The sequence below is a fragment of the Paramacrobiotus metropolitanus genome, unplaced genomic scaffold, assembly GCF_019649055.1.
Source record: "Paramacrobiotus metropolitanus isolate TYO unplaced genomic scaffold, Prichtersi_v1.0 Parri_scaffold0000129, whole genome shotgun sequence".
Taxonomy (NCBI): domain Eukaryota; kingdom Metazoa; phylum Tardigrada; class Eutardigrada; order Parachela; family Macrobiotidae; genus Paramacrobiotus; species Paramacrobiotus metropolitanus.
The window spans coordinates 276214-343477 of NW_026570349.1; the positions used below are offsets into that span (position 1 = coordinate 276214).

A 67264-nucleotide genomic window follows, 5' to 3' on the forward strand; every position below is an offset into this window, starting at 1 on the left:
AGACTCGAAGGATGGCTCCGGTCTCGTAAGCCAACCGACAGTATTCCTTGACTCTGTCGAGGTCGAGGTCGAACCAGCTTCCGTCTTTGTCGACGCGCCAGTGCTTCAGCAGCTGGTAAGCCAAGTCCGGGGTTGCGTATAGTGGGCCGGACCAGGACAGCGCCTTGAGTGCAGCATGTACATGCACCCAACCTTCATCGGTGTCGGCGATCCGGGGCCTAAACTTTGGTTTAGCCGCTCGCATCGTCGCCGGCATTTTCGGCCGCGGTGGAACCCGTATTATGGGCCTCGATGGGATCTCCCGCGGTAACACTTGCGCTGTGTCCTGGTGCCACACCATGAGCAGTTGATCCCTCGGTGGGCTAGGTGTCCGTTCCCATAGCCCTTGCTGGTGAGTTGGACCCGAGACTCGCTGGTGGGAAGGGGCATCCCGGCAGGGGTCTTCACCATCCATCGGGTCATCTTGGTTTTCCGCCGGAGGGTCCTCGGGTTGGTCCGGGTCCTCCTGGTTAGGGTCCTGGGGTGCCGCTGTTGGCGGCTTCCCCTGATCTTCGTCATTCTCGTCATCTTCGTCGTCTGTTTTGCCGGATTTGTCGGAGTCTTGTTCCGACTCGGCCTCATCATCCTCCGAGGAAGGGTCTTCTTCCTCTTCCAGAGAGTGCGCATTCCGGGATGTCCGACCCTTATCCTTAGACTTCTTAGGCGCAGACTGGCCCCTTCTTGAGGTTTCAGCCTGCGAGGTCGACAAGTCCATCGGGGAGGTGGGTTGCGGTGCCGGGGGAGCTGACTGTGTGTCCTTAATGAACTTGCCCCGTCCATCTCGTACCACATGCTTAGATGCTTTATTGGCTGATTCCCGGGCCGAGGGTTCCATCATTCCGTAAACCTTCGAGTCCCCGGGTGCTCTAGGTCGGTCATGGGGGAATCTGCTACCCGCCGAGGCCGCTGTTGATCTGGCAAGTTCAAGCCAGACGTTCGCCTGGGCCGGTCGCGATCCCGGTGCCTTGGGTTGAGGGTCGACTCCGGCCGCGTCCCTGTTCTTGTTGTGGACGTACGAGATCCGGAGCTTCAGTTCCTTTCGTTTCGATAAGGGGATGAAGTCGGGGACAGTGTACCGTAGGTTCTGTCCACGCTGCGCGTTGGTGGTCTGCAGCTCTCGGTCCCTGACCATTTGATGTAGGATCGGGGCGATCTCCGTCTGGATCGTTTCGATCTCGGCTTCACCTTTAGGCTTATCCCCGTAGGTGTACATCACGTTTAGGAACCGAGCGATCTGAAGTCGGGTCGAGCCTCGCGGATTACGGTAGTATCCGATGGCTCTGACGATTCTTTCGGGGATGGGTTCTTCCTGGCGGAGCTTGTTCGGTGGTTTAGGGAGGACCAGCTCTCCCATGGTGTCCCATGAGCGATGGAGTATAAGAACCAAGGCCTCGTCCTGTATCCAAGCGATGATCTTCGGCATGAACTGCTTGGTTAGGGAATGTCCCTTCTTCACGTGGTACGTCTCCGTCAGCTTGGCCACCAACTCCTGGTAGACGTCCCTTTTCTTCATGTCGGCGGTGGCGATCATGCGCCGAACATCCTCCTTAAAAGGGGCTTTGGGGAACGAAGGCTCGGGCTCCGAGGGTTGTCGGTCCGGCAGCCTCTCTCGGATATTGTCCGGGGCTGGTAAGTCAGACTGGTCGGTGTCCGCATCATAGTCCCAGAGTTCTTCATCGGAACCCTCGGCTAGATGTTCGGCGGACGCCGTATCCATCCGGTCAGACTCATCTAGAACCTTCGGTGGGATCTCCGGTGAAGGTGTTCTCATCTCCAACTCCCGAGGTTCCGATTCTTCCTTCGGTTCCACCTTTCTAGCTTCCTCTCTACGGTTGGAGTTGTCGATCATCCTTTGAAGCAGCGGGGTGCTTCGATCCAAGGGCTTGGGTGCCTCTATTGGAGGCTTCCCATCGGCCCATCGACGGATCTCGTCGACCCACGCGTCGACACTCTGACCAGGCTTCAGTTTCGGCTTAGGCCCCCGGTTCTTGTCGGGTTCCTGCCGGCCTGATTCGGCGTCTGACTCGCTGTCAGAGGATGACACCTGGGGTCTGACCCTTCTTCGAGTCCGGTCCCGGCGTCCCTCTGCGTCAGAAACGTCTGTGTCGTTTCCTCCGCGAGCCTTCTTGGGTAAACGGCTCGGTGACTCTTTCTTCGGGGCCGATTTCTTTGCTTCCCGCTTCTTCGGTACCGTAGCCGAGTTAGCCGAGTGGATGATTACTCCGCTAAGTCCCTGTGCCGGTTCATCACAGACCTGGACAGAGGGTTCTCGGGTCGGCTGGACCATCCTTTTCGATGATACCACGGACACCTTATGGGTTCTCGTGGGTTTGAGGGTTTCTTGTCCGGTGACCGGTGAAAGTGCGATAGGGTGAGGCGCCGGAATTTGTCCGGAGGCCCGCTTCTGCCGATAGTCAGCACCCATCTGCTGCACTATTTCCTTCATCCGTTCGGTCAGGTTATGGTATTCCCGAATAACTTCATTGGAGTCGTTATCGGGCAGGTTGCCTCGGCGATCCTTGAGAGCGTTGAAGTAATTTCGCTCGGCGCTGGCAGCTCGGTTGATACAATCATCCCGTTCGGTGATTGTGAGGTCCTTGATAGGGTCCATAGCCGGGTCGTTATGGTACTGTCGGTACCCTTCGTTACGAACCAGGGGCCCTAATTGGGGCTGCGCAACTGGTTGTACATGGCTTTCGACCGTTACTTCGGCGGCTATGTCCGGTACCGAGGCCATGCTGCCGGGCTCTTTTGCCGTAGGCTCGGGTTTTGGCGGGGACAAAGTGTCCATTCGTTCCCATGAAGGCTCCCGAGGGTTCCGTCTTGGGGAAAACCTCGGTGGCGGGGGTTGAATAGGGTTCATGCTCGGCATCCGGTTAGGCTGGGACAGGGCTCTAGTTGGAGACACCTGCTTAACCGGGGATCTGCTCCGTCTACCAGTCGGTGTTGCCGACATGGCTTCCGATGACAGCCGGGATGTCGTCCGAGCGTCCGCTAACAGGGCTAGCTGCCACTGTTTTTCCTCATCCATGTCGCTGTCCGGTTCGGTGTGGATATGCTCAGGGTCTTCATCGCCCGAGTGGTCAGACATGGTTTCCTTAATGAAGTCCGATTTCGGCTGACCGGGCTCCAAGGGTGGCTCGCGTATGTATACGGCCGGGTTAATCCTTGGATTCCGTAGCAGTTGTGCGTACTCCAGCACTACCCTCGGTAACTTCTGCTGGCGAAGTACCTGCATCCCGCTTCTAAGTGCCAGGAGCCTGCGTAGGAGGGTATCTCGATCGGCTGCCCGGTCGGCTATCCTTTGAGTGATCCGTATCTGGTCCCTCGAAGACATGGGCCCGTAAAGTTGTCCACCAGTGAGCTCGCCTTCCTGAAGGACACGGTAGAATTCAGCCTGCTTGATCTGCTCTACCAGTTGGTTATGGTAGGCTAAGGCTTCCCGTTCCGTGGGTTCCAACACTGGCTTAACCTTCCTGGGCTGATGAGCCGCCTTGTGGCCATCTCCCGGGGGTACTAGTGCTGGCATCTGCATCATGAACTCTCGAAGTTGCTCGAGGGTTCGGACAGGTGGAGGGGGTGTTCCGAAGAGGCGCCTTCTTGGGTCGTTCTGTTCTTCCCTATCCTTCGATCTTGGTTTCCGCGTAAACTTAGGTGAGTCAGGGCCTCCGGGTTGATGGATAGCCCTTCCTTCCGGGGTTCTCTCCGGGTCATCTGGCTGAGTTGATGGTCGCCGAATGACTAAGACCTGTTCCGGTCGTTTTGGCCGGGCCGAACCACCTATTGGGGGTATCGGCAATGTTGTGGGCCGGGGTGTTCTATCCGCATTCGGCTTCTCCGGGGTTAAGTCCCTTGTGCGTGCGTAAGCCTCGCGCTCGATGGTCGAAGGCTCGAGGTTCTCTTCTTCACCCTCCAGGGGTGGCACGTCCATGGGTTCATCGGGCGGAGTGACGGGTCCGGTAGGCTCCGACGGTTTAGCCGGGGCTGCGGACGTCCCAGCCTGTTGGGCGGTTCGTTCCGCAGCTCGACGCCTTTTATTCCGGTAATGTTCTTCCGTGACCCGTTTGATGTCCTGAAGAGCCCGTGTTAAGGCATCCTCGGTCTCTGGGGTTCTGATGGTGGTCGGACTGAAGAGCTTCGCGATGGTTCTCCGGGCCTCGTCCAAAGTGTTAACATCAACATCAAGTCTTGCGGCCCGAGGATCCCATGCATTTATAGAGTGCAAGAGTTCGTGCATCTCATGGCTGGCATCCTCGGCCCTTTGAAGTGCCCGTCGAATAGTGTCCTCCATTCCAGGTATCGTTAGCGGCCAGTCTGCCATGGTTGGCGAAGCTGTGGCCGGTGGCTTAAGGGTCGGAATCCGGGTTAACGGGGCAGATGTACCCTGCATTGGGGGTTCAATCTGCCGGATCCGTGACTGTTGCAACCGAGAAGTACGTTCTGCTTCTCGTTGCTCCTTCTGTTGCCGTTCTTCTTCGTAGTCCCGGATGAAGGTTGACAGCCAAAGCACGGACGATTGAAGTTGTGCCGTACTCAGCTGATCCTTCGGGGCATCTGGATGTAAAAATATCCGGACGGACCTGGTGCAGCTTTCCACCATGGTAATGTCTCCGTCCAGCCGGAAAAATTCTTTGCTGTGCCGGTCACAAAAGCCTCGGCGAGTCCGCATCTCGGTCAAGACGTTATTTGCCCGGGTCACTGCTTCAACGATGTAGGGTTGAGTGCCGGGTGGGAGGACTCCCAAGTCAGGTATGACTTCCATCCTTCGAACCCTCGACCGAGGTGATTCTCGTTCAGTCGGTGCAACCTGTTGGGTCGCTACTGGCTGTCCCAAGCTTGATAAAGGGGTCCTGAAGAGTTGGAGGTATCCTCTTCTGAGGTTCAGACTTCGGCGATGTCCCGGCTCAGTCAGTTAGCCACATGACCCTCCAAGTGGGAGCCTTCGTTCACGACTAATTCCTCCCGGAGAGCCTCGATTTCGTGTTCCGGCTGGGCTTCGAGATATTACCTGTTCTGGTCCCTGGTCTGTGGCTCCGAGCCTCGAAGTCAGACTATATCGTTGGTGATAACCTGTTCGTCTGGTTGGAGTGCGATCCGCCTCCGCCGTCTTTCGTCGGTTAAGCTCTTCCATGGTTATCGTGCCGAAGTCCATCGGTGGCGGGTCATCGAACATCTCGATGTTCGGCGATGAGGTTCTTCCATCGGTTCTCCCTGATTGCCGCCCATCTCCGGTACGGCCTTACTGTCGACTGTGGCTCCGACTCCGGGCGAAGATTCTGTGGGTCGGTGGCAGTCTATGTTATATCTTGCCGGCATTCCGGTTCTCTGATCCCTCTGGGAGGCGTCTTTACCGAGTTCCAGCTCAGGACCTTCGTTGGGGTCCTGTTGGCCTATGATCTGGATCTCCTGACCTCGATTAGGCCCACGATATCGGCTAACTCCCGGTTAAGTTGGACGATCTGGTCCGTGATGGGTAATGTGGCTTGATGGCCGCCGAGGTTGTGGGCTTGGTCTCGACGTTCGATAAGCATGTCTATAAGTCCTTCGCCCAGGGTTGTCGAGCGGCTGATCCGTTCCCACAACTTCACCCTATCCCGGGCTTGGTCGTATGCCAAACGGGTTACGGGGCCGGCTGCCCGTCCTGGGGGTCCGGTTTCTTGGGTCAGATTGTATGCGGCGACTTGTTGTTGGAGTTCTGCCGCTGCGCCTTCTAACTGCCATCGCTGCTGCAACCCTACCGGGATTCCTTCTCGGGTCAGGTTGCTGATCCGGCGGATGATCCCCTTGATATGTTCCATCAGGTCCCGAGGCTCGTCCGGCTCCCCTTCACCGTGATGTGGGCGAGAGTGGTATTCGTGTCGCAGCCTCGTATAGAGGTCCATCCCTCGGTCCCAAATCTGTCGGACTTCCGCCAGGAATTCCGGCTGTGTGTAATGCCCGCGGCGTGGGGATCCCGGTCGGGGAATCTCCGGCGACTGGGCTCTCGGGTGCTCGTCGATGAGCTTCCGGATGTTACGGAAGGCTGCCCGAAATTGCTGAAGTTGACCAGCAGTCGGGTTGTTGAAGTCATGTGACCTTCGTAGGATGTACAGGTCATGGACCAGGCTATTAATGGCCAATTGTTGGTCCAAGTACCGTGGTTCGTCTTGGCACGTTCCTCGTTGTTGTTGGCATAAGTATGCCGACAGCCGGTCCGCCTCCGCCAACGTGTTGTAAAGTTGGAGGTGGGACGGGTCATTTCTCCGGTCTTCCGCCGTGTCAGCCGGTGCCGAAGGTTCTGGCGGGTTTCGACTGCTACCTTGGCTACGTGTCCCGGACACCTCGCCCCCCCTTGGGTCATCAGCGGCCCTGTTGGGACCTGCTGGATGCCCGTCACCGTTATAGGGATGAAAGGTACCGGTTGCGGCATGACTGGTCCGGGGATGAATGGTCCCGGTAAAAGTGGCGGGCAGATCTGGCCTATTGGGCCGATCGGTACTGCCGGTACGTTGTGACCGGAGGCCCCGCTCACATTGACCAAAAGTCCGGTGTTATCGAGCATGGTGCCCGGTGGCAAGGCTTGGAGAGGGATCGTCCGGGGCTGAGTTACCGTCCGTGACCCGACCGTTAAACCTGCCAAAGAATCTGCCGCTATGTTCGCATGCGGATTTATTACCTGTGGGGTTGAGGTCTGGGTTGCCGAGCGCGTTTCGGCACGGGAGCTCGACCGGTCAAGCGGGTATGGCTGTGACCGTCGGTTGTCGCGTCTGCTGCTCCCGCTTCCGCTCGATGGAGGGTCTCGTCGTCGGTCAGACATCGTTATGGGAGGCTATTGAGATAAGGAAATACGGCTCGTTAACATTCTGATTAAGCCGGGCAATTCAACTGAAGGTTCCATGCACAACTGAAGAGGTTCCATTCCGACACCAAAGGTCCATTCTTAACTTAACTATGTCCTAGCTAAGCCCTAACTAATTCTAAGTTCCCTATGGGCCCTATTTTGATTGTTGTGGTGTGGTGGTTTTTGCTGTTTTGGCCTTCTTCGTTGATTTCGGCTTCGGCTCAGCCCGTCCTTCGGTGATTCTCCCGAGGATATCCTTGTGGGCTTCATCCTCGGCTACTTGAGCCTCTTCAAGTACCTCCTGAGCCGTGAGCTTAGGCTTAGGCTTCTTCGCCGTCCCGTACTTCCGCTTCGGAGCCGGGGGCTCAGCAGCTGGGTTGCTGGTTGATGTGGCTGAAGGTTCAGCCGGGACTTCAGTTGATGCAGCCGGGACCGGTGTGTCGGGTTGCTTCTTCTCCCGCTTCTTAACCGGTTTCTTCTCCTTGGCCGGCTTTTCCTTCGGTTCCTTAGGCTCCTTCGACTTCCTCGAGGTAGCCTTAGGCTTTTTGGTGGGTTCCTCCGGTTTATCCGGGGTAGCCTCGGCTAATTCGGCTAAGTCCACCGGTTGCTCCGGTGTAGCCGCGGCTTCATCTTCTATGATGGCCTGCTTCTGCAGTTCCTGCAGAGCTGGTGTTTCGAAGTCCGACGGGGGCTTCTTCCTCGGTCGGCCTCGCTTGGCCTTCGGTTTGTCCGATTCAGGCTCGGTGGCCGGGTTCGGTTTGCCGGGCCGACCCTTATTGGGGTCCTGCACCGACATTAAGTCCGGTTGCCGAGGGTCTTCTACCCTTTCCTCAGGCTTTTCTCCGGCTAGATCAGCCTTCCGGGCCCGGGTACTGCGAGCGGGCCGGCCCTCATGGGGGCCTGGCACCGTTGCAGTATTGTTACCCGGGGCTTCCTTAGTTCTTTGACCGTATGACCGGGTTATCCGGCGGCGTTTGTTGCTGGGGTGGTGCTTACAGCGATCCACCGCGACGACGTCTTCCTTTCCAGTTTCGACGTTCCGGAGCCAAAGGTTGTTGGGTCCGCGATGGTTGAGTACCGTCCATACTCCATCGTAGCGCTCCTTCCTGGTGGGATCCTTATTGGGATACTCCACCAGGACCAAGTCTCGCTTCTTGAAGTCCGGTACCGACTTCTTTTTGTTATAGACTTCGGCGCTCTTTTCGAAGGCTTCGTCGATGTTCGTTTTCGCGATGTCGTGTGCCCTCTGGAGTCGTTCCTTCATCCTTCGGATGTACTGCTCCTTATCGGTGTACTGCTCCGGTGCGTTGGTGCCGGTGATGACGTCCTGAGGTATGGTCATCTCACGTCCATACAGCATGTAGTAGGGTGAGAACTGGGTGGTCGCGTGTTTCGCACGGTTGATGCCGCATACCACGTACTGTAGGGCTCGGTGCCACCGGTGACCATCCTTGGCGTCGCAGTACTTCCTGATTCCGTCCCATATAGTTTGCATGGAACGTTCAACCTGTCCTTGCCCTTCTGGGTGGTAGGCTGTTCCAAAGGTATGCTGAATTCCAAAGATCTTAGCCACTTTGGCAAAGGTCTTAGCCGTAAAGTGGGATCCCTGGTCCGTATGGAGGTGGGTCGGCATGCCGTACTTCAAAACGACATCTTCCACGAAGAACTTCTCAAAGTCTTTTGCAGAGTTTGTCTTGGTTGCTCGGGCGACGGTGAACTTGGTGAACTGGTCGGTAATGACGGCGATGTACTGGTATCCCTTGGACTCTGTCCGGGGCAAGGGTCCCTTGAAGTCCGCGTATATGCGGTACCAAGGCTCGCCGACTTCCATCTTCTGAAGTTTACCGGGTGGTTTGGTCCGGGGCTTGTTCACCAGGGTGCACCGGGGGCAGTTGTCCACATAGTCGTGGACATCAACTAGCATCCGATCCCAGTAGTACCGAAGCTTCGCTGCCTCCAGAGTCTTCACGCGGCCGAAGTGGTTGCCGGTTTTTCCATCGTGAAGAGCCCGAATGATGCCTTTTCGCATAAAGAGCGGGACCACGAACCGTCGTTCCAGCTTGGTGTTATGGGTGGTCAGTCGGTAGAGTACACCTCCGCTCATCTGGTAGTGTTCCAGTAGCCGGGACTTATGGTCCAGCTGATCCTGATTCTCCATTTCATCGATCAGTTTCCGGAGGTGAGGGTCCCGGAGTTGCAGTCTGTGTAACTCCTTATTGGACTCCAACGGTTTCTCTTCTTCTTCCTCGGGTTCGCCTTGTAAACCCGAAGCCTCCGGTCCGGCCATTCCGGTTACTCGTACCCTTGCGGTTCCGACCCTCGACTCGCCTTGTGAGCCTGGGTCGTCCGGTACGGTGACGTTGATTATGCTTACGTCTGCCGTTGCAAGCTCATTCCAGTCGGAGATGACTTTGCATCCGGGGAGCGGGGTGTTCTTCGGAACTGGGCGACACATCCTAGTGGTCTGCTTCCATCCGACCGCTCGGAGAGACCTAACTCGGGCCTCATCCGTCAAGCCTCCGGGTTCCAGGGTCTGGTCCGGGTTTCTTCGGCTCCGTTCCTTCTGAACCTTCCGTTGTACCCTTAGAGACCTTATTTGGATCTCATCTTTGAAGCCTTCAAAGTTGGGTACTTGGTCGAGTTCTTCGTGAGGGTCATTATCGTCGGGTCGTTCCAACGGCCATCGAGACAGAGCATCCGCGTTGTCGCAGAAGACTCCGGGTTTATACTCGATGGTGATGTCCTTGCCTTGCAGAGCCAATGCCCACCGGGTTAGCCGGGGGTTGATGCCGGGTCTATTGGACTCACAGCGCATCAAGTTCTGTAGGGCTCGGTGGTCCGTTCGGACGGTGAAGGGTCCATGGTCGATGAAGTGTTTAAACTTCTGCACGGCCCAAACTACGGCTAGGCATTCCCATTCGGTGACTCCGTAGTTCTTTTCAGCTCCGTGGAGTACTCGGCTGGCAAAAGCTACAGGGTGGTCTTCTTGTGACAACACCGCGCCAAGTCCGGCTCCACTGGCATCGCACTCGATTACCGTCTTCTTGGACGGGTCGAACTTTGCGAGTACCGGGGCTGTAGTTAAGGCTATCTTAATGCCGTTGAACTCCGCTGTATGCTCGTCCGTCCAATCTGTCCGGATGGAGTGGGCTTTCCGGAGGAGTTCATACATCTTTGAAGTCCTCTGAGCATAGTTGCGGATGAATTTCCGATAGTAGTTAGCCAACCCGAGGAACGACCGCAATTGGCGTTCTGTTCTCGGGGGTTGGTGTTGAAGCGGTACATGCCCTCCGGGGTTACGAAGGTTGTCATGTCCTTAGAGGCTTCGTCCATTGGGATTTGCCAAAAGCCGGACTGGCAGTCTACCTTGCCGTAGAATTCCATCCCGGCGCACTGATCTAGTAGCTCGTCCGGGTTGGGAAGGGGGTAGTTGTTCTTCCTGGTTACTGCGTTCAACTTAATATAGTTGATGCAGAACCTGGTTCCGACGGAGCCGTCCGGGTTTTTCTTGGCTGCCAAGACCACGGGGAAGCTCCATGCTGCGTCGGAGGGTTCAATTACTCCTTGGTCCAGCATCTCTTGGACGTGTTTGGAGATGAACTCGCGACCCTTCCAACTCGTTCTGGTCGGATTCATCTTAATGGGCCTCGCGCCTTGGACGTCGATGACGTGGGTGACTCCCTTGACGTCACCGTAGGGTCGCTTCGAGGTCAGGAAGACCAAACGATACTCCCATGCGATGTCCCGTAAGACTTGTCGCTGCTCGTCGGTGAGGTTCTCTCCGAGCTTCATGGAGTTGATGGCCTTCTTCTGTTCTTCTAGGGTTTCCGGGTCTTCCTCACCTAATTGGGCAAGTCTGACCCGGGCCCTCCGGTCGTCCGTCATGTGTTCGTACGGCTCGATCCGGCCCATAGGGGTTCCTTTCCGGATGATGACCTCCTTATTGTTATGGTTGGCCACCAGGATGGTGAACTTCTTCCCGTCGTGTGGGGTTGGACCATCCTTCATCTCAATGCCCTCCGCTAAGGCTTCTTCCGAGCCGAGGTACATGAGGTACTTGTGCTTGGTGGTGTCCACCTCCAGGTCGATGGTTACCGTGACTTCCACGACTGCCCGGGGTGGTAGCTCAACCTTCTGTTGGGTCCGAACCGTAGTGGCGTCATATTGTGTCGCCTTCGAAAGGTTGTATGGTCGGTCTCCATGCTTCTCGACCCGGGCAACTCCCATGGGAATCTCCCATTCGATGCCTTCATTGTCGAATTCGTACTCGTAGGTATCCGAGTAGTGCATGTAACCGATCTTAGCGCCCCTGCGAAGTGTCTGGCTGTACTCGGTCGCGTTCTGGACCTTGATCCAAGCCGTGTCGCAGGTTGGTCGAATCTCGATGTCATCTTCTATCGGACGAATTCCGGAGTGCTTTCGCCGGAATGATTCGTACCGGATACTCCGTTTAGGATCCATACTTTTAAGGGTTCGTACCAGTATGGCACAGGTTGAGTACGGAGGTAGTGTGGACTTATTTTCGACGAATACCGGTTGCCGGTCGTCGTCCTTATCCTCCGTATGCACGTGAAGACGTTTGACCGTTGGGTTAGATTCGCTCGCCGTCGCTATTGGCTTCGGCTTCTTAACCCGTTTCCATGGATTGTATACGGTCTTTTTGGACTTAGCCGATTTCACCGAGGCTTGAGCCTCGGGTGCCAAGGTTTGGCCGGATACGACGGGCTTACCTCCGACGAATGTCGCCTGTTGGGCAATATGTTCGTCGTCGGTTAAAGGTACCCGTCGTTCCGTGTCGGATCCTTCGTCCGTCGAGCCTCCCTCCGATGTTTCGTCTTCGGAGGGGTCGATGTCCGGGTCTAAGCCGGTATCACTTGACGTAGCCGAGGTTGACTGGCTGTTAGCCGGGCGAGAAACCGTAATTGCGGTTAACTCGGCCCGTTGATGGCCTGAACCTTCATTCCGAGGCTCGTTGGCTTCTTTTGAGGGTTTATGGCCGGGCGGTCCACCTTCTGGGGGTCCGTCCGAGGGTGTGTCAATCCCTACCCATCGGACCGACGGGTCGAAGCCGATGTCGTTATCGTCTTCGTCGTCATCCTCATCGTCTTCGTCGGACGATTCTTCATCCGAGGGGTCCGAGGGTTCATTGTCGGAGTCGGTGTCCGGTGAGTCACTTGTACTCTGGACGTCCGAAACATCCGAGTCCGGGGTTTCGAAGTCGATTTCGGCTTCTCCTTCGGCTAAGTCCCCGTGAGGTCCTAGTAGGCCGTCAGTAACCCTATTTGGGGTCTCCTGGACCGGTCCTACCCACCTTTCTGGTTCGGGAGGTGCGGGTGAAGGTGGTCTTCCATGCTCCCAGACCTGTTCGTTCCGGGTTCTGAGGGCTTGGACGATCAGTCCGTTGTTCTGACGGCAGATCGGGCATTCTAAGGCCATGTACTCCTGGTCCGGGAGATAGGCCCGCGTGTTAGCTAGACGACCCCCTTCTTGTGGGTGTACGTCCCCGCAAAGCCTCACTTTCTTGGCCTGGTGCCAATTACAAGGTTCAATTGGAGGTTCTGGGTCCGGTACGACTCGGGTTATCCGGGTATTTTCACCGAACTTGCTCCAAAATGAAGGAGTGTCCAGTGTACCAAGGTGATATGGGTCTCTGAAGTGCCAGAAGAGTCGCCGGCCCAGTTCGTGGGCTTGGATCTCAAGTATCGGCGGGATAGGGAGCTGATGTTCCGCAAATTGTGCGTGGAGTACAATTCGATCCTCTTCCCATTCAATGATCTCCTCTTCTAAGGCTTCGGTGAGGTTGATCACCGTCTGACATTCCTCCCTGGCTTGGCGGATCTGGTCGTCGGTTCTCGCGCCGACCCGTCCCAGCTCATTCACGATGTCGACCGTTCTGGTCTCTAGGAAGTGTCGAATGCCGATGAACCATGTCCGGTACCTTTGTATGAGTATACCAGAGGCTGATGCCTCTGGTATCGGGATAGACTTTAATATCCCTTTAATTGGTTCCAGTCGGGTTGTCCGTACTTTGGCCATGTGCTGTTCGATGGCGTTGTGGACTTGCAGCTCCGTTATGAGGCTTCGTTCGGTGGCCGAGCATTCTGGGCAGATCAAGGGTACGGGGCTCGTCGGGTGATCAATCCGATTTATCCGAGCCTGATTCGTTGCCGTGCCCGATGCCTCTGGTATCGGGATAGGCTGCACTACACCCGAAGATGGGTTCCGCTGACCCTCATTGGGGGTCGGCGCCCGGGTGAGAACGAACTTGGAGTGCAGGTAGTCGCATCCAAGTAGGACTGGAACATCCGAGTTGTTCGGTTGAACATGGAAGGTATGGGGGCTAGTGTACCCTTGCAGCGTTACCGGTACGGTGCAGCAATGGGTCACTATGAAGGCTAGTTGTCCGCCAACACCGAGGATTTTGGTGTAGCACCCCATGGATTCGAGTTTGAGGTTGTTGGCCCGGCAGAAACGCTCCTCTATTAGGGTTGTTTCGGCTCCGGTGTCCAACATTGCCATAGTTGTGGTCGGTCCAATCTGGACTTCATGGGTCCATGCCCGGACTACCTTCGGTCGGCCGGTGGACGAATGCGGTTGGAAGGTCACTTCCCGTATGGTGACTTCCACCGGAATTAGGGTTGATTCGCCGGGTACACTATCGGTGTCTACACGCGGCGGTTGCAAGGGTTGCTGGGCAGGTCTGACTGAGTCTACTCCGTCTTGTGGGTAGACGACCAGTGTTCCAGCCATATCCGAGGCTCGGTTGCGTCGGATAAGTCCTTCAGCCGGGGTTGGTCGGCCCGGTGAAACCTCGTTGACCGAGTGTTGCACCTCTGGTCGGTTAGCTACTCCGTCCATTAGTGCTTCGGCGGTTTCTACCGGGGCTATTCGGCTGTTGATCAGTTCTTCCATGGTTGGTTCTCCTTCCCGCAGCGTCGGTAGGTTATACTGCATGTTGAAGAACGTGCGCGATCCAGTTACAGTTCTCGCTGGCTGGCGTTGGAAGAGGTCCGCTTCCTCCGGCCGAGAGTAGACGGGTACCTGTACTTCCAGTGGGACTGATTCCCATCCCTCCGGAGTCTTTGCTCGTACGGTGGGATCTTCCGTTCTTTCGACGGGCCGTCCTCCCGGTTGGCCTACCGGTGACGGTTCGGATGTCATTCTGGCATCCTGCGAGGTTGCGGGCCGGCGTCCCGGTTGTCCGCTGAGCCCGGGGTTCGTAGTACCTAATTGGGTACTGAACCCTCCAGGCGGCTCGGTGACGTTTCTCGTCCCGGCCGGTCGGTTCCGAGTTCCTCGGCCGACCCCTCCGGCACCTCTTCTGGGGCCGGGTGGAGCATTTCTTGCTCCTGCCGATCGGGCCAAAGTTCCTTGGCCGATCCCCCCGGGTACCTCTTCTGGTCCGGGAGCCGCATTATCGGTACTGCGAGGTTCGGGTCGGTTCTCCGAGTTTCCGAACCGGGGAAGTCCGGTGCCTAGTTGGGCTACCGTCCCCGCCGCCAAGGTTGTGGAAGCTTCGCTGACCGTTGCGGAGGCTAAATCCAAGCTGTCATTCCGAGTTGTGTCCAAAGGGTTAATCCGGTTAGTAGGGTTATCCTTATCCGGTGGTTCCGTTGGATGACGGAGGTCGAATGAGTCACCGGAGCTCATCGACCTTAGCCGTTTCCCTGGGACGTTCCCGGGGCCGGCCCGCCAGCTACCGGTGAAAACCTACCCTGGCTCCTATTTGGAGCCGGGGAAGGCGGCAACTGCGGCCGCTGGCCTGGTGGCGGACTCGCCAACGGGGCCCGACCGCCGCTTTGACGGTTTGCCCCGCCCCCTTGGGCAGGCTGCTGATTTCCTCCGCCGGCATTCTGCTGACGGGGTCGCGGTGGTGGCACTATGCTGGCGTAGTTCGGATTCGCCGAACCCAGTGGCCATCCGTTGTCATAACGGTACCGCCAGTCGTTGTACCATCTCCGGTTGAGGTTGTCCTGTTCCCGGAGTCCGGCATCCCCACAACTCGCTTGGTTGTGGTTGCCCCACATGCAGTGGGAACACGAGATCGTTCCGTCCTGTGTCCACTGGAAGAACTTTGCTTCCATCCGATCGACGTAGGTCGCTAGTTGGCGAGCCTCCTGCTGTGGTGTGCGGGGTTGCCGTTGGGCATTCTGCGCCGGGCCACCTCCGCCTCCGCGGTTGCCGAAGTTTCCGCGACCGCGATTCCCGCCGCCACGTCTTCTGCCGAAGCCTCCATATTGTGGGGCTCCACCGCCTCCACATCCGCCTCCAGAGCCATACCCCTGGTTCTGAGGTTGACCGTAACCGGAGTTCTGGCCGTAACCCTGTTGGGGTTGGCCGAAGCCTTGTTGAGGCTGACTGAAGCCGGGACTCCGGGGCTGGCTGTAGCCCTGTTGGGGCTGGCCATAGCCGGAGTAACCCTGGCTCTGAGGTTGGCCGTAGCCGGGGCTCCGAGGTTGACTCGGTTGGCCACTATTTCCGTAAGCGGGCGGCGGAACCGCGGTCCCTATTGGGGACCCGTTAAGGTTCATCGCCGCCATCGCTGCCCAAGTTTGATCGAGTTGGGCTCGGGCTTGAGGAGGGGGTGTCGCCGGAGGGCTTGATCGGTGAAGCCCTGGTTGCACGTTCTGGTAACCTGGCGAACTGGGTTGGATGTAGCCGGGGGCCTGTTGAGTTGCTGAGATGGGCGTCGCCGTTCTGACGGTGATGTAATTGGTGGTATGCCACCCTTCTGAACCTCATACATCGGCCTTCCCCGGGTGAAATCCCGAAGGTAGTCGCGGAACTCCTGCGTGGTTTTAGGCATTCGGATGTCCAAGGCCGCCCGTAGGTTCGGCTCCAAGACGTTTGCCCGCAGGTAGTGGACGGCCAGCTGATCGCTGAGGTTGCCTCGCTGTTGGAGGTTAATGATAGCATCATAGCACTGCTCCGGGGTCTCTTGCCCGAACTTGTACTTTCGGTTGGTGATGTCCGCTATCGCCGTCACCTGCTTATCTGTCTCCGCGAAGCGGGCTGCGAACTGCTGGAGCCAGTATTCTACCGGCCAGCCGTTCTCCTCAGGTTCCAGGGCCGACTGGTTCTGGAACCAGTCCAAGGCTTGCCCGGTGAGGACGCTCTCCACTTCGTTCATGAAGGCGGTGTTGGATATCCCCATGTCATCCGCCTCCTGGCGATAGATTCGCCGGATTTTAGTGATCCACCCCTCCACTTTGGATCGATCGCCGTCGAATTTCGGCAGGTCGCCCCGGAGCTTCTTGGCTGCGATCCGAGCCATTCGCTCTTCGTACCGGTTTCGGCCTTCTTGGTAGCCCTCTTGTCGGGCTTGCTCAATCTCCTGTTCGAGTACCGCGGGCTGATAGGCCTGTATCGCCGGTTGTGCCTGTTGGGCTACCGGAGGATACAAGGCCGGCACGTATGGTACATGCTGCAGTTGCGCGGCCGGGGCTGGTTGAGGTGGGTTCGGTTGAGGGTGAGGGTTCGGGTTTCCCGGGGGCGCCGGCTGTTGTGGCTGTCCTGGCCCGGGCGGAGGGTTCTGTGCTCCATACCCTTGGTTCGGCGGAGGATTCTGCGCTCCATAGCCGGGGATCATCTGGAGGACTCCGTTCTGGTCGAGCCACATCCCTGGTGGCACTACCAGATACCGGTCAACCTGCGGCGCTGGACCTATTGGGCCCTGCCGAAGCTGATGAGGCTGGTTAGCCGGGTAGCCGGGGTTCTCCGGGTCGGACCAGTCTCTTTGTCCTCCTTGAGCTGGTTGTGGTGGGGCTAGGGATGGGTACGCGTTCTGCGAGTTAGCCCTTCCTCGGTCGTCGCCGGAAATTGCCGAGTCAGGCTGTAGACCTCCTATTGGGAAGTTCAGCGGTGGCCTGGATCCGGTTCCATTGCCGAAGTTATCCGACCCGGCAGCCGGGGCTCGAGGGTTTGAGCCTCGGGTTGACCCTGTTGTCGGGTGTCCGGGTTCGGTCTGGGTGCTGTTGATGCCGCGGGCCTGGTGCCGGTTGAGAACATCACACTTGCGGACGTTCCCCCGAAGGCCATGGTTGTTGTTGCCGTGGATTGGGTCGGTACGTTGGACGTGGCCGTCGAAGTGTTCCGTTCTGGCTCCGGGGCCGAAGGGATTGGTGGCCTTCGCGGTATGTTCCCGGTGGACAGCGGCTCGCCCTGGATGACTCCGACCATATAGGTTTGGTCAGTGGACATCCCCGGTTGGCCTATTGGGCCAAGCAGGGGGTTGTCCCGGAGCAGGTAGTCATCAATCTGATGACACTTATCCTGCACCTGAGTGGTCTGATATGACGGGGGTTGCTCGTTGAGCGACTCCTCGAGGTAGGACTTCTCTGCGTTGAGGCAGGCCACCTCGATGTCCCGTTCTTCCTTTTCTTGGAGGTATCCGCGGATGATCTTTGCCGCTTCGCAGTTGTACTCGAACATTTCGTTCAAATACTCGATAAACTCCTTCTCTTTGGCCTCCAGTTGGGTAATTCGGGCTCGTTGAGCCTCGATGACCTTGAGGTTCTCTCTTCGGTCATTCTCAAACCGAGCGGTTTCGCTCCGAAGATGGTCGTTGAGGCCGTAGATTTGGTCGGTGAGTTGGGCTTGGCATAGCCGAAGGTCCACGGCTATACCCTCCGGGTCGTTCTGATTCAGTCGGAGGTTCTCATAGGCCTGCCGGAGGACTTCGAGCTCTGATTGGAGCTCGTCAATTTCTCCCTCCAGGCCGATAATGCCCTGCTTTAACCGGTTGTTCTCCTCCCGGTATTTATCTACCCGACCCAGCATGTCCAGCAGGTAGGCCGAGGTAGCCTCCGAGTCGCTAAGGGTCAGTAACCGCTCCTCCAAGTCATAGCGAAGGGTGGCCACTTCAGCGCGAGACTGCTCCAGCATGTCCTGGAGTCGAGCGATTTCGTTCTCGTCATATCGGCAGGGCGCTTCAGTTGCTTGTAACTGGGCCTCTAACCGTTGGATCTGTTGGGTAAGGTCGCCGATAGCGATGTTCGCGCTATCTAGGTCAGCCGTAAGCTTCTTGCGCTCACGCTGATGGCTGTTCACCGTTTGAGATAAGACGTTTTCCGTCGACTCCACGATGTTATTGGCGGCTACGAGTTGATTCTGCAGTTCGTAGATCCGTTGACGGAGGACCTCCGGATCATGGATCTTCTCCGGTGGAGTCTTCGTTAGGTATCGGTGAGGGGTGTAGTCCGAGACTCCAATGTGGGAACCAGGGTACTGCTTCGGTAGGGAGTTCGGAAGAACCCTTGCGAGCTGTCCGGACGTCCGGTCGTCTGATTGGGCAACACGGTATCGTCGAAGACGTCATCAGTCGGTGACGGTGTCTTACTACTCTTTCCACTCTTTCTCGTCATCCACTCTTTCTCGTCATCCACTCTTTCTTACAACACGAATATTTTTGAATATTTTATAAAATGGGTGATTCTTCGTATTCTTTCGACTTTTCGGGATCCCAGATGAATTGGAAAACTTTTCTACCAGATTTTGAAAAGTTTGTCAACTCTGTGGAAAGTATGAAATCGGAGATTGACACCCTGAGAGCCCAGAATGTGTACTTAACGGGCCTGTTGAAAAAGCATAGGTCGTCACCGAGCGTTGATTTGTCTGTTGCTTCTCCTCAAAACTGTGAGATAACTACGCAGAATTTGAATGTCAACAAGTTCAATGATGCCCTTGATGATTTGTCGCAGCGTGTGTATTTACTGGAATGCAAAAAAGAAGAAGAACTTGGGTTTGGTGTGGACCACGATATTGCAACCAACGGTAGCGTTAAGGCTGGAATGTACGATCCCCACGTTGTGCAGACTATAAAGGAAAATTTCGGATATCAGGACCCCAGAATTCGTGATCGAGCTCGGGCGCTGGTAGCTGAAAGAAAAGCTATGGCAAAGGAAGGAAAACTGTGGAAGCCACGTAAGATCAATATCCCTAAACTCATGGTTGGGCCGGGGTCATCCCCACCCCGGCTGCTGGGATACATTCAAGATATTGATGGCGAGCCCGCTGAATCCACCACCAAGCAAGCTGCTACTGGGCCGATTGCCTCTGTGAAAACTCCATCGTATGCTGCTGTAACGAAACGACAACCGAAGACTATTCGTGGTGAACAGGATGCTGATGTAGGAAATGGTGAGCAAGCGAACGTTTTGATCCAGGCTTTGCATTGCAACCGTAAGCCTCATGCTGATTTTTGTGTACGAGGTATTCCTCGCTTGGGTAATTCGAAATTTCTAACATCAAAGAGTATAACACCTTTATATCGGATCAGCTAACCGCAGCTGGGATTGCTACAAGATTTGTGAGCGTTTTTGTCCCTCCCCCTGGGGACAGAAGAACGTCAACGTTTGCCCGTGTTGGAACCTTCAAGGAAGCTTGCGAAAAGATTTTGGACCCTAAGATCTGGCCGTCAAACGTATTCGTTAGGGAATGGGTTTACTAATTTTCTGCCTAAGTGTATGAATTTCATTTAGAAAATGTCGACAATTTCAAATTACGTGAAGTTTTCTTATGGCTGAATACTGTTGTCGCTATCGGTTTACAAAGATCTCGTCTTTGTTTGATTGCTGTCTGAAGCCTAGAGGGGCTAACGCCTCGTTGCAAGGACATTAAACTCCATTATTATTATTATTATTATTATTACTAGCCCGGGGTTCCGAGGGTTCGAACATGGGTGGGGTCGGTGGAAGGTCCTCTGTCGGCTTCTCCTTCTGAGGCGACGCGGATTTCGACTTCCGAGACGATTCCACCCGGCTCGTTTTGGTCAAGATGGGTTCGCTTCCCGGTGAAGGCCCGGTGACGGGGGTCCGAAGCCCGGTGGCCGAGGTTCCTTCGGTTCCGGACGGTGAAAACCGGAACTTAACCGGGGAAATGGCCTTTTTGGCCGGAGAAGTAGGGGTTGCAGACCGGTTTTTCGGAGTTCCGACCTGTTGGGTCGGGGTCCGAGCCCCGGTGTTAGGGGTCTTGCCCGGCTGCAATGTCCCCGATGACGACTTCTGGCTTCCCGAAGTCGGCCTTGGTGAGTCCAAGGTCCGAGTTGGGGTCCCTGTCCGGGGCTTCGGGTCCGGTGACGTCATCTTCGGAGTCCCCGAGGTCCGTTTCGGGTCCGGGAATGTTGATTTCCGGGTATTGCCCGGAGACTTAGGGTTTCCACCCGGGGATACCGGGGTTTTGACCGGTGAACCCGCTTTGTGGGTCACCTCCCGGGCCGGTGGAACCTTCCCTCCAGTCTGGTTGGGGCTCTTCTGGGTCTGCCTCGGGTCCGTTCCGGCTCCCATGCCACCCTGTTGGGGTGACACCGGGTCACCCATGTCCGGTGACTCCGCGGCACTGCTTAGTGTCGGGTCCGAGGCTCCACTGTCCGAGGACTTAGCCGGAGAAGTGCTTGGCATGGCACCTATTGGGTGCCCATGTCCCACTACAGGCTCCGGGTTCACCATGTCTTGGCCTATTGGGCCAAGCAGAACCTCCGGTTCAGCCTGTGATGGCTCCAAGAACGTCCGGTCATGGGCGTCCTCGAAGCTATCCTCCGGCGATTGGTTTGAACCGGCTCCCAGGATCCGCTGGTCACGCTTCTCCTTGGCTGAGCTGGGTGACTTGTCCGATTTGTCGGACTTTGTCGACCGATTGGAGCCTGTTGATTTGGGCTCCGGGTTGCCCGGGCCGGCGTGGCGGAAAGTGTACCCACCAGCCTGGTCACGTGGGGCGTAACTCTGGTCGAACTTCCGAGCGTAGATGTCCTCCCGCCCAGACATGTCCAAGTACAGCTCTATTGGAGCCGTGAACTAGCCTCCGGGTTATCCCTTCGGCCGATGAAGTCCGGACTTGTCCCTAATTGGGGACGTCCGTGATGAAGGGTCTTTGCCTTTACGGTCCGAGGGTCCGAAGGTCCGGTGGGGTGGGGATGATGTAGTGTATGTACTTGTACTACTTGCAACTCAGTACTGGTATTAATACAGGGTAGAGCTTACGTACGTCCTATACTACCGTACTGACCGCTATGACGTCACACTGTTAAGTGGTCTTGCGGATTACTGCCTACGTCACGATTCTGCGTGCCGTGTGCAAATTTCGAAAAAACAGTGACTCACTACGGTCCTTTAACACAGGGAATTTCCCCGCGATTCTGATTGGCTGGTCTTAACTATGGGATTTCGGCCAACGTGACGTCACAATTATTTTAAAATTTGAATTAATTAATTTCCGCGATAAATAAAATCCGGAAAAATCGACAAAAATTCAGAAAAATTAATTTAGCCGACCAAAAATTGATTTGGCCGGGGGAAAGTTATTCCCTTAATTTTCCGAAAGTTGGAAAAGGTTGAAAACCCAAGTTCTAAGGGTCTTCACCGAGGCTCGAGGGTTCGACCTAGTAAGGCCGGCTAAACCCTAAATCTACCCGAAAATAGATGTTTTAAGCCCGTTTTTCCGGGTGAAAAAGGTTTCTAGCCGTACGAAACTAGTTTTCGTCGGTGGAAAATAAAAATCGCCCGGTTCTATCGGGTTCTTAAGGCTCTACGAAGGTCTTAAAGACCTATTTACCGGGTGGGCACGGGTTGGGTGCCGTCCGTGAAGTCCGTGAGGGTCGATCCGCCGGATTCTCCGGGTGAAATCCTCCCGCAAGTGTTGGTAAAGTTGCGGGTGCTACTTAAAGCAAAGGCGACCCCGTTGTTGAGGCTTGAAAGGGTTCCGTCCGATGTTGTGAGGGTTCCGCAGGAACGTTCCGTCCGCAAGTCTACCCGGGCCAAGTCGTTCCGCTGGCCGTAAACGCCGGATCGTTCCGTCCGCACGCAAGAGAAGAGTCCGCTGAGGCTTTCTGCCCGCAAGAGAGAGAAGAGGGACCAGACCGTTCTGGCTGGCGGCGATCAGATGGGGATAGGAACCGTTTTACCGATTCTCCCCTTTCTTCTCGTCGGCCGTTACGGCTGTAATTCTACACCGTCTTCTCAAATGGTCCGTTGAAGGAAAACTCAACGATATGCTATCATGTGACAGCTGGCAAACAAAGGCTCACGATGGTGAGAACAAAGGCTTTATTGAGGAATCAATAAGGCAACAACCAAAATACAAAGCACGTGAAGGCTCGATAAGCGTATGCTAGTGTACAGCACAGCGTGAGAGTGATTACTAAATCATGAACAAGCGGCATATCGAGCCGTAACATAGAAAAGCCTAATGCGGCACTGGGCAGATCCAACACGAGCGAATGGCGAACGCTGATTGGCCGAGACGTAATGCCGTAGGTGTGGCAAGGCGGAGTCGAGGCCAGTGATTCGGCGTCGACTGAGCGAGTGCGTGCAGGCGTGAGTGGGTGCGATATTGTGCACCACTGAGCCGTGCACCGGAAGCGGGACTGTCGCTAGCTGCCATACTCGTAGGCTGCCATAGCGACTGGCCCAACAGTGGGTTTCATCCGTTTGGAGCTCAGGCTTAGTTAAGTAAGAAACTCCGCCCCCACCGATATCTCTTTATAGACCAGGACTTATGGATGTGCAGCAGAGCTATTCCGTCCCCGAAATTCTGACATTCAGTGCGAAGTTAGCGTATAAATACTCGGCTTATATACGATTGGATGAAGGGTTCGGCCCCCATTGGGATGGCGATGTATCCTCTGGCTCCCCCTGGCCTCGTGACGCCGGTATGTTGGGAGTCTTGGGACAAGAATGTGGTGGCGTTCCGTGGACGACGTTTGTTTATCCACGCCGCGGAGGACATTCCCAGCTATACCGGACTGAAAGATGTTAGTCAAGTCGTTTTCGAAATTTCGCCTGGTTGAAATTTAATCAAATGATACTACCCTAGTTTTTCTGTGCTTTAGAATTCAACAGAACGTTGAAATTCTGAAGCGTATTCTTAGCAAATCGAAATAGGATTAATTCTCTTTCTTCTAGCTGCGATACAGTCGGATGCACGAACCGTACTATCTGACACGAGCCGGGCGTCGAGCTGAATTCGAGAAGCTGCACGGATATCCGTGCACATGCCGGAAATGCACACCGGCATACGTAAGTCATATTCTGGCACTCAGATATGACACGATTTTGCGTTAGGTACAGATAAGTTGCGTAGCGATTTATATAAGTAAATCTCTCATGCTCTCACCATTGCAACTCTCGCATAGCAGAACGTTACTTACTTTCCTACCAGAACAAAATAGTTTAATGTGGTCGCTGGTCATTGTTCTGTACCTTCGCTATGCTATCGCCTTGTTAACATAAATTTCATAGCAGAAAAATTTCTTGTGAAAATCCAATCCTTGTAAATAACGTAACAGAAAGCCGCGGAAACCCCTCTAGCTTTGCGTAACCTTTGAATTGCCAATCTAATAATGACTGTATCGTGCGCTGTATCGCTTTTAATGCAGTGTTACTCCAGGCCTTTGTCTGTCACAGGAGGCTGATATAAATCCGCTGAAATGCATTACCGTTGGATGTCCGAATCGTATTCCCAGCGACGATCGTGCTTTGCAGCCCTGTGCTGAATGCGGCGCGTTGAACGCGGAACACTTAACGGCGTTCCGACGTTTCGTGCAGCTGTACGAGACCATTAAGACGCGTTTTCCCAACGAATCCCACCAGGCTAAGGCTAACGAGTTGTGCACGGAGATCGATGCTGCCGGCATCCTGCAACCGGATGCGCATCTACGTTACGCGTGCGGCTGGGAATTGCCGCGGAATTTGTACGATAAGAACCGCTTCAAAGATGGCTGGAAGATGATGCAGGAGATGACTGTCTGCATACGGTATACACCACTTTAAATTTGTTATCGATTCGGTACTTGGTGATATAATTTTGCCTAACATATAAGGAAACGAAGCACTAGAATTCCGCGTAATACTATTCCACGTAATCGGCGTTGCCGCCTTGATGATTATTTTTTACAGAAACATTTATCCAAAATACGAAGTTTTCCGCGCTTTTGTGCTGTCGGCTGCCGCAGTATCTTCAACAGCAGCTCTAAGGAAGCGAGTGCTGGAGCAGATTGTCTAGCTGTCAGCTGCGGATAGGAAACAGCTGAAAGCGATGCCCGACCAAACATTTTCTGTTGCTTTCAGTTATATTCGAGAAGCGAGAGACATTCTTGTTCTGTTATATGGTGAACGTTCCAACGAAGTCCTCAGGAGCAATAACATGCTCACGCGTGTCGAAGGTTTAGTGGGAGACATCGAGAAAGCTTTCCGTGACAGGAAATAGCTGCAAAAATGTGGTATCATTTCTCTAATGACCGGCTTTTTTTGCTTTAGCTTCTGCTTATGTCTTTATGAAGTATTTCGTTCTTGTCGTACTTTTACAATTTGAAGTCACTCGGTTCTGCTCGTAAACTAATCACTTGTACTTTAAAGTTTAAGGTGCATATTAATTTTGGTCCCAACACACAATTAAGTACGAAACGCGTCACACGGAGAGCTAATGTTCGGTTAGTTGAGTTGTACAGAAAGAATGCGGAAAATCGATGTGTACTTGCAGCATAAAGAAACTTGGCCATCGATACGGTCCAGTACAGTGCATATATTTCTTTGCAGCATTACATCAAACTACTCGGTAACTCACCGTCAGATCAAGCCGCCGCCGTTTCTCATGTAGTGGGATGTTTATTGACTAACAGCGTATATCCGAATAGCTGTGTCATTGTGGCGAATTGAATAGGCAAGTTTGAAACTTGTCTCAATGACTCAATCTACTAAAAGCCTAAAACTACTTTCAATCCCTCCAAGTTCGTTCAGTCAACCACGCTTTTGATTCAGCGAGTTTGTTGCGTTGTTGAGTATTCATACGGAATACGGATGTTATCGAGACAGTTTTAAAAAATATACTCCTCTCACGCGGAATTTCGAAAATCAGCCTTAACCGTTCTTGTTCCGAATTTCACGACTAATGGTGTATTCTGAAAACTTTGATAGGAGCATATTTTAGAAACCTGCACAAGGGTCTCGATACGGGCCTGGATGCACCTGCTAACTTGTTGTTTTCCATAATTACTGTACTTAGCGTCCGTTTAAACCTCACAATGGAAAAGGCGCCTAGCCATGGCAGCAGCCGCAGTTACTTTATTGGAGACATGGTAATCTCCTGCGACCCGTTGGTGTGGGTATTGGAGAGCAGCGCTTACAAGACGCTCTGTGCTTATTGTTTTCAAGAAAGCCAAGAACTGCGAGCATGTTCGGGATGCCACCTGCATCGCTACTGCAATCCTGTTTGTCAGGTACGGTAATCAGCAAGTACGGTAGAACTCTTGCTTCTGAGTAATCGAGTAACCTGATAACTGAGCACCCGTAATTGGTGGGGCTCACTAAATATTTCTTGTCTCCTACCTAGTTAAAAAGGAAATTTAGAGCTGATTTTATGCAGTACATGCGATTGCCCATAGCGTTTAACTTCGGCAATTTATTAAGAACAGATAACCCGATTAACGGGACTAAAGACTATGTTTTTAATGTGCCATAGGGCTCAATTTGATTGTTACACAGGCTGCGGACTGGAAAGCGGAACATAAGCTGGAATGCGCCATGCTGAAAAAGATCGGCACTGGTACGCGCCCTCGACCAGAGCGCGGTCCACTGGGTGAATCAGCATCGGGCAACTATCCCGTCCCTACGGATATGATCGCCAAGCTGGCCAATAAAATCAAGGTTTGTGCTGTGTAAAGATCCTCTTTGAACGAATCCCTGCTTGTTTGCTTATAGTAATGATGGTTTAGCACTCAAGCTGTTGTTTTCTTCTACTGAACCCTGATGGCAAATTTACTAATTGAAATGTGGTTCAATATATAGCTAGCGTGCTGACAAATTTTGCGAAGAATTCTTACTATCTTTTAATCAGATGGTACGATACAGAAAACGGGAAAGATAATCCATGCTTGGTAGTAGTCACTAGTTGGTATTGTTGGGATCCAGGCTCGTTACAGTGCATGTTTTCTTCAGTTAAATACGATGATGGACATCCCGGGCATGGGTCGGAAATCGACCAAAGATCTTCTGCTCATGCTGCCGGAAAATCCCATGCAAGCGGAAGTCGAATGGAAGCTACAACCAGCGTAAGCTTTTTTCCTCCATGTATAGACCCGACCTTGTTCAGGTCATTCTGCGCTCGTAGGTTATCGGCTATGGAGTCGCGAAATTCCCTGATAGACGAGTTGCCAGCAGCGGAATTTTTGGCGTACTACGGAATGCTCCGCTACAACGTTCTGCCCATTTACGATATGCTCGCCGCACCGATCGGCTTAGCCGTGTATCCGCAGGCACCGCCGCGACGAATGACGCCGGTGTGCTGGGACATTAACGTGGTATTACACTACCGCGGGCGCCGGCTGGTTATACATGCCGTTCAAGACATTCCGCGTTACACAGGGCTTGAAGATGTAGGTACAGTAGGTTGCGTATGTACGTAGCATCCAGCGCATCGTAATGCAAACTGTTTAGGTTTAGCAGGCCCGTTTCACACTCGCACTACGTGTTCGATTAACGTTGCATTTTAACCAACGATTTACAAAAAATTGGCAGTTAACATAGCGGTTTCAGAATACACGCGAAATTTGAATTGACAAGACGTGTGTATATATCAGTATTATTCAGTACAGTAGTTGATTAGTGAAACCGGTCCAAAACCAAAGGGTGTTCGGTTACAATACGCAGATTCCAACGGGCATAAAATGAGTACTAAAACATTTTGTAATTTTGCAGCTACGATACAACGACACCCGGGAACCATTCAGTTTACCACGAGCTGAACGTCGCCTCAGATTTGAGAAGCGTTACGATTATGCGTGTACTTGTCGCCGATGCACGGAAGAATATGTACGGTAGCTACAAGCAGTTTCTTATTTTTGTGATTGATGCAGTGTGCGGCAAAAGTGTCAATGCTGTTTCCGACCACTGCGACAGAAAATACACTTTGATACAAAAGGTTTTCTGAGTGATGCAATTTCGGCTGGTATGGTTGTTTTTAGGATGCGGAGATTAATTCGTTACGTTGTGTAACAGTTGGATGTACGAATCGGATTCCCAGCGACAGCCGTGCAAACACAGCCTGCTCAGAATGCGGTGCTATTAACACTGACCGGCTCATGCAGTTCCGCCGTTTCGTGCTCCAGTACGAGGCCATTGGGCGCTGCCCGAGAAAGCTCCACAAAGACATGCTTATGGCGCTGTGCAAGGAAACGGAAGCTGCCGGCATCCTGCAGCCGGATGCGCATGTCCGTTTTGTCTCCGGCTGGGAATTGCCGGATCAATATTACGATGAGGGCCGCTTTGAAGAGGGCTGGCAGATGGTGCAGGAATTACTTGTCTGTGCACGGTAAGGTTCGGTAGTTTCGAATTTTAGAATTTAGGAAAGTCAACAAAGCAGTGAAATATGCTAATCATCTTCAGGAAAATATATCCAAAGTATGCTGCTTTCCGGGTTCTTCTCCTGATGTCAGCGGGGATGTCGGCCATTACGGCGCTGCATCGGCACGTGCTGAATGGGGCGAACCAGCTGTCGAAACCGGGAAGACAAGAGCTGGAAACATTAGTCGCGCAAGTTTTCGGTCTCGTGATCGAATATTGTGAGGAAAGCCTGGATATTCTGGCGGTGCTGTTTGGGAAGACGTCCAAGGAGTCTCAGACCGGCTATGCTGATTTTACGGAGGTGGTGGCAAAAATGCGTTGCATCGAGCATATTCTTCGCGGCAGCAAGTGACGGCTGATAACGTTTCTTTCTAATAAGTGCAACTTAGCGCTGCTTCTGTTCTTGTTGCGTATTGAGAAATGGTGCTAACGAACTGAGAGTACGTACATTTCTATTGCGTTGTTTTGATTAGCTAGGTAGTCCGCCGGACGACATTGTTCATGTTCTGTGCGTGACCACTCTCAATTAAAAGAATTATTCTCGTGGCGTTCGTGATATGGGTGGAGCGAAGAATATGCCTACCGTTCTACTAACCAAAAATTAACAACACCCGAAAATGTATTAACATACTGTGCGATGGAATTCTTAACAAAAAACGAGCGTTGCTTCCAAATTTTAAGAAAATGTACCTAGCAAAATATTGTTTCCTGTGTAAAGTGATGATTTAGACTAAGCACGGTCTTAAAAAGTTTGCGTGATGTACACAAACCACTGCGCACGAGCTTGAAAACTTTCACCGGTCATGGCCCCCTTGGACACAGCCGGATGGTGATGTCCTGCGCTTCCCGGCAGTAATTCGGTATAAACAGGGGCGCGTTGGCCGATGTGGTTTTCACTTTTCATTTAATGCCTCTCCGCGTCCGTCAGTTTCCCAATTTTTCTAAAACACTCGCTTTTCAAGCGCTAGAGCGACGATGCTCCGGCCAGTGCCAGAGCCATAACGCAAAACGCGGGGCATTTCGGGTGAAAAGTACAGATCCGCGTAGCGCGTCGCATTCCGAGCGACGCCCGTGCTCTTCAGCCCTGTGACGAATGCGGTGCGCTGCATGCAGATCAGTTTATAGAGTTCCGTTGTTTCGTGGCTCAACTGGAAACCATCACACGCATTTCCCAGAAGAATTCCAAACGGCTATGGCTATCAACCTGTGCAAAGAAATGGACTCTGCCGGTATCCTGCATTCGGATTCCGGATGCACATATCCGTTTCGTCTGTAGCTGGGAACTGCCGCGAAAATCTGTCTGATGAGGCCGCTTCAAAGAAGGCTGGAAGATGATCCAGGAAATTATTATTCCTGTGCGGTAGGTTGATGTGATTAAGCTTTCTAGAATTTTCTACAGTCGTAACTTACTGACCGCATGTTGCGCGTTGCAAATTTAATAGTTTTTTTCCCTATATAGATCTTGGCCATAGGATGCCATCCGAAGAGGCCAGCCCACTTCGAAGATGCTTTTAAATTTATACGTACGTCCGTGCTCGCAAATAGTACGTACAGTTTTATGGAGATGTTTTACCAATGATAACCGAACTAATTTTATTACAGTACGTACTCTATTAAAGTTATTAACGTTTGAAGCCTTTCTAGCATCGGTGTACGCTGTGCGGCCTCTCATTTCCAGATTTTACGCGCCAGCTGGTGACCGTATGACGCAATCGGCTGTAGAGAACTGGCTACCGACGACAAACTGCACGCTACCAGAAGATTGTGTGCGAAAGTTTCAGTACGTGTGGGATGTACCGATGATTGACAGGGATGTATCAGAACTGATGTTATCAACGGTTGGCAATGAGCGCACAAGAGCCGTTTTGTTGGCTGCATTTAGCAGAGATTCCGGGGCTTGGCTGAATGCGTTACCGGCGCCTTGTCTTGGAACGTTTTTACGAGACGAAGAAGTCAGAGTTGGAGTGGCATTACGTTTTGGATTGCCTGTACGTAGTGACAGCTCATAACTGCGTGGCATGCGGCAAATTAGTGGAAACGAATGGCCATCACGGGCTTTCCTACAATAAATCAACGAAAGGGCGATGGGCCAGACATAGAGAAATGAACAGTATTGCCAAAAACTGTTGCGAGAGCGCAGGATACCCTTGTCAACTGGAACCGACGGGCCTATCACAAAGTCCGGCGATTCGACCTGACGGCATGACGCTTATTCCAGTCCGTCAGGGAAAGCCTGTTGTATGGGATGTCACAACTTGGTGTACAGTAGCCGATTCCCATGTCCACGGAAGTTCGAAAAAGGCAGGAAGTGTGGCTCACCTGGCAGAAAATGAAAAGCGACGGAAATACTCTCCACTGGAAAGTTGACACCTGTTCTATCCCTTACTCCTTAGTTGTTGCAACGTTTGGTGTTTTCGGCCCAGCTTTAAGTGAATTTGTACATTTTATGGGCCGTAAAACTCGTGAATTAACTGGAGAAGCGCGTTCTACTTCTTTTATGAAGCAACGTTTTAGTTTGGCTGTCATTAAGGGAAATGCTGCTGCTGTGTTAAGGGATTTGGCCCGGTACATGTTGCGCGCGAAAACGGATTTCACGCCTCTGTATATAAATCATTTGGCTACAGAATGTCAAAAAGCAACCCAAAAAAGTGTTTGAAAGTGCGCGAAAGCGAATATTCCCGTCAAAGTACACGCTTTTAGTGCTATGTACCGGGCCAAATTCCTTAAGTACGTTGCCTTTTAACCCACGGGCGGATAGAGATTTGGCTGTTTTTTTAATGTTTAAATTTTAACTGTAAAGTATTGTGCCCGCGCTTGCACTTTCTGTTGTTAGCTGAAGAAATGGCTGTTAACGTTTTCACTACATACCGCAGTACAAATACAGTACATGCATTCTACTCGTATTTCGATAAGTACTTACAAAGTGCACTTCTGCAGTAAGTACGAGTCCAATGCACTTGCAAAAGTTTGCGGATATATCCGGTTGCGCAACTGATTGACAGAGCAGAGAGAGAGGGAGTAGAGCAGAGAAACACTGAAACAGAGCACGCTTTCGCGATTGCTGATCAGATCGGTAGTGACAGCGATAAAGCAGGGACGGCGTTTTATACGCGGCGATCACTCTTGCTGTCTTGCACGCACAGAGTCGCCACAGACAGACGTTTGTCTGGAGAGAGGTCAACGGTACGGAGCAAATCAGTTTCGATATCCATAGTCTAGAAAGTAGAAATCCGTTGCATTTGGCTTTCGTTGCGCTGCATTTTTCATACTGTAATTTTAACAGAATATCGCTGTTCGTTGTGCAGTATTAAGCAAATAAAATCCGTGAATTTAAGATGGAGATGAAGGTGGCTAAACTGCCCATGGGCAGGCGTTCTTTTACGGCTGGAGATGTTGTGATGTGCTGTGAGCCCGTGGTGTGGGTACTGGAGAGTGGCGCCTACAAAACACGCTGTGCTTATTGTCTGCGGCAAAGCCAGAACCTGGTCACCTGTGCCAGATGCAACCTGCATCGCTACTGCAGCGTCGCTTGTCAGGTAAGGACTCCTTCTGTCTCGGCCACCGACCGCGTTGACAAGATTCGGCGTGCGAATTTACCACAACGGTCAGAGCTGAGAGTTCATCATACAGCTGACAGCAATATGATTATAGTCATCAAATTAGAGATGGCAACGGCCGGCTAAACGGCTGACCTTTCGGCTGACGGCCGGCTGAAATCCTTAGCCGGCTAACTTAACGCGGCTGGAAGTCCCAGCCGGCTATGGCGGCTGACCAATTTTTCCAGCCGGGCTTAGCCGGCTATCGCCGGCTAAGCCGTTTAAGCCATTATCAAAATTATTAATAATTTCTGAAAATAAAAACTGCTGCTTGTTATGCCGTACTACGTAACTGCAGTCTACGGCGACGAGTATGGGATAAGCAATAACGAGTATTGGATAAGACCAGCTTTTTAACTGGAATTCCTGTATCGGGGGCGGGTGCGGAAGAAACTGCCGTGGCATCGATCGTAGAACCCGGAGTCGCTGGTGGTTGGATATCGTCTTCTGTGTCGGCAGTACGATAGTTATACCGTGTAGCGTCTTCCGCGGCATCTTCTGCAATTTCTTGCATCAACGGGGGCCTCCAAAAGGCATACTAATAACTGTTTTGCACTGATCAAGAAAATTAAAACTGCGTGACAAAACAGCTCATATTGCGTTCAATGCATTTGCTTTCACGCAAACCGTACAGCGACAGCCGCAGACTCACAGTAGCAATCTCAGTATTAGCATTCTGCATTTGTGATTCGGGAATTCCTGCCCAAGCAGCATGCAGTGCAACTGCAGAATTTACGCAGACTTGAATCGTGCGTCGATGCGGCGAATGCGCCGTGCGTTTTTTCGAATGCGCCAGTCGCACGACAATGCAGCCGCGCAAGCCGCTTAGCCGAAGCGGCCGCCGGCTAAGCCTCAGCCGGCTGGAATCCTTAGCCGGCGTAGACAGCCGGCCTGTCGTCGGCTACGGCTCCCAAAAATGCTCAGCCGGCTGGCTAATAGCCGGCTAAGCCGCGGCTTAGCCGGCTTTCAGCCAGCCGCTGCCATCTCTACATCAAATTACCGATTGGGATTGTTTGTATAGACTGCTGACTTGGAGCTGGAGCATAACCTGGAATGCACACTACTGCAGCAGGCGACTGGTATGGAAACTGCGCCAACACCACCGGACAGCAGCGCGGAGTACAGTTTCGACGTGCCTCAAGAGCTCATCGCCAAGTTGGCCAACAAAATCAAGGTAAATGTGGCATTTTTCGGTTTGGTACACCACCCCAATAGAAGTGTTGCCACAGAGCTCGTGACGTCACGAACCGAAAAAAAAGCCGAACCGTGGCAAAACCGACAGCGAATTTACCCGAAGCGCCAACAGAAATAATCAACTGCAGCCAATATAGGCATTTTCAACCGGAAATGCGCGGCAGTATGGGTAACTAGGAAATTTGTTTGTAGCTATAACTTTGGTGCCGCAGAAATCTGTATTTCTACGTTCCCCTTTTGCAAATTATCCCTGTATGCTAATTATTTTGACACAATCTGCTTATCAAAACTTTATTTGGTTGGTGAGCAATGGAGGTGCGAACATGGACCCAATAGCGCTGCAGCTTACGGGGAAATCGCTTCCGCTCCACCAGCTCTTGTCACGTGATCAAAAGTCACCTGTGGCAACACTTCTATAACGCCCCTGGGTTCCAGTGGTGTGATTTTCTGGCTAACGTGATAGTTGAGATCTAAACGGAAGTGATGAAGTGGTTGCGGGGCATCGGTACAATGGCTGCTCAATGTAATTTGCATCTGCTGTGGTCCTTAGTTAAACCAGATGGTGGATGTTCCGGGAATGGGTCAGAAGTCTGTCAAAGATCTGCTGTCCATTCTGCCAACCAATCCCGATCAAGCGGAAATCGAACGCAGTCTGCTGCCAAAGTAGGTGCTTTTTTCCCACATGTATCAGCCATATCTTGCCCGGTTCTGAACGGATCATGCTGTTTACAGAATATCCGCTGGAGAGTCCAAGCATTCCATGTTAATCGATCTACCTGCAGCCGATGTGTTGACCTATTTTGGAATCCTGCGCTACAACGTTCTGTCTTTGTTCGATGGGCTGTTTAGCCCCAACCCACGGATCGGCTTGGCGCTGTATCCACATGGACCGCACTCGATGACGCCGGTGTGCTGGGACATCAATGTGGTGGTGAACTACCAAGCCCGACGTACCGTCATGCATGCCGTGGAAGACATTCCGCAGTATACCGGACCGTCAGATGTGAGTCCTTAAAGCGTTCTTTGGTTTTAAGAAATTCTCTGGGTTCCTTTAAGCTTCAGAACGTCCATAACTTTGCACGCTGCAACAATCTATAAGCTGAAAACAAATCGCAGTTTAGCTAATTGTAAGGTGTGCAGGGATAGGCCCTGGTATGGTTAATCATGGTATTATTTTAACAATGTAAAACAAAATTTTAACAATGTAACAAAGTATAATGTGATAATTAATAACAATAAGAAATTAATATCAATTTACTTTTTTTAAAAATTTAATTTGAATTATTATTATTATTTATTTATTTATAACAATTTAATAATTAATTTATGTTAATATCTGTACTTGCCAATAAGTAGCCATTTTCTAGGTACCAGTGATGACTCATCACTATAATGGGCTTATACTATGGTTCATCTTGCAGCTACGACACACTACCATCCTGAAAGTATTCTGCCTGACACGAGCGGAGCGTCGTGCTGCATTCGAGCATCACCATGGCTATCCGTGTACTTGTCGACGATGCACGCCGGAATATGTACGTACAAGCCGGTTGATTGATTTCTTGCGTAAATGCCCGTGTTGCTGGCCCGCTCTACTTAAGAAAGTAGCCAGTACACTACAATTATTTAGCGCAATGAGTAAATTTTATAAAGCGCGTGGCGTGGCGGGCCGCGGTATGCGTAACCCATGAATCTGTACTTCTCGCTGTACTTTTGCGCATGAAAATACTAAATCCTCGCGCTTGTACGCTCTTGGTCACTTGACCTTAATTCTCTGCTTTTTGCCGTAATTTGCGTTATGGATATGCGTCATATGCCCACAGGATGCCGAAATTAATCCGTTACGCTGCGTAATGAAGGGCTGCTCGAACCGAATTCCCAGCGACAGCCGTGCACAACAGGCTTGCTCGGATTGCGGTGCCATCAACAGTGACCGGTTGCAGAAGTTTCGTGAGTTTTCCGAGCAGCATGAGAAGATCCGGACGAGCTACCCGGAGAAGCGCCGCGCGGCCATGGTCTTGCAGCTCTGCCGAGAAATAGACGCCGCGGGCATTCTGCAGCCGGATGCGCATTTCCGCTACGTGTGCGGCTGGGAATTACCGCAGAAATACTTCGACGAAAATCGCTATGAAGAAGGCTGGAAGATGATCGCGGAAATGATTGTTTGCGTGCGGTAAGTTTTCCCGTCTTAAGATGGCATATGACGAGTGATCGTAGACACAGATAATCAAAAGTGACGGTTGCAGGAAGATTTACCCAAAGTATGCGGTGTTCCGTGCGCGTGAACTGAATTTAGCGGGATGGTCGGCCATTGATGCGCTGGAAAAGCGAATGCAGAATATTGGGCCGGTTCCGATGTCTCGATCGGCCATCCTTGAAGTGTGTGAGCTGGTGAAGAATTATTGTGGAGAAGCGAAGGATATTTTAGCGAAGCTGTTTGGCACGCAGTGCTACGGCGCCCAGAAATTCCTAGCCACTTGTGGGCATGTATATATGAAAGCGTTCCGCATTCAGCAGGCTCTGTACAGCCGTAAATAATGTTCTTGATGTTGTCCAGTGTGTTTCTTGTTACATTTCTCCTGGCGGTCTTTTTAGCATCATTATTGTTTTTGTACAGGCCGGTAATTGATTTGAGAACCGAGGAATCGTTCCCGAGTACGTTATTGAATTCCGTGCTACGAGATTGCTTAATGTTTTGCCAGAGCGGGCTTCATTTCTGCCCACCTGGCTTGTTTTCGCTGTTGTGCTTTACTGTTTCTGAGGACCTCCGTCCCCGCTTTTTGTGTATTTCTGACCGGATCATGTGGCACAGTTGCACTGGCTGCAGAGTCCGCTTGTTTCGGTTGATTGGCTTCGACCTTTTGGGTGTGGCGGCAACATCGACAATTATAAATTGCTGTTTCCGGGTTGTTCAATCCAGGATGTTGTGTAATTTCTCTACTTTGTGTTGACCACCGTACATGGGGACTTATCTGCCATGTACTGTGGATATTATTTTGCTAGATCTGGAAAATATTTTTTCTTCATCGTTTCAAATATTTTTACGAAGATTGCCGTAAACTACGAATTGTTGATTTAGACTATGTAACATTTAAATCAATAGATGCAGCGTGGACGAGCTTGTGCCACGCTGCCAAGTGCCAACCCATGGTGGCCGACATGGTACACCAGCGTAGCCTCGGCGAACTCCCGTTGGCTACAGTTCCTTACCACTAAGCCTTTCGGGCACCAGTCATTTCTTGCAGTTGCAGATAGCGGATAGCGTATTGTAATTTTGGAAGTAGTACTAGATTTTGTGGTTAAACTACTATACACTTTCTCACTTATATCCCAAGTTAACGTGATTTTCCGTTTGATGATAAAATTACCTTGAGCGTCTTCTTTCCCGCAATGGAGATTCAAAAACCTGTGCCAAGCGCTGGCAGGCGAAGCTTTGCACCTGGCGACCTGATTGTAGCTTGTGATCCCTTGGTGTGGGCCCTGGAGCGGAGCGCCTATAAAACGCGCTGTGCGTTTTGTTTGGAGGAGAGCTCGGAACTGCGAGCTTGTTCCGGATGTCAACTGCACCGCTACTGTAATTCCACCTGCCAGGTACGCTGAGTTGCTGACTTGTTTGAACAACGCTAATACCATGCAACTGTGGCGCAAGAGAGGACGAACTCGTTATATTGTACAAGTACTAGGTAGTAGGTACAGTGTGTCTTCACTGTTCCATGTGCAATTTTAATCCACCACGGATTTGTTTCGCCCGTGAGATGGGGTGTTTCGTCGACAGTGTGCTTACACTCAGGGAGGGAGAGGTTTAGCGAGAACGCTCTCAGGTTTGCAGTACTCGTAATAATTGTGTGGTGGTTGGTGTGTAGGCCGCTGACTGGAAAGTGGAGCATAAACTGGAATGCGCCATGCTGAAGAAAATTAGCAGCCAATCGCACAAGGAGCTGACGGGGATCTTGGCGCTTCTTCCTGAGGCAGGATCGTGTCTCTTTCCCATAATCATGGATATGATCGCCAAGTTGGTTAATAAAATTAAGGTACGATGAAATTCGATAAGATCCTTGTTTCAAAACTTTTCCATCGATCTGTGCATTTACGTTACCCAGCGTAAGACGTAAGAGTTTGACATTGATAAATCACTCAATAAAACTATTCATTAAACCGTTGGACCTTCTGCAATTGTGGTCGGTTTACCGTTTGCATGTTGTCGATATGCCGTTGTTTTTCACAGTTAAACACGACGACGGACGTTCCGGGACTGGGCCCGAAATCAGCCAGCGATCTTTTGCTCCTGCTGCCGGCAAATCCCGCGCACGCGGCAGCCGAACGGATAATGTTACCAACGTAGGTTATGCTTGCAGCATGCTTCGGAATTTCAGAAATTTTTTGCAGATCTGCATGGTCTACAAACAAGCGCATTTTTGTTCGTAGAATGTCCTTTAGTGGGGCCGAAAATGCCACGGTACTCGACCTGCCGGTAATGGACTTTCTGAAGTACTTCGGAATCCTCCACTACAACTTTATGCCGATATGTGATGTGCTGGATGACAGTGCCTGCATCGGATTGGCGGTGTATCCGCAGGCATCGCGGCGCCAGATGACGCCGGTGTGCTTGGACATCAATGTGGCGCTGAACTGCCGCGGACGACAGCTGGTTGTACATGCTGTGGAAAGCATTCAGGAATATACCGGACTGCATGATGTAAGCTGGGTAAATTTCTACGTTGTATTACTTATTTGCTGGCGCCGCGACAAGGCTCGCAAGCCTGACGGAGATAATGAGATTTAGAAACGCATATTACGCGGCAGTAATAAATGAGTCAATGTGTGAGGCGAAATTGTTACAAACTGTCTCTTCCAGCTGCGATACACCGCCGTCCAGGAACCGTTCAACCTAACCAGAACGGAGCGTCGCGCTGATTTTCAGAAGTATCATGGTTATCCGTGTACATGCCGCAAATGCACGGAGGAATATGTAAGTGCTGTACAACTTGCCGACGTTTGTTGATGTCTCCGTCTCGCCTGCGTTAATGCAGTTGGGCTACTGCAGTTGCAATAATAATAATGATAACAAGTTGCGATATATAACTGTTGTCTTATTTTAATTTATCCTGTCGTAGGATGCTGACATTAATCCACTGAAATGTGTGACGATGGGTTGCACGAACCGCATTCCCAGCGACAGTCGGGCACGTGCTGCGTGTTCGGAATGCGGCGCCCTCAACGGTGACCGGTTGGCGCAATTTCGGCGCTTCATGCAGCAGCTGGACACAATTATCCGCCACCCACGGGAGCATAACCAGGCCAGGATCACGGAACTGTGCGAGAAAATGGAGGCTGCCGGTATCCTGCAATCGGGTGCGCATATCCGTTACGTGTATGGATGGAAATTATGGGAGAAATACTTGGAGGAAGGGCGATGTGAAGAGGGCTGTCGGCTGATGGATGAGCTGGTTGAGTGTATGCGGTAAGGCCTGTGAATAATATTAACGAGCGTTATGTATGTAACTACAGATACAGTAACCGAGCTTCTTTAAATGGACATACTTATCTTACCAGACGTTGTTCCACAGTCCACACGTAAAAAGCTTTTCAAAATTAATTTAGCGATATTTAATATTTATAAAAATTTGTATACGAGAATAAATTTCGTGTCTCTGATAGAATCCGTATTGTAACAGTGTCCGGAGTTCAAAAAACAGCGAAGTACACAATTCTAGAACCAAACAATATGTTACGGGTAGATCAACATTACAATATGTGGTTATTGAACATTACATCTTTATGATATTAAATACACGCACGTGCTTGTTTTCAGAAACGTTTATCCGCAGTACGAAGTCATTCGCGCTATTCTCCTGATAACTGCAGGAACGGCGGCCGTTTCCGCTCTGGATAAACGAGTGCTGAAAGGGATGCAACCGCTTTCGGAACCGGCGAAAAGCAAACTTGAAGCGTTAGCGGCATACATGGGCGGTCGGATTCTTGGTTATTGTAAGGAAGCCTATGACATCTTGCTTGTGCTGTTTGGTAAGCAGTCGAAGGAGGTTCGGACCAGCATTACTGTACTGAAGGGAGTGTCTGCGCAGTTATACCGTATTGAACAGGCTTTTCACGGCCGCAAGTAACCAGAGGATTGCTGCTTTATTTTGCGAAGATTTAAGCCGACATTGCTAATGTTTTGAACAGTATTCAATTGATTGCGTTGTTTAATTATTCTCTACGGAAGAAAACTCTGCCATTTTATAGATTTTTTTCCCGCTTTGTTTTGTATCTGGTAGATACAGTGGCTCCGCTCTCAGGCCTCCCCTTGCTGGACACCGCACATTTTACAGTACGTAGATTTTTACGTAGAACATCAAGCATATCGAAATGGCGCTTTTATAAGCAAGAATCGTTAGAAAAACGAATACATCTACTGACCATGCGAAAGTGCGAATGCTTGCTTCAGTTGCTTGAGCAGTCTGCAAACCGCAAAATTGGAACACAGCTGCCTCCCGAGCGGTGCAGCCACGGTAAACATAATGGCGTGCACTGGGTGCACATACACGCTCGTAGCCGTTGACAGCACTGCCTTTCAGTACTTAGGGATCGTCTCATATCTATAGCGTATCGCGCTACGATACAGTACCGTAGCTAGTTTCGTTATGGTACAGAAATGGGACAGTCTTTGGTGCGCGTCAGCAAGGTACAGTACAGGCTACGCGCATCGAAACTGTGCTCGCTATCGGTTTCCTGTATCGAATCTGTAGCTTTGTTGCCGTATCGCTGTACTTGCGTCTCATCGCTTCGATCGCATCTTGCCGCGCATAACGTTTTCTGTACAAGAACCTATCAGTCCGTACGTTCTCGCTTTTTAACGTCGAAGTTCGGGCAAAATCTTTCAAAGTTATTATTATATTTTTTGGTTGAAAGTGGCCTGATTTAGGTATCACTTGAAGTATAAATTTGCAAAGATAAGACACTTGTTGGAGAATTATTTACACGTCTGAAGTTTAAGTTTTGCGTTTTGCGATCGATTTTGAAGGCGGGTGGTTTTGCCTTGTGATTTGAGACTTGAGGTAATTAAAGTGTATTAAAGTGATTGCCGCTCTTGCTGTCATTTTTACGTCCAGCATCCCTTCAATATTTCCTGTAACTGTCGAATATCGATAATTATTAATAGCGACAAATCTGCATCCACTGAGAGTTCACACTGAGACCGTACCGACGATCCATGTGCTAGCATAAGAATGCAGGCAGCTATTTTGCACTCTATTGCATAAGGTTTTTTCGTAGTACTCCGTTCAAAATAAGACCGTAATTTTTCCACAATTACACGAAACACATCCGGATTAATGTGGTACGTCTCCAAAAACAATCGCCCAGGATAACGGTTGTAGAGATTCTGTGCAGCAGAACGAATTTCTCGCCGATTAACGTTTTCGTTATCCCCGCGAGACAAGTCCCTTCGCACTCAAGTGTTTTAACTTTTAAGCCCCCAAATAAGTTCTGAATCACACTACAAACGGACATGCATACAGCGCCCACAGTGTTCGTAGTGCTTTCGGCTTCGTCATCCGAAGAAATGGAATCGTACTCCATTTTGAAAAATTTTCCATAAACACGAAAGAAAATGAAATCTCATTCCAGTGATTACACGAAAAAGTTATAAAATTTTTATAACAGAGATACCAGGGAAAGCCACCTCTGGAGGTGGCTTCGCGTACCGTATCGTTTTTCTTTGTTTTCGACGGTTTGAAAAAAAGGCGCTCACCATTTCCGCTTGATATGAGACGCAGGGTTAGTACAGGTTACGAGATACGTTGCGCGAAGCATCGTATCTACCCGTTGCGAATACGGGACGCTCTGGGATACGCTGCGTACCTGTCCGAATCTTTTCATGGGAAACCAGATGCGCGAATCGAAAACCGGCATACCGTATCCCGTATCTGCTGTTTTGGGACGGTGGGGTACTGTACGGAAGCTAGTTTCGCTATAGATATGAGACGATCCCTTACTGTATCAAAATTCAAATCGCACAGCGGCACAGGTTCATTAATTATTTCGGGAGTCGGGACTAGTTTGATGGCACCATTGACACGTCACACATGTTACGATTTTGCCGTTCCCTACTCCCGTATTTCGGTAAATAATTTGTTCCGCATTATCGTTAATCGGTCCTCATCTGGCGGGCTTCTTCCCGTATCAATGGAGAACCAGAAGGGCTTTGTCATTGGGCCACGTTCTTTCGCGACTGGTGACACCGTACTGTACTGTGATCCCTTAGTGTGGGTACTGGAGAGTAATGCCTACCCAGTACGCTGCGCCTATTGTTTCCAGGAGGGCCAGGAACTGCGCACCTGCTCGGGATGCAAACTGCATCGATACTGCAGCGTGGCGTGCCAGGTACAACTAGGAAGGTAACCGAATGTTATGTTCCATGTTGATCAGAGGTCGCGTTCGCGTTGCGCCTGCCAGAACGAATTTACTGTCGTATTAATAACAAGAACTGTTTCTACGGTATGCTTCAGTCTGCTGACTGGAAGGTGGAGCACAAACTGGAATGCGCCCTGCTCAAGACGACCGGGACGGGCATCATGATGAACACGGATCGCGAGACATCGGGGACCAGTACACACTACAGTCTGGTGGTCCCACGAGATCTCGTCGCCAAGCTGGACAACAAAATCAAGGTAATTACCCGCACAGTCCATGATCTTGTCCAGCTGACAATTTGGACACGATGCCAGTCTGTTTGCTCCGTTGCCCCTTGAATGCCACTATCACTGTGACTCGTCAGATCACACCAGCATCTAAAGAGAAGGAGCAAGATGTACTTGCGCTGGAGACCCCCGAGGGCGGCTGCCCGGAGGACATCCTGATTGCTAGATCAGCCTAATAACATTCAGATTACGTGTATTTCTAGCTGTAAGATTAATTTGTTGCTGCTTTGTTTTTATTCCAGTTGGGCACAATGATTGATGTACCGGGTTAGGCGCGAAATCAGCCCGGGAGCTTTGGCACATGCTTCCGCCTGATCCCATGTTAGCGGAAAAAAAACAGACGAATTGTAAGCTGGAATCTTATTTATTTTGTTAAATTTATAGTCAATTTTATTTCTTTATGACAAACAAACAAATTTATTTAGCTGTACTTCAAAAGTACTTATGATCATTTACTGCAAGTTTTGACAACCTCGGCGATGCCGTCGATGATCAATGTGGTTCTTCCAGATCAGGCCTTGGAGACGTGCAGCTGTGCATTTCTTATCCAAACATGCGGGCTTATTATCTAACACTGGCGTACCATGCTGTGCCCATGTACGATATGTTGAACGGGATGGCACCCATTGGGGTGGCGGTGTATCCACTGGTGTCCCCTTGCCTCATGACGCCGGTGTGCTGGGATGTGAATGTGGTAATGAGCTTCCGCGGGCGCCGCTTGTTCATCCACGCTGTGGAGGAAATCCCCAACTATACCGGACTGAAAGATGTGAGTACTGGGTACAGCGAGGTTTGAGCACGCTTAAATTGTGCTGTTATTAGCTGGTGCTACATAGGGTGATATGAATATCTTGCAGCTGCAGTACAACGACATACAGGATCCCTTCTGCTCGACCCGAACCGAACGTCGCGGTTCATTCGAGACACTGCACGGATATCCGTGTACATGCCGGAAATGCACTCCAAAATATGTAACTGTCCTGACGATGAAATAATGTGAAATGTACTTGTGCTTTACACAGCGGCATCTTTGGTTAGTTCGTATCTGTCTGGTTTAGGAGGCTGATATAAATCCGCTGCAATGTGCGACCGTTGGCTGTACAAATCGCATCCCGAGTGATGACCGCGCGCTGCAGCCTTGCGTCGAATGCGGGGCTTCGAACAAGGAGAAGTTGACGGAGTTCCGTTGTTTCCTGGCGCAGTACGAAGACATTAGGATGCGCGGTCCGAAAGATTCCCAGCTGGCCATGATGACCGATCTGTGCACCGAGATGGAGGCGGCCGACATCTTGCAGCCGGACGCGCATCTCCGGTACTTGTGTGGCTTGGCACTGCCACGCAAGCTTTACTGGGAGAATCGCTTCGAGGAGGGCTGGAAGATGATGCAGGAGATGACTGACTGCGCTCGGTGAGAAGTCGCTTATATTTTACGCATTATCGTCGCACTTTAAGAACTGGCGCATGCGAAGCTTTGTATCTGTACTTCGACGCTTTTTGCATTCCGTACGCACTTTCTGAACATGGATTTGATCATTCGCGTAACGGACATCAGCGATTCGTGCTTTGTGTGGTGTCCCAACATCAGTAAACTTGATAAATTATTAGTTTACTACTGGTCTCGTGCACAGGCTTGGTATCAAACGGGCTTGTACCCGTTTCAGAAGACATTAAATTACCGTAATATATTTATTAAGCTTGAGTGTAGCGGACAGCGTCACGAAAACAATATCAACAAATTCAAATAAAAATTAAATTCGTTATTATTAATTATTAAGTAATAAAGTTTGAGAAGTTTTTGTGATGTGGAAAAACGCGGAAGTTCACATGTTTTTAGTGTCCGGCACGCGAGTCCGTATTGTGAAAGTGTCCGGAATACGGAAATCGTCGAAATACGGAAATAGTTCCGGGCAGATCCCATCTTAGCAAATATCGGCCTTCAGTATGCATATATCGGTCTTCTTTTCAGGAATATTTATCCAAAATACGAAGTGTATCGCGCTATCGTGCTGTCGCGGGCCGGATATAATTCTGCGACAGCTTTAAAGAAACGGGTGGTGGAGCAGATTGGTCAGCTGTCAGCAGCGGAGAAAAAACAACTGAAAACGATATCGGATCAAGCGTTTTGTGTTATTTTCGAGTATTGCCGGGAAATGGTGGACATTTTTACGCTGCTGTATGGTGAGCGTTCCAAAGAGGCCGTCTTGGGTGACAATATGATCACACGCATGAACGATTTTGTGCGCGATATCGAGAAAGCTTTCCGTGACAATGAATAGCTTGCGCTCTATTCGCTACCGAATGGCTTCTGTTTTTTTGGGGGTTGAATTTTGTTGGTCGTTTGTTGGTGCGCGGTAGTACTTATGCCGGCTACTGAGTACTTAGGGTTTGCTGATCGATTGACCCTAAAATATTGTGGATTTTCTCGATAAATTTTGCACAGTTGGAAGAACGATAACATCGCATCAGTGTGTGCCTGTGTGGTGTGGTCAGTGTTCTGTACTGGGTTGACTTTCTATTAGCGAAAAAACGCTTCAGATCTTCTTCATCTTTTGAAGCATTTCCGAGGAGATTTCGTAGAGGCTCCAACGAGAAACTGTTGATTTAGATTAACGCTGAAGTCAGTGGTGGTGGTTACTGAATGACATAAAATTTTATAAAGCAGTGTTACTGGCTGCTCTACATTGTGACTCCGCTACCCGGGTAAATGCACTTCCAGCAGCCTCCGTATGTTTTTGCGAGATGAAGAGGGTAGAGTTGGCGTCGCGTTGCCATTCGGGCTTCCCGTAGTAGAATAACATAGGTAATTGTGTGAATGTGATCCTGCATCCGGATGTGGATGTCCGTTTCGTCTGTGGTTGGGATTGTCACGAAAACTGTATGATGAGAACCACTACGAAAAAGAGCTGGAAAATGACCCAGGAAGTTATTTTTCGTGCACGTTGAATTGATTTGTTTTAGCCAGTACAGTCACAAGTCCTACGCCGCATTTCGCGCGCGCAAACGGCTTGCGCGCCTATGTATAAAGATCACTTGCCACTTGGCCATAGGAAGCCATCTGAAGACGACATTCCACATCGAAGCGGCTATTAAATTTTTCCGTACAAATAATACGTGGTAAGAGGAGAAGCCTCTGTACATACAGCAGCCGCCCTTCCGCCGCCTACCTGGTGTTCTGTGATTTTTATATCATAAAATACGATACACTGAACACAGAACAAAACATGTAAAATCACAGACATTCACAGTAACAAAATCTCGTTTAACGCTGTCGGTCCCTCCATTGTACCGAGTACGGAAACGGCGTTACCCCGCTGAATCTCCAGCGACAGCCGTTGACGAAGATGAGAGCGAGGTTCTCCCGTATGAAGTTGCAGTCGCTTGCCGATTTCTTTAACCAATAAGATAGCTGACTTTCCCCATGGGCCAAGTGTTTCGAACGCTAGTGGTACCGGTACGAAAACGTATCTGCCATTTAGATACGCATACAAGCGCACTTTCTTGTCCGCAGCTTGCGCGGCAGCGGAGCCTGCGGTGGCCGGCGTAGATTTTCGGTGGGACAGAGCAACAGTGTCCACGCAGGTCACATCCCATGCAAGGCACATTCCGCGTTTCCAGGCAAAAGTGGTGCATCCATCATCCCCTACCTGGTTGGCTCAAGCACAAAATTAATACTGTATTTCCTCAAGTTTAAGGAACGTAGGAGAGGCGTGGCCAACGCACACGGACCGTCGGCCTTTGATCTTAAAACGGACCGACGACTCGTGTGCGCTGCCCGGCCCCTGGAGCGTTCCTTAAACCTTTGTCATTGCAGTACTAGTATCTTGATCTTTGCCAACAGCGGCGATGGCACAGTGGCTGTGCTACGTGGATCACACTCGGTAGTCAGCGGTTCGATTCCGCTTCATCGTCCTTTTTCGGAATTTCCTCAACAGACATAGCTTCATCTGACCGCTTTCCCGCGATCACCACGGACAGCCGACTGAGGGCTGACCCTGTGATAACGTACAGTAAGTACCAGTGTACTATGGAACGAGCTATGATCATAATACAGTAATTATTTAATTTTGTTACGTTACTGAATTAACTAAATAATGCGGTACACGTACGTACAGATACTAAAATTATATTATTTTTTCGATATTTAATAGTTAAAGTAAGTATATGTACAGTCTCTGCTCTGTACGTATCATGCAATGAAACGGTTTGCGACTGTGCCCGGTTTGCAGCTACCTCGTATATCCGGTTGCGCAACTGAATAAGAGAGCAGGGAGAAAGAGAAAGAGAGAGTACAGCAGACGCGGTTGCTGATCAGATCGGCAGTGGCAGCGATAAGCAGTGACAGCGATTTAGAGGCAGTTTATCGGACCTGACTACTTGCTACTTGCTACCAATTTCGTAGGCGTGGTCTCCCGTAGCCGTTTTGGTAGCAAGTAGTTCCACAAAATGAGTTCATGCTGGCTGACTACTGCTACGTTGCTGGCTATGTAGCACCGACTATGTAGCGCAAATGTCTGCATAAACAGACGATGCTATTGGTAGTCGTGACTAGATTGCTAGCTCGTAAGGACAATGGTTAAGCCTGTAGTAACCTCTTGAGGTTGCTAATGCATATACCAACTTCACAGATAATGCGGAGAAATTCGTTACAGTACACAATAACCATTAAAAAGTTTGAAACCAAGTTCGAATTAACAAACACGATCATGTAAGTAATAAAACTTTTTAAATTTTAACTTCAATTTTTTTAACTTTTAAATTAAATTTGAAAGTTAAACTGTATTTTTTTTAAAATTCAAGCTCAATTGGAACTTATTTTTTTTAAAATTTCAAAAAAATTTTCAAAGATTTCAATTTAGATTTTAAAGATAAAATCTTGAAACAAATCAAATAAATAAAAAATGTTTCATGTGTACAATAAATTAAAAAGTTAAAAGCGGATTAAAATAATTTCCAGAAAACAGCAATATTACGAGTACGCCTAATATCGGCTTGCCATAATGTATTTAATGTAGGCTTGCCATATACCTAATGTCGGCTTGCCATAAGCCTAATATCGGCTTGCCATAGTCAAGTAACCCGCCACCAAAAGAGGTTGTCCGCTGCCGCAGCGGTGGGCGGGCGCTGCTGTTGCTACCTGCCGTTACTGTGGGCGGATGCCTTCTGCGGTCACACCGGGCGGGTGCCGTCTAGTCGTAGCAAGCCGCTGTGAACTGGCTACTTTCTTGCTATCAGCTAGAAGTGTAGCAAGCTGGCGACGAGTTTATGCGAACAGACTAGCATTTGTGCATCGGGGGAGGGGATAGCACGTAGCCACAAAGTCGTAGCAACCGCTATAAACTCCCTCTTATACGAGTACGCGGCGATCACTACAGTACTCTTTCATACGCAGACAGACGATTGTCTGGACAGAGGTCAACGGTACGGTGCAAAATCAATTTCGATACTTCTATCCATAATCCCTTGCATCTGGTTTTCGGTGCTCTGCATTTTTTCAACATATTGTAATTTTTGCAGAATATCGCTGTAAAACTGTTCGTTGTGCAAGAATTAAGCAACAAATTATGATGGAGCTGAAGGAGGCTCAGCTGCTCTTGGGCAAGCGTTCTTTTAGAGCTGGGGATGTTGTAATGTGCTGTGAGCCCGTGGTATGGGTACTGGAGAGTAGTTGCGCTTACTGTTTGCGGCAGAGCGAGAACCTGCGTTCATGTTCCCGATGCAAGCTTCACCGCTACTGCAGCGTCGTTTGTCAGGTAGGGTTTCTTCTTCCTCGGCCTCCGACCGCGTTGACAAGAGTGCGCTTGCGAATTTACCAGGACGGTCAGAGATCATCGCTGTACAACAATATGATTATAGTCGAAAAATTACCGGGTTGGGGTTGTTTCTGCAGTCTGCTGACTGGATGCTGGAGCATAAACTGGAATGCAAACTACTGCGGCAGGCGACTGGTATGGAAACAGCGCACAGTCCGCACACACCATCGGAGAGCAGAGCGGGGTACAGTTTCGACGTGCCTCAAGAGCTCATCGCCAAGTTGGCCAACAAAATCAAGGTAATTGGCATTATTTTTCGGGTTCCATTGATGTAATTTTCTGGCCAAAGTGATAGCTGACTTGTGAGATCCAAAAGAAACAGATGAGGCGACATCGCTACAATAGCTGCTCGCTGTGAGTAATTTGCATCTGCTGTGGTCCTTAGTTAAACGAGATGGTGGATGTCCCGGGAATGGGTCAGAAGTCTGTTAAAGATTTGCTGTCCATGCTGCCAGCCAATCCCGATCAAGCGAAAATCGAACGCAGTCTGTTGCCAGAGTAAGGTGTTTTTCCCGCCTGTATGAACCATATCCTGCCCAGTTCTGATGTTGCTCACAGATTATCCACTGGAGAGTCCAAGCATTCCATGTTAACCGGACTACCCGCCGCCGATGTTTTGACCTATTTTGGAGTCCTCCGCTACAATGTTCGGTCCCTGTTCGATGGGATATTCAGCCCCAACCCACGGATCGGCTAGGCGCTCTATGCACACGGACCGCGCTCGATGACGCCTGTGTGCTGGGACATCAATGTGGTGGTGAACTACCAAGCGCGACGAATGGTCATGCATGCGGTGGAAGACATTCCGCAGCATACCGGACCTTCGGAAGTGAGTCTCCTGCCCTTTTCGCAACAGCACTAATTAGTATATGCTGGTCGTGGGCTCATGGCGAATGCGCTACCACTGCAAGATTTACCAAATTTAAATTTATGTTGAGACTTGGGGCGATGTGCTTAATGCTGTGATTCACCTTTCAGCTACGACACACTACCATCTGTAAAGTATTCTGCCTGACACGAGCGGAGCGTCGTGCTGCATTCGAGCAGCACCATGGCTATCCGTGTACTTGTCGACGATGCACGCCAGAATATGTACGTACAAGCCGGTTGATTGATTTCTTGCGTAAAGGTAACCGTAGGTCCGTAGCACCTATTAAGCACCTTTCTGCTGCGTAGAAAGCATCCATTATTTTACAATCAGCGCAATGAAAAAAGTAATTTGATTCTACAATGAATTATCATGGTAATAAATTCGCAAACACATAAAGATGCGTGTAAGATATCCATATGTGACGTGCATCAGTGATCAGTCTTGCCAAACGTAAAGTAAAGATTGGGGAGTGGCTGGCTATGGAGCTTAGCGTATTCCATGAATCTGCAATTCTCGCTCTACAGTACGTTTGAGCAGGAAATAAATCACCGGGCTTGCACACTTTTAATTAATTACGCTTAATATTCGGCTTTTTTCGGTAATTTGCGCTACTGGATATTCCCACAGGATGCCGAGATTAATCCGTTACGCTGCGTAACGAAGGGGTGCTCCAACCGAATTCCCAGCGACAGCCGTGCCCTGCAGGCCTGCTCGGAATGCGGTGCCATCAACAGTGACCGGTTGCAAAAGTTTCGTGAATTTTCCGAGCAGCATGAGAAGATCCGGACGAGCTACCCAGAGGAGCGCCGCGCGGCCGTGGCCTTGCAGCTCTGTCGGGAAATGGACGCCGCCGGCATTCTGCAGCCGGATGCGCATTTCCGCTACGTCTGCGGCTGGGATCTACCGCAGCAATACTTCGATGAGAACCGCTATGAAGAGGGCTGGAAGATGATCGAGGATTTGATTGTCTGCGTGCGGTAAGTTTTCACCTTAACGATCACCAATGATGTTTCATTCGCTATTCAACCAGAACTCTTTGCAGAAATATCTACCCAAGGTATGCAGTGTTTCGTGCGCGTGAACTGACTTTAGCGGGATGGTCGGCCGTTAATGCGCTCGAAAAGCGATTGCTGAATGCTGAATAAGGCGGATCCGATGTCCCGAACGGCCAGCATTGAAGTGTGTGAACTGGTGAAGAATTATTGTGAAGAAGCGAGGGATATTTTAGTTAAGTTGTTTGGCACGCAGTGCAACGAGGCCCAGAAAGCCCTTGCGACTTGTAAGCACGTATACGTGAAAGCGTGCCGCATTCAGCAGGCTCTTTTCAGCCGCAAATAATGTTTTTGACGTTGTCCAGTGTGTTTCTTGTTACATTTCCCCTGGCGGTATTTTTAGCTGCATTACCGTTTTTGTACAGGCAGGTAATGGGGTGGATGGACCTTCAGTAAGTATCACATGAAAGTACAAACTAGTACTAAAAAACATAAGTTTGATGCAGGCAGGTAATTGATTCGAGAACCGAGAAATGGGTAGTTCGAGTACATATGTTATTTACTTGTGTACTGGCTTAAAGTGCGAGATGGCTTAATAATTTTCCAGGGCGGGCTTCTTTCCGCTGACCTGGCTTGCTGTTCACTGTTGTGCTTTTGGTTTTTCGGGACTTCTGTCCCCGCATTTTGTGCTTTTTTGACCGGATGCTTTGTGCGTACTGTCTGCAGAATCCGCTTGTTCCAGTTGATTTGTTTTGGGTGTGGCGGCAATATCGCCAGTAAACTGGTGTTTCCAGGTTGTTCCATCGAGGGCGCACGGGCACTTATCCGCCACGTACATTGGATAATTTCCTGGATGTGATCATATGAAAAATAATTTTTTTATCTTTCTAAATATTTGTATGGAGAATTTTATAAACGAGGAACTGTACGATTAACAATTTAACAGTAAAGTCAACTTAGCCAAGTGATGCAGCGTCGTCGAGCTTGGGCCACACTGCCAATCCATGGTGGCCGACATGGTACGCCAGCGCAGCCTCGGTTACCCCTTTCGGTTACGGTTTATTACCACATACTGATGCCTTTTCGTGACACCAGCCGTTTCTGGCAGATCGCATAATTATTGTCTTTTATTTTGGGAAAGTGGTGGCTAATTATACGCTTTCTTACTTACATAAGTTACATTATACCCAGAGTTACCTTATTTGAGTTCCTTTTCGGTTATCAAATTACCTTGAGTACCTTCTTTCCCGAAATGGCGATTGCAAAAGCTGCGTCAAGCGCTGGCAGGCGAAGCTTTGCCTGTGGCGACCTGGTCATAGCTTGTGATCCTTTGGTGTGGGCCCTGGAGCGGAGCGCCTACAAAACGCGCTGTGCCTATTGTTTGGAGGAGAGCTCAGAGTTGCGAGCTTGTTCAGGATGTCAACTGCATCGCTACTGTAATTCCACCTGCCAGGTACGCTGAGTTGCTGACTAGCTCAAATAACCTAATACAGTATCACTCCAGTCGGTATATTGTACAAGTCGTGTGTGGCTTGAGTTTTCCATGGAGAGTTTAACCTGTCACGGATTTGTTTTGCCCGTGAGATGGGGGTTTCGTCTACGCTCTCCTTGCACGCAGGGCGGGAGAAATTCAGCAAGTACGCTCCCTTGATTGCAGTGGTACTTTTATTAATTGTTTGGTAGGCCGCTGACTGGAAAGTGGAGCATAAACTGGAATGCGCCATGCTGAAGAAAATTAGCAGCAAAAGCAGCGGAACACACAAGGAGTTGATAAGCATCGTGGCATTTTTGCCTGAAGGAGAATCGTCGCTTTTTCCCATAATCTTGGATATGATTGCCAAGTTGGCCAATAAAATTAAGGTAAGGTGAAATAAAATCCACGTTTCCAAAACTTTTCGATTGGTCTGTGTATTTACATTATAAACGTTTTAGAGCACATTCTTGGAAAAATTAGTTATTTGGAATATGTTCTCGATAAACCTGTTGAACAAAATTTGTTCAGTTTTTGGCGTGATATATGAACGTTGTTTTGGGATTGTAATAATATATAATCACAACGAGTGCTTGATTATTATTAAATTCTTATTTAATAATAATCAAGCACTCGCAAAACAATATCCATAAACCACTCCAAAAATTTAATTAATATACCGTTGGACCTTCTGTGTTTGTTTGTGCTCGGTTAATCGTGTATTTGCTGCCCATACGCTGCTTTTTTCCAGTTAAACACGACGACGGACATTCCGGGATTGGGTCAGAAATCAGCCCACGATCTTCTGCAAATGCTGCCACCAAATCCCGCGCAATCGTCCACCGAACGGATTCTCTTGCCCACGTAGGTTCTATTTTGCAGCATCCATGAAACCGTTTACAGCAGATCTGTATGGCTGGTGTAGAAGGATCACTACGGGTAGTGGGACGGAAAATGCCACGGTACTCGACATGCCGCTAATGGACTTCCTGAAGTATTACGGCATCATCCACTACAACTTTATGCCGGTGTGTGACGTACTGGAGGACAGTGCCTGTATCGGACTGGCGCTGTATCCGCAGGCATCGCGGCGCCAGATGACGCCGGTGTGCTTGGACATCAATGTGGTGCTGAATAATCGCGGTCGGCAGCTTGTTGTGCATGCGGTGGAAAACATTCCAGAATATACCGGACTGCAAGATGTAAGCCTGGTAAAATTTCCACATTGGCATTTACTGGTGTTGCGATAAGGTTCGCAAGCCTTACGAAGATTTGAAGACGCAAGCTACACGGCAGTACTAAATGAGTCAATTGATGAGACTAAAGATTGTTACAATCTATTGCTTCCAGCTGCGTTACACAGCCGTCCAAGAACCGTTCAACCAAACCAGAGCGGAGCGTCGCGCTGCTTTTGTGAAGTATCATGGATATCCGTGTACGTGCCGCAAATGCACGGAGGAATATGTACGTACACCTTTGCCGACGCTTTTAGACAGAATGATTGTTTTTAGCTGTTGATTTATTTTTGTTTGTCCTTCCGTAGGATGCGGATGTTAATCCGCTGAAATGTGTGACGATGGGCTGTTCGAATCGCATTCCCAGCGACAGTCGTGCACGTGGCGCGTGTTCGGAATGCGGCGCCCTCAACGGGGACCGGTTGGCGCAGTTTCGGCGCTTCATGCAGCAGCTGGACACAATTATCGATATCCGTCTACCACGGGAGCATAACCAGGCCAAGATTACGGAGCTGTGCGAGAAAATAGAGGCTGCCGGTATCCTGCAGTCCGATGCGCATATCCGTTATGTGTGTGGATGGAAATTGTGGGAGAAATACCTTGAGGAAGGACGATGTGAAGAGGGCTGTCGGCTGATGGATGAACTGGTTGACTGCATGCGGTAAGGCTTCCGACTGTAAATGATATAATATGATTAATGTCAGGGGTAATATCTCACTCTTGTAGCTGAACTCCTTTACTGAGATATCTTACCAAACCATAGGAAAAGCAGTCTAGATTTTTTGGTTTTCTAAAAAAGTACACTTGATTGAGTTTATTTGATAAAACTGCCTTATCTCAGAAAGAATTCCAGCCTCCAGCCTTCCTTGGCTATGTAGTTTTAAGCCAAACGTCGGGTGCATTGCGTTATAACATATGGTACTGAACTGGTATCTTTATGCTGTACGGTATACTGATAATATTTTCAGGGACGTTTATCCGAAGTACGAAGTCATCCGCGCAGTTCTCCTGATGAACGCGGGAACTGCCGCCACTGCTGCTCTGCAGAAACGGGTGCTTGTACAAGGGATGGGACGGCTGTCAGAACCGGCGAAAATCAAGCTGGAAGCACTGGCGGCACACGTGTGCTGTCGTATTCTCGATTTTTGTAAGGAAGCGTACGATATCTTGGTTGTGCTATTTGGTCAGCAGTCAAAGGAGGCTCGGACCAGCCTGACTGTGATACAAAGTGTGTCTACACACATTTACCAAATCGAGCATGCGTTTCACGGCCGCAAGTAACCAGAGAATTGTGCGAAGATCTAAGTCGACCTTGTTAAGGTGTGGAGCAGTATTCATTTGACTGCGATTTTGATTTCTCTTCATGGAAGAAAACTCTGCTATTCTATAAACCTTCCCCGCTTTCGAATGGAATTCACTATGTACTGTATCTGGTAGATAAAGTGCCACTACTGTCAGGTCTTCGTTTGCTGGACACCGCGCATGTTGCGTACTGCGTAGAACGTCGTGCAGCTATTCTTAAACAAGAAGTTGTGGTGTTAATACGAGTACAACTAACGACTACATTATGCGTTACCAAAATTGATGAGTGTTGTGGTGAGAATGAATCTTCCAAATCGATGTTTCCGCAACGTGGTTTTTTTCAGTTTGTACTAGTACATCTTATAGGTGGTTTAAAATCTGATTAATTTTGGCGGCATGCCACTCTGGATCTTAAACTGTATCTTGCGTTGTTGTCAGTACAGGTACAAGCCTGTCCGGTAATTTCTTACGAATCAATACAGCGAAATTCACAAATTTACGACGTAGTGTAGTGGCAATTGCCATAGGACAAACTCAGCGCTAAATATGTGCTGTTTGTACCTTTACGTAGGAAATTACCGGACAAGCTTGTACAATATTCACAATGCAGACCACCACCATCCCCGAGAAAAAAATTATTCATCAAAGCAGAAATGTGTTCTAATCTGCACATTGCTCTGATCGCAGTCATTGTAATGTCTACGGTCTAATACTTTATTAGTAGTATCACTGTTTCGTAATAGTGCAAAGAGTCAACTGAATACACTAACGTAGTAACCGAGGCTTTGCATGCCCGGTTGCTACGTACATAAGGTCACAACAATATCAGCAATAATCACAAGATATCCGTACGTACTTCCGGTCGTTCGTCATACACCACAGTCATCGCACTGAAAAACACTATTAAAATCGCAGTGCTGGAATATATCTGTAAACACATTGCAACAAACACATCGAAAACGACTGTTTTGCTTTTTACTTAATCAGCTCCACGATTAGTTGCACTCCACGATGGCTTTAACGCTTTTCAAGCTCTCGGTGTAGTTGTTTTTGCCGCCTGATGGACGGGCGGGAGATGCTACCTTCAAACCCTCAATTAGGGCAGATGGACACCGCATGGGAGATGTGTGCTATAAAGATCTTTGACGTCCATGAGGAATGTTTGTTGACTAAGTGGAAGGTACAGTATATGTATAAGTTTGATACTTTCAAAGCGATCATTGCCGAGCCGAAACGACATGCTAGCGTTTTACGAAAAAACTGGCTACAACGCCATACCGAACGTGGATGTATTGAATGGTAGGGCCATTCGGGATGGCGGTGTACCCTCAGGCGTTCCCTCGCCTCTTGACGCCAGTCTGCTGGGATGTAAATGTGGTGTTGAGTTTCCGCGGGCGGCGTTTCTATATTTTCGCGGTGGAGGATATTCCGGTGGAGGATATTTCTAGATTTTCGCGGTGGATGCTACGCCGGACCTACGATGTAAATACAGTGCCACCGTTGTGCTATTAACAGTTGCAGCTATCTAAGCAGCTTTGAAAATAAACGCGAATGTGACGGTCACAACTAAATTTCGGGCGTTTTTTGCTTGCAGTTGCGATAAAATGACATTGTGGAACCGTACTATTTGACACCAGCCGGGCGTCGTTCAAACTCGAGAAGCACGGATATCCTTGCACGTGCCGGAAGTGCTGTCCACAATCTGTAACAAATCTGGCATCGCAGTAACGGAAATTTATTAGATAACAGCCACTCCAGTAATAAAACAACAAATGCGGTCAAACAGTCAAACGTGTGCAAACATCAAACGTTACATCTATCCTTTCCAACATGTCCGCCGCAACGTTCGAGACGTCCGGATTGTTTTAGACGGTTACATACGCCAACATCGCCATGCCTTTCCTACAGTAACTAAAATCTGTAACACACTCCTTAGGAAAGGCAATAAATAAATTTATTCATAAGCTGTCGTATGCAAGTACTATCACACAGTTCCAAACCGTAACACAACTAGATAAAAATAAGCCAGAGTTAACTTCAGTCGATCCGCGTTTCGTTTCAGGAAGCGGATGTTAATTTTTTGAAGTTTGAAGCAACCCTGAGCCGAATGTGGTGCCGTGAACCCACAGCCGTTGTAGGAGCACCGTCGTTTCATGGCACAATACGAAGCCATCAAAATCGCTTTCCGAAAGATGTCCACTCACACATGGTTGTCGATCTCTGCAAAGAGATGGACGCTGCCGGCATCCTGCAGCCGGATGCGCAAATCCGCTACGTTTGTAGCTGGGAATTGCCGCAAAAATTTACGATGAGAACCGCTTTGAGAAGGGCTGGAGATGATGCAGAATTGATTGTTTGCGTGCGATAAGTTGATTGATGTAGGCCACTTGCTGACAATATCAGACCAAGCGTACTCTGTTATTTTTGATTAATATCGAGAAGCGAGGGATCTTTTTATTTTGCTGTATGGTGAGCGTTCAAAGGAAGCCATCGGAGGCCACAATATGTATTTGCATGGATCAACGCTTTTGTGCGCGGCATTCCAAGATACCTTTCTTATCCGTAGCCCGTGCGAAAACCGTAGCATTCTTTGCGTGCACGGTTGTTTTCTGTAAATGGATTTTGTCCTGACTTCATTTTTATAAGAAGAAGATGGAGAAACTTCGCTGGTAATACAAAGTTACCTTTAGACCGCCACCTAGCCGATCCTCGAATAAATTGTTGACTACAGTAAACGAAGGGGCTAGTACACGTGGTTTCTTCTGTCCGAGTACAGTTTGTAAGCAGTAAGAGTACAACTATTCCGGGAGAACAGATCCCATGTAATTTAAGATTTTCAGTTAGTAAATATCCTTAGTGCATTCCTGTAAAGCTGCTGATGAAGCGATAATATTAATAACATATATCCACACTCGAGCGCGAGGGAAAGCAGTAAGAGATGACAACCACTATTTGTTTATCCATCGGAAAAACTCCTAACGAAAAAAAGCCGGGTCAATGCGAAAACGCTGTTGAAATGCCAGAACTAGAAGCATAACATCGCCAAAAAGCAAAACCGGCCAACGCCACTGTTTGATTCACCACTACCAGAAATGCGAAAGAGTACAAAAAATTCCTAAAATTAAATAACACAAACATAACGCCCCCCAAGATAGAAGAAGGCGAGTGCCGGCAGGAAAGTTCTCCGTTACGTCGGTTACGTTAGGAAATTTCGAGCGCCACTGCCTACCAGTGGTGCACGCACGGCGACCGCAGAGTCTGCCTTTTCCAACCGATCGTTACAGTAAGTTAGTTATAACGTTTACAAGCCTCAGTAGTCGATATTCAATAAACAGTACAGTAAGTACTCATGTTCAGATTTTCAGTACAAGCACTTACATTCTGGAAAATTGGTTTCGTTTCACAGCGCTTTGTGGTAGCTTCTCTTTTTGTTCATTGTGAAAATTTGTTAATAGTCGCGAATTCATCATGGAGACGAAGGAGACCGTGTCGACAACTGGCAGCCGTTCTTTCAAGCCTGGCGATGTTGTCATGTGCTGTGAACCCTTGGTGTGGGTATTGGACAGCAACACCTACAAAACACGCTGTGCTCACTGTCTGCATGCGAGCCAGGAACTACGCACTTGCTCAGGATGCAAACTCCACCGCTACTGCAGTGTTGAGTGCCAGGTAGGAGGTGGAGGTTATTTTCAGTGTCTGACTGACTGTCAGCTCCGCTCAGTGTCACTGGCAGCTTCTGCGCTTATCCAGATATCGAGACGTCATCCATACAGTATGCGACCAATCGGGTTGAAATTCATCCAGAATATTATAGCATGGGCTGTTTCATATAGTCAACAGATTGGAAACTGGAACATAAACTGGAATGCGCTCTGCTGAAGAATGCGACTGGTGCTAAATGGGAAACAGCGCCCGGGTCGACGAACAGCACTGCGCAGCAAGTCCTTAAAATACCTCGTGAACTTGTTGCGAAGCTGGCAAACAAAATCAAGGTGAATTAAAGTACTTTATGCTATTATCAAATATAAACGATTACGATAGATGTTTCAAGCCGGAGGTAGCCCCTGTCACTGCCCGATTTTTGTTCACCTAAATTAATTTTTTTCTCAGCTGAACCTGACGATCGATGTTCCCGGATTAGGCCGGAAATCCGTCAAGGAACTGTGGGAGATGCTACCCTCTCACCCCAAATTAGGGCAAGAAAACACCACGCGACAGATGTAAGTACATTCTGTGGCATTCAGAACGCTTGATTTTGACCGGGCGAGAAATTACTACAGTAGAAAAATCTGAATTCGTACAGAGCAGCCATTGAGGATCCACCACTGGGCATTACCTTGCCTGAGATGGTGGAATATTACGTCAATATCCAGCACAACGCCATGCCCATCATGGATGCGGCGAAGGGTAAGGGGCATATTGGGATGGCGGTGTATCCCCCGGCTTCCCCTCGTCTGATGACGCCGGTCTGCTGGGACAAGAATGTGGTGCTGAACTTCCGCGGACGACGGTTGGTTATCCATGCTGTGGAGGAAATTCCCAACTACACCGGACTGAAAGACGTCAGTGAATGGCTGTTACAGGTTTTTGATTGACTTGCATCCGATAATGATTATCAGTAAAAAGTCTCAAGTGCAGGAGCATCCATATAATTAGTATTTTTATATTTTCCTTGCAGCTGCGGTTCGACTATATACGGGAGCCGTATCATCAGACACGAGCTGAGCGTCGCGCTGTATTCGAGAAGTTTTACGGATATCCATGCACATGCCGGAAATGCACCCGACAATATGTACGTAATTGTTGTGATGGTCCAATAAGTTCAGATTATGCGGAATGAGGACTACTTTCTACTTCACTTCAATAGAATGCAATGTGTACTGCTTACTAATTACGACTTACGGGTGGCTCGAGCTCATACGGTCGTACCACAGTGCAGTAGAGCAGTTTTCAATCTCAAAACCCGGTTTCGTAGCCGGCATACAAAACGTACGCCATACACTGTACGACTAAAGCTCCACTTCAAACGAATCACGTTATCTTTTAGCTATCAATGACCCTTCCAGATTGAAAAGCCCCCCCACAGAATAAAGCTTCCATTCCGTGTCATGCCGTACCGTTATTGAACTTATGGTGACCCTCCCCGAAATACGAATCCGAAGTTAACAAAAATGGTGGCACTGACTGCTGTAGGCCACGTTTAATAAAGCGCAGAATACATACTGCGTCCCAATTTAAGTTAATTACCGTTAAGTGAACTTCTTGTACTGTTTCACTTAACGGAAAACAATGACAGTGGTGAGACGGACGCCCGTCGTCAGTTCCCCGTTTCGGCAAGAGAACCATCGAAAACGTTATTCTTATCCATTTTTGCGTGCGTAATCAATAATAACCATCCCGAAACAGCGGTTCCCATCCAGATCGCATATGAAAAAAGCAGCAACGCGAAAAATTTAGTACGGACGGAACTTTAGGCACTTTAAAGTTAAAGCACTTACGTGGCTAAAATCTTCAGTGCGTTGAGCGGTAATATGGGACCGAGTTACCAACTGGTCGCCATAGTCAAATGTATGCAGCAACTATCGCTTCCCACTTCAGAATTGCGGCAAGCGGTTGTTTATTTCAGGAGGCTGATATAAATCCGTTGAAATGTATCACCGCTGGCTGCGCGAATCGCATTCCAAGCGATAACCGTGCTCTGCAACCCTGTACCGACTGCGGTGCACTGAACTATGAGCGGTTAATGGCGTACGTTCAGTTCATGGTGCAGCACGAGGTTACAAAGGCGCGCTGTCCTGAAGAATATCTCCCGGCGGTGCTTCTCGAACTCTGCAAAGAACTGGACGCGGCCGGCATTCTCCATCCGGATGCGCATATCCGCTACATCTGTGGTTGGGAATGGCCCAGGAAACTGTACAACGAGAACCGCTTCGAAGACGGCTGGAAGATGATGCAGGAAATGATTGTGTTCGTGCGGTACGTGAATTTCCAAAACTATATAAATCACCTGTAAACAAGATGAAAAAAATACAATACAAATGCGAGTCCATTCAACGGAAAATCTATCCATTTCACAGGAACATCTATCCAAAATACGAACATTTTCGCGCTGTTGTGCTGGTGATTGCCGGAGTATCGACTGCAACAGCTTTAAAGAAGCGAGTCATGGAACAGATTGGCCAACTGTCAGCAGCGGAAACGAAGGACCTGAAAACGTTGTCCGACCAAGCGTTTTCAGTTATTCTTGATTACTGCAGCGAAGCCAACGAAATATTCACCTTGTTGTTTGGTGATGGTTCGAGAGAGGCCATCAAAGGCATCACTATCGTCGCGCTAACCAATGTTATGGCTCGTGACATCGAGAAAGCCTTTTCTGAACGCAAATAACGTGAAAAGTGTGTACGGTGTATCTGAAGTAGGTTACTGTACCGGCTGCATTTTGGTGGTTTTTGCGAGTGTACTTCTATATAATAATTTGTGAATGAACCGAGTCGTTTTCCATGTACCGGAGACCATGTCATTATTAGAGAGTTGTTTTGAGATTGAAAATTCAGAGTGCGAAGCGCAGCGCGTGACTGAAGAAGTCCTTCCGCACTTCCCAATTTAAGTTTTAAGATCGATCCGGTTAATCCTTTTGCACATTTGTTATTGATGCAAATTTTGCGGTAACTTGAAAAACTATCCTAGTTGACACGATAGCATTGAACATCCACCCATCCGTTCCTGCCGGCTACCCGTGCTCGCGACGGGGACAAAAGGGAACGAAATGGAACAAAATGTCGCAAATGCGTGATACCTACAAAATTCGTTACTTACGAGTCAGGAGTGAAGGGATTACAGTACAGAGCTAGGCTGTCAGTCAGAATTTAAATAACACACATCAGTTGAAATCATGAGTAGTTTAACTCTGCAAATACAACTCAAATTAACGAGTAGTTATAGAGTTGTAGAATCATTTCCCTTTCACGGAAACCCCTAGCAGTAGTGCGCGCACGGCGACCGCACGTACCACCAAGCCTGCACAGTACGTACGCACGTCCTGGTATCCTGTACATACTGTAGGTCGTGGTGGGCGTGACAGTGACGTTGCTGCTTTTGCTAGATGACACGTTTCAGATTCACTGCATTTCGTGCTAGATTTGGTTCTTGCACTATTTCGTTGCATTTCGTGTAAGATTGGTCTCGAACGATTCAGAATTTTTCTATTGTGTAATATTGTATAAAAGCCCGGGAGTTCATGATGGAGAGTCTGCAGACGAAGGAGACTGTGCAGACCGTTGGCAGCCGTTCTTTCAAAGCTGGCGATGTTGTACTGTGCTGCGAGCCGTTGGTGTGGGCACTGGAAAGGAGCGCTTACAAAACCCGCTGTGTCTTCTGTCTGCAAAGAAGCCAGGATCTGCGCAGCTGCTCAGGATGCAAGCTGCATCGGTACTGCAGCAAAGTTTGTCAGGTATGACATTGAGGTAGTTTTCTGCCTTGCTTACAAGCTACTTCTGTGACTGACAGTCGTTCACTCAGTACCGAGTCACAAAAAGCTTGCTGGCTTGGTACATTCTTGCGCAGATATTCATTCAACGCCTTGAGCAGCTTCCGGTTTTTTGTTAGACCGCTGACTGGAAAATGGAGCACAAGCTGGAATGCGCTCTGTTGAAGACCGCGACGGGTGGTAGCATGGAAGCGACGGGCGGACCATCGGGCAGCTCTATGCAGTACTTCCTCAAGACACCGCGAGAACTCATCGTCAAGCTGGCCAATAAACTCAAAGTAAGATTGTTTTTCTGTTTTTCGATTTCCGTCTCGTGAGTTCATCGTTGGAAACACGCAGCAAAAAGCGGTATGGTTGTACTCGTATATCAAGATTTCTGTTGAGCTGATGTTTGGTTTTCTTCTCAGTTGAATCCGATGTCTGATATCCCGGGAATAGGCCGAAAATCCGCCCGGGAACTGTGGCACATGCTACCGTCTCATCCCAGATTGGGTTTGGTGGAGACCACGATGGAAATGTAAGATATCAGTGCCGCTGCGTTCATAACGATTAACGATTGGTTGGAACATGCAGTGTTGCGATTTCAACAGAGCGGCTAATCCCAACCGACCGATGGATATTGCCCTAACCGACGTCGTGGAATACTACTCCAATGTCGACCACAACGCTGTGCCCATCCTGGATACGGTGAACGATCCGGCGCCCATTGGGATAGCAGTGTATCCTCTGGCGTCCCCTCGCCTCATGACGCCGGTCTGTTGGGATAAGAATGTGTTGTGCAGCTTCCGTGGACGACGTTTGATTATTCACGCGATGGAGGATATTCCCAACTATACCGGACTGAAAGATGTCAGTTAGTGTCACAAACCAAGGAGCTTAATGAAACAGCTTTTTTGCAGTGCTGATGGTTTAGCTGTGGCTAGAAAATTAATTTTCTTTCTTTGCAGTTGCGATACAATAACATGCCAGAACCATACCATCTCACACGAGCTGAGCGGCGCGTTTTGTTCGAGAATCTGCACGGATACCCCTGCAACTGCCGGAAATGCACACCAGAATATGTAGGTCATCAATCTAACGACCCAATATGTACCATTTTAATACAGGCATTCATCATTCATAATTGAAAAAACCGGTTTTGTATTATGTTAAACGCATTAAGTCCTACCGTTGCTACTAATGAGTAATATTTCCTCCGTGTATTAGTTTTCTATCCAGTGGTGTTTTAGAGTTTTGTCTGTTTCAGGAGGCTGATATAAATCCGTTGAAATGTATTACCGTGGGCTGCGCGAATCGCATTCCGAGCGATATTCGTGCTCTTCAACCGTGTATCGAATGCGGTGCGTTGAACAAGGAGCGGCTGAAGGAGTACCGTCATTTCATGGCGCAGTACGAGGCCATTAAGGCACGCTTTCCCGAGGGATTCTGCTCGGCTATGCATCTGCTGGTCGATTTGTGCAAGAAATTGGACGCTGTTGGTATTGTGCAGCCCGGGGCGCATCTTCGCTACATGTGCGGCTGGGAATTACCGCAGATACTGTATAAAGAGAATCGCTTTGAGGAGGGCTGGAAGATGACGCAGGAGTTGATTGTGTTCATGCGGTATGTTTTGGGGAAAAGCATAGCTGCTATTCTAGAAGATCAATAAAGTAAATTAAATAAAATGTTTATGTCTGGAGAATTAGTTCTTCTAATGGGTTTTGTTTACGTCTTGCAGGGACGTTTATCCAAAATACGATTATTTTCGCGCGATGCGGCTGTCATTGGCTGGAGTATCTTCTGCTGCCTGTCTAAAGCAACTCGTGGAGGAGCAGATTGGTCGGCTGTCAGCAAAGAACAGACAAAAACTGAAGTCCATGTCCGACCAAGCGTGTGCTGTCATTTCTGATTACTGCCGCGAAGCCAGCGACATTTTGCGTCGGTTGTATGGTGAGAACTCGAAGGAGACTATCAAGGACAACAGTATGATCGCACTGGCCCATGCTATCGTGCGCGACATCGAGAAAGCCTTTCGGGACCGCAAATAGTGTGAAAAGCGTATCATAATTGTATTCTTCCGTTCGGAACCTGTGCGGGCGTTCTTATAAGTCTTCTTTGTACACACATGGTACCTATGATAAAAGTAGTTTTGAAAATTACTGTTGTTACTGTAGAGTTGTTTTGCAGTAAAGTATGGGTGGAAAACTAAATAGTTTCGTTGACAAAAAGGTTTACTCTTTTCTCCAGTACAAATAGCCCGAAAATTTATCAAGAAGAATACGTGTCGGCACTCTGCAGTACCATATCTTTCTGAGAACAGTTAAGCAACAACCTTACAATACCACTACGATTGCTATTAAATCAGACGCTACCTTCCATATGGGAACGGTTAGCGAAACGGAAACACAGAATTTAAGGTAAGCACAAAAAGAGGCTGCCGGACGGGCGGAAGAAACTGTTGCACTCATAGTGCTGTTTTTTTAAGTAATGTACTTAATTCCGGCAAAACGGTTTAAGTTTCAGTCGGAATTCTACAGCACAAAAACTGCAGTTGCTACTGAATACTGATCTGCAGAAGCGAGTGCGAAATGGGAAATGGAGCCCTACCGGAACCGGTGAACAGCGGAAAGGCAGCGCAAATGGTGCTTACATCATACATGTGTGCTGTTAAGGTCTTGACTCTTGATTATTGTTAATTTGTGAGGAAGCGAAATGTCGGAGCTGCGGTATGTGGTCAGCAGTCAAAATTAATGTCTTTGGACTAGCATTAAGTACTGACAATGAATATTATAGCGCTTCTGTCATGTGTAAGCAAATAATAAATAGCCGACCTGCAATTTCTCCCAAGTTGTCAAACGGAAGAAGATCAACATAAGTTTTCATCCCATCCCACATTCCGCTGCCGTCTGGCACGGAAAGGCGTCGATGGTCTGGTACTGTACATGGGAAAGACCTGCGAAACAAAACTGGTCTTGAAACATACCGCTTGCCATTTTTATTGCATTTGAAAATGGTAAGCCTGTGGAAATCTGCATGCTTGCAGTGGTCGGAAAGAATTCGTTTATCAGTTATATACGAGATATCTCGTCGTACTGTGTACGTATCTGCTCACGGGCACAGTGGAAGAAAATTTTGGTGCTATATCCGGTTGCGCAACTGAATTAGAGAGGAGAGAGCCGCCTCAGAGAGGAGACACGAGAAAGAGAGCATACAGAGCTTGGCTAACGCGATTACTGATCTGTCAGAAGCGATAGCGATGGCGACGGATATGCGGCGCTCACTCAGTCCATGAGCCGTTGACCGCTGGCAAGTCAGCGTATTAGACTGTGCGGTGAACTGTACTTCACTGTCGCACTTTAACTTATTTTAACCGTAATATTAATTTTTTAATTTCCATTGTATGATTTGTATCAGATTTTCGTTGCACTGGAATTTTGTTGCTTAACGTGCTCTGATTAATTTTAACGTGTATTCTTGTTCCATTGATCTTTATACTGTATTATAAAAACCCATTCATGATGGAAGAAAAGGAGACTGTGCGTTCTTTCGCGGCTGGCGATGTTGTCATGCGCTGCGATCCGTTAGTGTGGATACTGGACAGTAGCGCCTACAAAACACGCTGCGCCTATTGTCTGAGGAAGTGTCCGGAACTACTCACCTGTTCCAGATGCAAACTGCACCGTTACTGCAGCGCCGCTTGCCAGGTATGACGATACAGTTTGTTTTCGAGTAGCACTGGCACATTTCATATGAGATTGGATTTGTTGTGTAGTCGGCTGACTGGAAGCTGGAGCATAAACTGGAATGTACCCTGCTGCAGACTGCGAATTGCGGCAACATTGGAGCAGGCGAAACAGCGGGCGCACGTTCGGACAGCAGCAGTCTGGACGTGCCTCAAGAGTTTATCGCAAAATTAGCCAACAAAATCAAGGTAGAAGCAATGTGAGAACTTGTTGGTTTTGACTAATGTTATTTCTGGAGACAAGAAGAGTGGAAAAATGCGACTGTCATCATCACGATTCTGAACTACTTGCATCTCCCCTCTTGCATAGTTGAACGCGATGATGGACATTCCCGGAATGGGTCGGATTTCTGCCAAAGATCTGCTCTCCATGCTGCCAGCCAATCCCGCGCAGTCGGAAATCGAGCAAACCATATCACCAGCGTAAGTACAAGTACATTGTTTTACCTGCATTTGTGAGCCACACATTCTGAGTAGTTTGTGCCGTTAACAGGACGTTATTGGCTTGGGAGTCGGAGAATCCCATGTTGATCGATGTACCAGCAGCGGACGTTCTGACCTACTACGGAATTCTCCGCTATCACGCCCGCTCCATTTTCGACTCGCTTCATGGCCCCAGCGTACGGATCGGCTTAGCCGTATATCCCCAGGCGCCACGACAGATGACGCCGGTGTGCTGGGACATCAATGTGGAGCTCATTTACTATGGGCGGCGGCTGGTCATACATGCCGTGGAAGACATTCCACAGTATACGGGACTTCCGGATGTGAGTTGCATTCTGTTTCATACAAGACTTATAATCAGCCCTGCGTCGTGATCGGCCTGCTACCGTTGCAAAATCGATCCAATTCCAGTATAACTGATTGCGGAATACTCAGTACCGTTACCGCCTATACGTGATAATTTGTCACCCGCCATTTCGTTGACGAACATTAGTCGACTGTCCTTCGTCGAACAGACACGATGTCGAGCCGTCACGACGTCGAACTAGTGTGTAGCTTAACCATCTCAGTTTTCTTAGTTTTATCAGGATTCTTACGTTTATTAGATTCCCAGGTTATCGTTTGGTTTTTTTAGCCGGCGCGCTCGTGGCGGTCGACATTGTGTCGGCCGACGAAATGTCGATGAACCATAATAATTTACGATGTTGTTTTATTTTATGCCATCCCCTTTCAGCTGCGATACTGTGTCATCCAGCAGCCATTCGACATGACACGAGCGGAGCGTCGAGCTAAATTTGAGAAGCGTCAGGGTTGTCCGTGTACATGTCGCCGTTGCACGCCAGAATATGTATGTAACGCTGCTCAGTACTTCCATTGTTAATTTTTTAAAAACAAAGTGCAGGTATTCCGATTGCATGGCTTCTCATATAGGATGCGGAAATTAATCCGTTACGCTGCGCAACGAAGGGCTGCACGAACCGAATTCCCAGTGACAGCCGTGCACTGCAAGCCTGTTCGGAGTGTGGCGCCATCAACGGTGCCCGGTTGACGCAGTTCCATCAGTTCATGAAGCAGCACGAGACCATTATCACGCGCCACCCCGAGGAGCGCCACCCGTCCATGCTTCTGCAGCTCTGTAAAGAGATGGACGCCACCGGCATCCTCCAGCCGGATGCGCACATCCGCTTCGTCTGCGGTCGGGCATTGCCGCAGAAATATTGCAACGATGGCCGCTTGGAAGAGGGCTTAACAATGATCAACGAACTGATCGGCTGCGTGCGGTAAATTTCCTTGCCTTAAAAACTTGTACTTCGACATGCCCATCATTTCGTACAGCTGTACTGTGTGGATCAAACATATCTAACATGCGGCCAAATTAACAGCTGTTATACAATTGTTGTCGGGCTACTAATTTAGTGACGTGAATACACTGAACAGGCAGACTGCAATGCCGAACATTTTGCAGTATAATTTGCATTGTGAACAGAAACTGTATATACAGTAGTAGTTTTTATTATTTTAGTCTTTCAAATTATAGTCGTGTTGTTATATTATTGTCTATAGAAATGTGTGTGGTTGTTGTTACATAAATACGTTGGTCGGTTCAGCATAATTATGTAGCAACAACCATACACATTTATTTCGACAACTTAATCCACACATTGCAGTTCTACGAAATGATGGGCTAGTGCCGCATGTCGCAGGAAGGTGCACTTCTGTTGCGAAAATAATTACTATTTAACGGTCTGTAGGAAGATATACCCGGAGTATGCAGTGTTTCGTGCTCGCCTACTGATGTCAGCCGGGCTGTCCGTCGTTGATGCGCTCCACAAGCAAGTGCTCAAAAGTGGAATAGACCGGATGTCGCTACGGTTGATCAACAGGCTGGAAGAATCAGCGTCCCAAGTTTTTGCGCTTAATATGGATTACTGTAGCGAAGCCCGAAGTATTTTAGTTAAGTTGTTCGGTAAGCAGTCGAAGGAAGTCCAGGAGGGCGATGCGGATTGTAAACAAGCCGTTATGCAACTGTTTCTAGTCCAGCAGATTCTTCGTGACATGAAATAGTGTTTGTTGATGTTGTTCCCTGTTAAGTTGGACGTAACGCTCTTATTGGGTTGTTTTGCGTAGGCAGATTTTTGATTTTTCAGCTGAGAAATTCTTTTCAGTTATACTGTCTACTCGTAGTGGTCGAAATTATTTACTGTAACAGGCAAGCGCGAGGAGATCACGAGTGTGCTTTATTGACAAATAAAGGGACAATACTGCGTAATAGCAGGGAATGCAAGAACCAAAAGCACTGATGGCTAAGCAAGTGAATGCTAGAAAAAGCTCTTGAGCGTTCGCCAAGGCGTGAAAGAAGCAACTGGCGGCAAGCACGTGCTGTGTGCCATCAGCTGTGTGATGATGCGCAGACTGGACTCAATCCAACGCGAGCGTATGAATGCTGAGTCATACTGCGAGAGAGGGACGAGAGAGCAAGTATGCTCAGTGTGTGCGCCGCGTATATCCGCTTCAGCGGATATGAGTGCAGTGCAGCAGCACACATACGTACAGCGAGAGAGGCGATATGGCAAGCATGAGTGCTAATACGTCCATGGTGGGCCGTATGCACCAGGCGCAGTCGTGTGCCTCTGACATGCCTCTGGGCGGGAATCCGAGCTCCTGCGAAGGATGCTCCGACTCGGTACCGCACCAGTACCGCACAACTCTCCAGTCGGACCCAATGTGGGGTCGCTGGTACGCGTCCTCTGGCAGTGGGAGTCCGGTGTCTGGTCGACCGTCCCTTCTTCACTTCCGAACCCATGAGTGGAAACCACTCACGGCCGAAAAATCCGGAAGCCGCTCGGGCATTTCGTTGGACCGGTAGTGCTTCTGTTGGCTGGCTTCTTGCTTCTGTTGGCAACGGAGAACAATGTGAAAGAAAAGTGTAATAAAAGTTGTATGCAGCGCGAAAGAAAGTATGAAATAAAGTTTAATCACAATTCCAGTGAGCAAAAGGGGTTACAAAAACAGATCTGTTAAAGAGATCGAACTAGAAAAATACAATTCCGTTTGTTAGGAGAAATACTAAAAAAAAAATGCAAAAATCTGTCCGGGGGTCCTATTCCGACTAGGATGACGTCCACGGGGCAGTTGAGTCTCCACGGGGTCTCCTGTCCACTTTCATCCGGTAAGTTGGGTCCGGGGCATCGGTTCCCGGGTTACCCGCCGTAACCGGTTAAATTCGCCGAGGTCGGATAAGCACGGTTAAACAC

At 49.4% G+C, this 67264-nt stretch overlaps 9 protein-coding genes across 9 annotated transcripts; 8 read left to right on the plus strand and 1 right to left on the minus strand.

Annotated features, from left to right (window-relative positions):
• Window positions 1-14514: 14514 nt before the first annotated feature.
• LOC129598802 (RNA-binding protein cabeza-like) lies at window positions 14515-15390 on the minus strand. Its single transcript, XM_055496858.1, has one exon. It carries the CDS (start codon window positions 15388-15390, stop codon window positions 14515-14517), a length of 876 nt encoding a protein of 291 aa, XP_055352833.1.
• Window positions 15391-24872: 9482 nt separating this feature from the next.
• Window positions 24873-26226, plus strand: LOC129598804 (N-lysine methyltransferase SMYD2-B-like). The gene is made up of 5 exons (XM_055496859.1): window positions 24873-25067; window positions 25333-25494; window positions 25786-25898; window positions 25958-26147; window positions 26212-26226. The coding sequence occupies exons 1-5, from the start codon at window positions 24873-24875 to the stop codon at window positions 26224-26226; spliced, it is 675 nt and encodes a 224-aa protein (XP_055352834.1).
• Window positions 26227-30524: 4298 nt separating this feature from the next.
• On the plus strand, window positions 30525-34535 carry LOC129598805 (uncharacterized). Its single transcript, XM_055496860.1, has 7 exons — window positions 30525-30725; window positions 31807-31959; window positions 32530-32642; window positions 32712-32982; window positions 33401-33514; window positions 33803-34152; window positions 34226-34535. Exons 1-7 carry the CDS (start codon window positions 30525-30527, stop codon window positions 34515-34517), a joined length of 1494 nt encoding a protein of 497 aa, XP_055352835.1. The 3' UTR covers window positions 34518-34535.
• A 767-nt stretch (window positions 34536-35302) lies between these two features.
• LOC129598806 (uncharacterized) lies at window positions 35303-38101 on the plus strand. The gene is made up of 7 exons (XM_055496861.1): window positions 35303-35570; window positions 35843-36010; window positions 36205-36317; window positions 36405-36675; window positions 36835-36948; window positions 37094-37440; window positions 37792-38101. Exons 1-7 carry the CDS (start codon window positions 35370-35372, stop codon window positions 38099-38101), a joined length of 1524 nt encoding a protein of 507 aa, XP_055352836.1. The 5' UTR covers window positions 35303-35369.
• A 1907-nt stretch (window positions 38102-40008) lies between these two features.
• Window positions 40009-43036, plus strand: LOC129598808 (uncharacterized). Its single transcript, XM_055496864.1, has 7 exons — window positions 40009-40361; window positions 40487-40648; window positions 40921-41025; window positions 41189-41447; window positions 41536-41649; window positions 41737-42086; window positions 42645-43036. The coding sequence occupies exons 4-7, from the start codon at window positions 41232-41234 to the stop codon at window positions 42952-42954; spliced, it is 990 nt and encodes a 329-aa protein (XP_055352839.1). The 5' UTR covers window positions 40009-40361; window positions 40487-40648; window positions 40921-41025; window positions 41189-41231; the 3' UTR covers window positions 42955-43036.
• Window positions 43037-46609: 3573 nt separating this feature from the next.
• LOC129598809 (uncharacterized) lies at window positions 46610-47264 on the plus strand. Its single transcript, XM_055496865.1, has 3 exons — window positions 46610-46727; window positions 46874-46986; window positions 47047-47264. The coding sequence occupies exons 1-3, from the start codon at window positions 46626-46628 to the stop codon at window positions 47183-47185; spliced, it is 354 nt and encodes a 117-aa protein (XP_055352840.1). The 5' UTR covers window positions 46610-46625; the 3' UTR covers window positions 47186-47264.
• Window positions 47265-49510: 2246 nt separating this feature from the next.
• LOC129598799 (uncharacterized) lies at window positions 49511-52450 on the plus strand. The gene is made up of 7 exons (XM_055496855.1): window positions 49511-49804; window positions 50035-50211; window positions 50574-50686; window positions 50748-51024; window positions 51173-51286; window positions 51366-51718; window positions 52026-52450. Exons 1-7 carry the CDS (start codon window positions 49604-49606, stop codon window positions 52336-52338), a joined length of 1548 nt encoding a protein of 515 aa, XP_055352830.1. The 5' UTR covers window positions 49511-49603; the 3' UTR covers window positions 52339-52450.
• A 3252-nt stretch (window positions 52451-55702) lies between these two features.
• On the plus strand, window positions 55703-58779 carry LOC129598796 (histone-lysine N-methyltransferase SMYD3-like). The gene is made up of 7 exons (XM_055496851.1): window positions 55703-56028; window positions 56193-56351; window positions 56470-56579; window positions 56663-56921; window positions 57038-57151; window positions 57986-58335; window positions 58437-58779. Exons 1-7 carry the CDS (start codon window positions 55828-55830, stop codon window positions 58744-58746), a joined length of 1503 nt encoding a protein of 500 aa, XP_055352826.1. The 5' UTR covers window positions 55703-55827; the 3' UTR covers window positions 58747-58779.
• Window positions 58780-59541: 762 nt separating this feature from the next.
• On the plus strand, window positions 59542-61872 carry LOC129598807 (uncharacterized). The gene is made up of 7 exons (XM_055496863.1): window positions 59542-59809; window positions 59965-60123; window positions 60253-60362; window positions 60436-60694; window positions 60793-60906; window positions 61092-61447; window positions 61563-61872. Exons 1-7 carry the CDS (start codon window positions 59597-59599, stop codon window positions 61870-61872), a joined length of 1521 nt encoding a protein of 506 aa, XP_055352838.1. The 5' UTR covers window positions 59542-59596.
• The last annotated feature ends 5392 nt before the right edge of the window (window positions 61873-67264 follow it).

Excerpts from the sequence above, each read along its gene's own strand:
- LOC129598809 (XM_055496865.1), top strand. The coding sequence starts at position 46,626 with ATGGAAACAGCGCACAGTCCGCACACACCATCGGAGAGCAGAGCGGGG. Across the intron at positions 46,728-46,873 it reads AGTTGGCCAACAAAATCAAG|TTAAACGAGATGGTGGATGT; the intron begins GTAATTGGCATT and ends TGTGGTCCTTAG. Across the intron at positions 46,987-47,046 it reads GAACGCAGTCTGTTGCCAGA|ATTATCCACTGGAGAGTCCA; the intron begins GTAAGGTGTTTT and ends TGTTGCTCACAG.
- LOC129598807 (XM_055496863.1), top strand. The coding sequence starts at position 59,597 with ATGATGGAGAGTCTGCAGACGAAGGAGACTGTGCAGACCGTTGGCAGC. Across the intron at positions 59,810-59,964 it reads ACTGCAGCAAAGTTTGTCAG|ACCGCTGACTGGAAAATGGA; the intron begins GTATGACATTGA and ends GTTTTTTGTTAG. Across the intron at positions 61,448-61,562 it reads GAGTTGATTGTGTTCATGCG|GGACGTTTATCCAAAATACG; the intron begins GTATGTTTTGGG and ends TACGTCTTGCAG.
- LOC129598804 (XM_055496859.1), top strand. The coding sequence starts at position 24,873 with ATGGAAAAGGCGCCTAGCCATGGCAGCAGCCGCAGTTACTTTATTGGA. Across the intron at positions 25,495-25,785 it reads AGCTGGCCAATAAAATCAAG|TTAAATACGATGATGGACAT; the intron begins GTTTGTGCTGTG and ends TGTTTTCTTCAG. Across the intron at positions 25,899-25,957 it reads GAATGGAAGCTACAACCAGC|GTTATCGGCTATGGAGTCGC; the intron begins GTAAGCTTTTTT and ends CTGCGCTCGTAG.
- LOC129598799 (XM_055496855.1), top strand. The coding sequence starts at position 49,604 with ATGGCGATTGCAAAAGCTGCGTCAAGCGCTGGCAGGCGAAGCTTTGCC. Across the intron at positions 50,212-50,573 it reads AGTTGGCCAATAAAATTAAG|TTAAACACGACGACGGACAT; the intron begins GTAAGGTGAAAT and ends GCTTTTTTCCAG. Across the intron at positions 51,287-51,365 it reads GCAAATGCACGGAGGAATAT|GATGCGGATGTTAATCCGCT; the intron begins GTACGTACACCT and ends GTCCTTCCGTAG.
- LOC129598805 (XM_055496860.1), top strand. The coding sequence starts at position 30,525 with ATGGAGATGAAGGTGGCTAAACTGCCCATGGGCAGGCGTTCTTTTACG. Across the intron at positions 33,515-33,802 it reads GACGATGCACGCCGGAATAT|GATGCCGAAATTAATCCGTT; the intron begins GTACGTACAAGC and ends ATATGCCCACAG. Across the intron at positions 34,153-34,225 it reads GAAATGATTGTTTGCGTGCG|GAAGATTTACCCAAAGTATG; the intron begins GTAAGTTTTCCC and ends TGACGGTTGCAG.
- LOC129598808 (XM_055496864.1), top strand. The coding sequence starts at position 41,232 with ATGCGGGCTTATTATCTAACACTGGCGTACCATGCTGTGCCCATGTAC. Across the intron at positions 41,448-41,535 it reads ACTATACCGGACTGAAAGAT|CTGCAGTACAACGACATACA; the intron begins GTGAGTACTGGG and ends AATATCTTGCAG. Across the intron at positions 42,087-42,644 it reads GAGATGACTGACTGCGCTCG|GAATATTTATCCAAAATACG; the intron begins GTGAGAAGTCGC and ends TCTTCTTTTCAG.
- LOC129598806 (XM_055496861.1), top strand. The coding sequence starts at position 35,370 with ATGGAGATTCAAAAACCTGTGCCAAGCGCTGGCAGGCGAAGCTTTGCA. Across the intron at positions 36,318-36,404 it reads GAACGGATAATGTTACCAAC|AATGTCCTTTAGTGGGGCCG; the intron begins GTAGGTTATGCT and ends TTTTGTTCGTAG. Across the intron at positions 36,949-37,093 it reads GCAAATGCACGGAGGAATAT|GATGCTGACATTAATCCACT; the intron begins GTAAGTGCTGTA and ends ATCCTGTCGTAG.
- LOC129598796 (XM_055496851.1), top strand. The coding sequence starts at position 55,828 with ATGGAGACGAAGGAGACCGTGTCGACAACTGGCAGCCGTTCTTTCAAG. Across the intron at positions 56,922-57,037 it reads ACTACACCGGACTGAAAGAC|CTGCGGTTCGACTATATACG; the intron begins GTCAGTGAATGG and ends TTTTCCTTGCAG. Across the intron at positions 58,336-58,436 it reads GAAATGATTGTGTTCGTGCG|GAACATCTATCCAAAATACG; the intron begins GTACGTGAATTT and ends TCCATTTCACAG.
- LOC129598802 (XM_055496858.1), bottom strand. The coding sequence starts at position 15,390 with ATGAACCTTAACGGGTCCCCAATAGGGACCGCGGTTCCGCCGCCCGCT.